Here is a 72,089-nt window from a genome sequence, read left to right on the forward strand (position 1 = left end):
ACCATACTTTTTATATGGGATCGGATAGGATAGGACAGTTCAGTTGGAAGGGACCTACAACGATTATCTAGTCCAACTGCCTGACCACTTCAAGGCTGACCAAAAGTTAAAGCACGTTATTAAGGCCATTGTCCAAATGCCTCTTAAACACTGACAGGCATGGGGCATCGACCACCTCTCTAGGAAGCCTGTTCCAGTGTTAAACCACCCTCTCAGTAAAGGAATGCTTCCTAATGTCCAGTCTGAACCGCCCCTGGTGCAGCTTTGAACTTTGAACCCATGTGTCCTGTCACTGGATCCCAGGGAGAAGAGCTCAGCATCTCCCTCTCCACTTCCCCTCCTCAGAAAGCTGTAGAGAGCAATGAGGTTGCCCCTCAGCCTCCTTTTCTCCAAACTAGACAAGCCCAAAGTCTTCAGCAGCTCCTCATAGGATATGCCTTCCAGCCCCTTCACCAGCTTTGTTGCTTTTCTCTGGATGCATTCAAGGACCTTCACATCCTTCTTAAATTGTGGGGCCCAGAACTGCACACAGTACTCAAAGTGAGGCTGGTTATACTGTGTTTAATGCATCCCAAAATTATTATTGCTTCCTGAGCAACTTTGAGCTCTCCCCCCTGCCAGTAATTTGGCACATGGGCAGGCTTACTCAATACATAGAAGAACCAGGAGGATGGTGAAAGACCTTAGCTCCCTCCACTCTCATGAAAAGAGCTCAAAGAACGATAGACATTTGTTTGTTTCTTATTACCAGGCAACCTTCATATGCCACTGGAGTCCCCAAATCTGTGGGTTTTTAATAGCAGTTGGCTATGTGCTGTGATTTCATGAATTTCCATTCCCAATTCTAAAGCCAAAAGCCCAAGAGAATAACTGAGTTACTCACCAAGGTAAACCAGTAGGAAAAGAACGCACAATGAAAACTACTTCTGCTCTAACAGTGTTGCAGCTTTTGTGCAGCAACAATTCCCACAGCAAAAGTTTACATTCTAGGGGGTCGAGTCTAAGAATAGATAAATACTAGAACTGATCACAAAAAGAAACAAAAATATTTTAAAATAAATATTTTAATTTGAAATTGTATACTTGCATTGTGCTGGTTTTCCTGTGTGTGTGTCATGAATACATTTTTCCTTTCTTTTTGAGGAAAATCTGCATTTTGCAGAGTGAAAAAAGTTTTTACTATTTTGTATCATTTTCAATAAATATCGGGAAAACAAGTGTGAAGAAAGCAGATTTTCCCCCCTTTGCATTTTAATAAAATTACTTTTTTTTAATTTTGAGCATGCAGTTTTATTGACTTTAAGCATGATACAATATCTAGAGATCTATACTTAAATTCTTGCTTAGTTAACGACCGTTTAAAAAATAGTTTACAAAAATTTGAAGAGTTCTAAAGTAAGATAGTCAACCTTTCTCAATAATGCTATTGTAAAATGTTACCCTTTGGCTAATCTCTTTTAAATTAGGTGAGAGTAGAAAAGGAGAATGAAAACAAATCTTACAGTCTCCCCCAAATGCCTAGTAAAACTGTGTGGTGAAATTCAAGCCAGTTAACAGGTTCTTTGCTGCGTGTGCTCACATTTCTATATTCTGACTTGTGGCACACCAAAGACTTATGTTCACTTACAGACAAATGGAGGCTTTTACACAGTGCTTCCTGTGCTATTCATGGATTTAGCCAGTGGCATCTCTCTATTGATGAAACAAGCAGTGTGTCTGCGTATGCTTTTTAGGAGTAAAATGATGAGACTTAAAACCTAATGGGTGTGCCTCTAAGATTTTTCCTTTTAACACTGAAAATTTGGTGTTGCCTTAGCCATACTTAATTTTGAGTTCCTATTTTGATAAATCCTAAAGCAGGATAATACAGGTAAGATCTTTTCAGTGCTGTTTCATCATGCTTGGATTTGGTATTCAGCACAGCTTATCTGCAATACCCAAGACTCATTTCACGGCTATTTTTACTTTCACTTAATTTTTTTTGCCAGTGAAGTTTTTAATGTTGGGTTCAAGAGAAGGACCACTGCTTTTAACTCTCACAGAGGTCAGTGGGGACTCAGGGTCAATCAGTTCATTTGCCCATCAGGCTTGTTATCATACAGAGGTGAGTTTGTTTTCTGATAAAATACAAAATTGAACTTCTCCTTTTCCACCAGTGTGAAGTGACCTTATTAGGCTTGAGGTTATATATAGGTCTCTATATTTTCAATTGAGTGGTATAAAATGGCTCAAGAACCATCAAAAACAACGTAATTCTTAATCTGTAGCTATTTGCTCTGATATCCAAAGAATTCCATTAAGTTATATACAAGTAAAGTCCTGTTCACTTTTAAGGGACACTCTCAAGTTGCAAAATTAAAGTCTTCACAATTTAAAACTTGTATGTAAGATGGTCATGGCCATCCATGGGACATTCATAAGCATCTTGTGTATTACTTTTAGGCTTTAAAATCTTGTGATATTCAGAACTGATCTAGGATTTTGCTTAAAAGAGAACAAAAATTCATCATTTACATGTGGCATAGATCAGCACATACTAAGTGACATGAGCTGACCCTGAGTCTATGCCAAAGAAACATGTGTTTCCTTTCCTGACAATATTCTACTGCACTGGCTACAACAGCCTCCGCCAACAGCCAGTCAGACAAGGGCTCTCTCCGCAGCTCGTCAGTCAGTGCCTTATTTCACCAGACACCCAGCAAGAGCTTTTTTTACACCAGTGGACCAGCCTTAATTCCCCCTGCAAGCCACACAGAGCCTTACTTCCCCTGGCCACACAACTAGAGCTTTACTGACCCTGTATGGACAGCAAGAGCCTAATTCCATCTGCTGGGCAGCCAGAGCCTACTAAGCGCTCTCTTGAACCCCAGCCGGCCACCCACAGCTGTACTTCCCTAGCCAGCCAGAAAGGGACTACTCAGAGCCCTCTTGGACTCCGGCCAGCCAGAGCTTAATTAGAGCTGTCCTGAACCCAGGGTGGCCAGCCAGAGCCTACTTAGGGCCCTCTTTGACCCCAGCTGGCCAGTCAGAACCCTACTTTGCCAGCCAACCAGAGCCTACTTAGAGTCCTCTTGGTCCCCAGCCAGGCAGCCAGAGCCTACTCAGAGCCCTCTTGGACCCCGGCCAGCCAGCCAGAGCTTAAGTAGGGCTGTCTTGGTCCCCAGCTGGCCAGCCAGAGCCCTACTGTTCTAGATAGCAAGCTGAAGCCCTACTTCCCTAGCTGGCCAGACAGAGCTTACTCAGAGCCCTCTTGGACCCTGGACAAACAGCCAGAGTCCACTTAGAGCCCTCTTGGACCCCAGTCAGCCAAGCAGAACCTACTTAAGGGTCTGCTTTGGCCCCAGCCAGCCAGCCAGCACCTACTCAGAGCTCTCTTTGACTTAGTCCACTCAGCCACAGCCTAGTCAGAGCTCTCTTGGACCGCAGCCAGGAAGCCAGAGCCCTCTTTGACTCCAGCTGGCCAACTAGCCAGAGCCTTGCTTTGTGTTAGCGCAAAGAATTGTGTTGAAAACATGTCACAAGCCATTCTAAAGTCTATGTATAGAACATCATCTACTCTTACCTTCTCGAAGAATTAAGTTATTTATCACCAAAGCCAATCAGATTGGTTAGCATCATTTGACTTTAATGAATTCATATTGAGTATTGTTGCTCACCTTGTTCTCACTTATGGTTCCAGAAATGGCTCTCAAGAAGATTTGTTTCCTCATTTTCCCAGCAACTGAAGTGGGGCTGACAGATCAGTAGGTCCTCAAATTGCCCTTCTTCCATTTTTATCTGTACATGTAACATGTATCGTTCTCCTGGAATACATACTTCATCCATCTCTGGTATGAAGAAGTCTGCTCACCTGAGCCCCAGGGTCTGTATTCTGCTTTTGCCTTCCCCATGCCCCTCAGGAGCTTGAGCCCCTACTATGGCATGGTCTATACAGCCATGGTTTCCATTAAGATCCCTGACCAGTTGTTCCAGAAATTTTCTTACCCCATTTGGTGCCTCTAGTACTTGTGCTGCACAGTTATTTGGGTACCTTAGAGGTGCAAATAAAGAGCACTTAGCATTACTATAACCTTTCTCTGAAGCTGCTGAGGCAGTATCTCCCAAAGCCTCTGCAATATTTCTTCAGTTTTCTCATGACGTTATTTTCATACTGTTCTTCTCAGGGCCTTGTGCCTGTAAACCCCAACAGTGCAGCTATGGGAAGTTTTCATGGGAAGCAACAACTGTTGTAGTGGTGGGGGGTGGACAATAGGGACAAAACCTCCCCTTCAGTACTTTGTTTTGTAAATCTGAGTTTATGTTGGCAAAACCTAACCACATTGTTGTAGTTATTTAATCATTATGTGTTTTCTCATTATTATTATGATTAATTCATTGTTTTATCATTATTTAATCAATCCAATTTTAATTCAATACATTATAATTTATTTCATTATAAAACTTGTTCTTTATTACAATTATTATTTAATCATTATTTTTCATTAATGTATGTTATCGGGGTTTAACAACCAACATACAGTATTTGCACCTGATCACCATACTCCAGTCAGCACTAAGAGCATCATGAAGAGCCAAAAGAGAGATTAAATGAGTACTTAGAAAAAGGATACAGTGTGCAAAGGATACAGTACAGCTGTGTAGTCCCACCAGACTCCCTTCGGGGGGGATCTCAGGCTCCCTAAGGTCGCCATGGCATCATGCCGTCTCTGGAGTCTTGCACGGAGGGAGGCAGAGCTTTGAGGTCTCTTCACGTCCCCTGTTCCCCCAGCAGACCCCCCAGGCACCGCCGGGGCTTGCTGCGGGGGCTCCCCTCCGCACTGCACCCCACTCCCCAGGCCAGGCTGACCATAGGCTACCGCAGGAGGCCCTTAAGTAGGTGGGGACAGCCCCACCCACATTCCAGAACCCATCAGTCAGAAGGCAGCTAACAAGCACCAGCCGGCCCATCTCAAGGTGGCTGACAGAGGTCCCAGGAGCTTCTGGAACCACCTGCACAGAGGAGCCATTACGTGGGAGTTAACAGGTAAATAAATGCTGCCAGAATGGCTGAAGGAAGCAATGGGGTGGAAGAAACAGAAAACAAAGCCCACGCAGAGAAACAAAACAGCCCCGGCTGCTGGCACACACCAGGCCTATGGCAGCTCCTCGCAGCCGGCGCTGGGCTGGAGAGCCCCAGCAGCGCTTTGCCCCAGCCAGCGCCACAGCACGGGGCGCCAGCGGGCAACTCTGGCAGCGTCGGAGAGCAACCTCCTACTGAACCAGGCATGGCTGTGCTGTCCCTCGCTGTGCAGGTGTTTGGGACAGGCTCCTTCTCCACGCTGGGGGAAGCAATGTGAAACCTTGAGGATGCCTGCGCATTTCTTGCTGAATTAACTGCAAATTACTTGACTTGTAAAGAAATCCTTTGCAAACCCAAAATATAGACAATCGTACTGTTAAATGTAAAGCTTGTGTTTTAAAAACAGTAATGACACACATGGAAAGTTGAGGAATTTCAGCCATTAAAATCTACAGTCACTTACTTCTTCATTCAGAGATGCAGTGTGCTTACACCTGCTGCACTTATACCCCCTTAACTGAATGACAGGTACCTGTAAGCTTTCCTTTCCAATTAAAAGTCACCTAGCAAGCATAGCAGACATGCAAAGCTTGCACAAAACACTCTGCAAATTGAAGTAGTCAGGGAATTTGCAATATTTATGTAGTTTTCCCCTTGCAAGCAGGAAGAAAGTCTAAGCTCACAATCCATTTTGGAAACTCCTTTTCCGTGACATCCTGTTTGCAACTTTTAGTAGCAATTCTCAAATTCATTTAAACTTTCTCACTCAGTTTTCAGACACTTTGTACTCATCAGATCTCAGTTTTTCAAACAACCACAAGGTTGGGTGTCTCCAGAAATGTCATTCATTGTAATCAGATCATGATGTTTCTCAGTTGCGGTGAGTTGACCTTAGCTGGCTGCCAGAGGCCAACCCAGACGCTCTCTCACCCCCTCCTCAGCAAGACAGGGGGAGAAAATATGATGGAAAAGCTCATAGGTTGAGATAAGGACGGGGAGATCACTTACCAATTACCATCACAGGCAAAACAGACTCCATTTGAGGAAATTGATTTATTGCCAATTAGTAACAGAGTACAACAGTGACAAATAAAACCAAACCTAAAAACACCTTCTCCCCATCCCTCCTTCTTCCCAGGCTCAACTTCACTTATAACTCTTCTACCTCCACCCCCCGAGCCATGCAGGGGGACGGGGAATGGGGATTGAGGTCAGTTCATAACACCTTGTCTCTGCCGCTGCTTCCTCCTCACACTCTTCCCCTGCTCCAGCGTGGGGTCCCTCCCATGGGAGACATTCCTCCACGAACTTCTTGTCATCCTTCCCGCAGGCTGAAGTTCTTTAAGAACTGCTCCTGCGTGGGTCCTTTCCATGGGGCACAGTCCTTAAGGAACGGACTACTCCAGCGTGGGTACCCCATGGGCCACAGGTCCTGCCAGAAAACTTGCTTCTCCGTGGGCTCCTCTCCATGGGATGCACTTTCTGCCAGGAGCCTGCTTCTGCATGGGGTCCTCCACAGACTGCAGCTTCCTTCAGTGCACGGCCACCTGCTCTGGCATAGGGTCCTCCACGGGCTGCAGTATGGATATCTGCACCACCGTGGTCCTCCATGGGCTTCAGGGGAATCCCTGCTCTGGCATCTGGATCACCTCCTCCTCCCCCTCTCCCTTCGGTGCTGGCAGGGCTGTTTCTCACACTTTTCCCCTCACCGCCAGGCAGCATTCTGCCCTTTCTTACACAGGCTTTCCCCAAGGCGCTGCCATCATGGCTGCGGGGCTCAGCTGTGCCCTGTGGCAGGTCCGCTGGAGCCAGCTGGAAACAGCTGTGTCCGGCACGGGGCAGCCTCCCTCTCCTCACAGAGGCCGCCCTGCAGCCCCCCCTGCCAGCACCTGGGCACCTGCACCTGGTACTCTGCAGTTGAATAACGCCCTGCCTGCCAGCTCATCTGATTGAAAATAATGAGAATATTTGTGAAATAGGTTTGGGTCTACGTTTCCAAATATATTTATACTGGACATAATACAAAGATGGATTCCTCCCTTTATAGTAACAATGAAGAGCACTTTGCTACAGGAGAAATACCACTTAAACCAATGTGACCATGTCTTAAGATGAATAAAAGCAATGAAATGTGGCCTTATATTAACTGAACAATTCTCCTGGATAGATGTATAAAAATATTCTAAGTACAAATCTAGAAAACTCTTCACATTTTTCATCCCACTCACCACAATGCAGAAACCCGCTGCCTACCTTTGGTGACTCTAAAGTATTTATTGCATTTTATAGTAGTTCTCTAAAACGCATACGATCGTCTCTTTGGGACACATGCCAGATTAGCAATATTGCAAAATTTTAGTACATAAGCCTTATGAAGTGTTGTTGGCACCAGTGACTAAGGCACTTAAATTAATGAGATGGGCTTGCCACTGCTGAAACTGCTGAATATAGTGTTTTCAACAGAGCCAAGAAAAAATTTAATTCATTAGACCTCTGAAACTATTGCTATTGTACAACAACATTTTGAATATAAATACAAAAGGCCCACAGAAAGTAGTATTTCAGTCTGAATTTGCACGTATTGCTGAAGACCATTTTCGTTCTCCTGCTAATGTGTTGCATTGTCTTCCTGGTTGCCACAACACAGCATATGATTACATACCTCATGCCTATAAACCGATGGCAAAACACACAGTTGTTATAGTACGTAACTATTGTCCTCTTTAATGACAAACGACAGCACGCTTTTGCAGTATGATGACTTGTCTCTGCTAATATGGAGACTAACACACGTCTAAAAAAGAAAAGCAAAAATACAGTGCCATCATTAATAATTGAGTCTGAAATGGGAAGAAAATTACATTAGAGCCTTTACGAAAAATTATCAATTCCCTGGCACATGCTTTGACTTCATTTATTTCATAAGAGAAAAGAGATGTAAAAGAAAATTATGACTAAGACAATGAGGAATTAAAATCTGAAAATGTCTGCTGTTGAATATTGGCCTATTACACTTCTGGTTTAAGATACAGCATTTCTTCACAGAGCTGTACAATATTTCTCAGATAATGTGAAATAAAAATATGTAGCTAGACTGAATTTCAGTAAAAACTGGAATTTCTTGTACAGAATCCTGTATCCAGAGCAGTCGTAACTGCCTCGGTTATGATCATACCATGAGCAGCTTTACAGTAGTGTAACTTTACCAGAATAGAGGATGAATTATGTGAGCTGTACCTGCAGGTTTTTCAGTTTATCTCACATTCCAGTTGGTTATTACTGCATCTGCATTTTATCTTTAGAAAACCAAAAGCCAAAAGTTCAACATCTTTTGTAAGGGGATGCAAGAAGCGTGTACCTAGACTGCAGTAAAGTCCAACCTGGAGGCCAGCCTCCTCCCTCTTTACCATTGGCAAAACTCCCATTCCTGCCCCTCCAATCTCGCTGATCTTGGTTCTTTGCCTTCCTTGCACAAATGTTCCTTACCCTGCCAGACACTGATAGCTCTCTGGAAAGAGTTATCTCAGGAGTGAGGTGCCTCGCAGAAGGTGTCAGAAAACTTCAGATTACTGTACAGCACCAAAATGTTTTAGTTATTAAAAGTGATTTCATTATTAACTGTGGGGTGGAATTTGTTGTTTCTTTTCTAAAGTCTTCATAAATGACTCTTGTTTTCAAAATTGCATCTGTGCAAGTATTACAAGGCTCCTATCTATAAGCTAGATTCTCACTTCTGGCTCAGACTATATGCAGGTTATGGAATATGTATATTGTATAAAGTATACTGTACTCTCTTTATTTCCTGTCCAGCTAACCTTTTTAAAACAAGAATACAGAAAAATCAAAATAAGTATTTCATTTCCATGTTTCTGAGATCTTGTTAATGACACCCAACTTCATTACACTCCATTACTCTAGGCTTGGAGACCTTGTTCAGACCACAAAGTTTAACAATACAGGGTATAGGACTGCCTAAGGCTGCTAGAAGTGGGACCCTGTAATGTCTTTACATGCTGGGGTGAACGGCCTTTTTAAAGAGTCCTATCAGTAACAGCCTCATGAATTTACCAGTGTGTTATTTGCAAAAGGGCCTAAAGCTGATCCCCCAAAAGAAATGCAGTGATCTCAGAGAGTTCCTGCCATGTAAGTGGCTTCACTTACTGCTTAGCTGCTTAGAAGCAGGGTCCTACCTGGAAAGACCATTCTTTTCCCATTGTTGCTGAAATCAGAGGCCTCCCACAGATGCCACAAAGAGCTGTGAATTCTCTTATGACACCACTAGTGAATAACTCTACAGATACCATTGCACGGCAACTTATATGCTTTTTCTCCCTTTTTTAACATCTGCATTATATTGTCTGTTACGTTGCCTCAAAAACTTAAAAACTACCTGATAGTTTTACTTTTCAAAGCACTCAGGCCAAATGTGTGTGTATATGTACATGCATATCTATAAATTTTAACCTTGGAACAATATACAGAAAGACTTTCAAATTTGGTTAGATGATGAAACCCCTGATACTCCAATAAATCAAAATGCTAACCTTCTCAATACCATACCACACCAGGTTGTAGCTATTATGTATCCTCTTTGAAATGAACCTTTGCAATTCATACTCTCTCTCAATTCCTGGTTTAAAATATCATTGAGTTTGACTGTAATTTTTGAGATTCACTAAAATCTTCTGCAGCAATTATCAGGGGTCAGAGTTGAACAAACCTACAGAATTTTAATGAGTTTGCAGTGGTAATTATTTTTAATTGCTTTCCATCTCATTAGAGTACCAGGTGGCAGCTATGTAACCTTACCATGGATGCCGATTGTCTATACGGCCACATATTTCTCTGCAGACACTAATGAACCGGCATTCAATGTCCAAAGCCTCTGTAGTGGTCTACCAACAGCAACTTGCTAGTTTCTTTGAACAAGGGGAGTCTGACTCTGACCTCACTCACACTAAAATTAACTGCAAAGATATCACTGCCTCACACCACTTCCAGCGTACCTTTTTAAACAACAACAAAAAAGAACATACACATGTGTGAATACATTATGTTCTATTTTCTACTATAAACTGTTTAAAGGCTTTTACTTACCACGTTAGAAACTGTAAGAATTGTGTCAGTTCCTGTTTCACACAGCAATATAGCAAAAAAGGAATGCTCCTCTACACTTCCTTCCCTTCTGCAACAATTTTGTCTTAAAATAATATTATTCATAAAAAGATTTAATTTCTCATGTGATTAGAAGAGAGAATTTCAAATGGACGGAAAAAAGCAATAACAGAAGTTTGCCCTATGTGTCTGTTGACTGCTAGAGGAATTCATATGCTGTTCTTTACTGAAAAAAAGAAAAAAAAAAACAACCAACCAACCAACCTAGCTTTGGTTCAAGAAATGTAACATTGTGAATTTAATTCCACAGTTATGCAAAAAGGTACAGCTCTGTAGGATCAGTACTTTTTAACATAAGCAGATTAGAGACTTACTAATAAAAACCAAACACTACAGAAAAAAAAAACCCTAATATATAAAAAACCCCTTCTTTTTACTACTGGAATAATATGGTTGTTACACCGTGTTATTAGGACTGCTTAGGAGTTCTGGCTTCCAGCTGCTTGAAATCAAAATGTTCTCTATTTAAATTCTAGCTATACGCTAAGCACTGCTTTGCAATATATAACAACCTGTGATGAACTACCTGTAAAGTTTAGACTTTTCCTCCGCTATTTTGTAACAGGATGAAGCTCTAGGACATAAAACCTGTAATGCAGTATCATTAGGTTCTCTTCTTTCTGTCCAGACAGATGTTGACATTTTTATACTTTCTTTTTTTAAAAAATAAATTCTACAGAACAATTGATCAATTTATTTCATGTGTCCTTTTTTTCTTACCTGCATCTTGTACCTTCTTCACAAGGTATTTCAGACACCTCAACTGCAGAGTTAGAAAAGGTATGCATTCTACCTGTTTTATATTAATAATAAATACATATAAGGCTCACAAGTGAGCCTTAAAGCCACTATTTCTCTTAATTAAAATACTTTCTTCCCTTGGCAGAAGGCAGTGGATAGCCCAAGGCAACAATGTCTCAGAAAACAAATAGTTCCCACCTTAGATATTGTTTAGAAAAACTGATTTTATCATGACCTGAAGGATTTTCTCAGGCTCTAAACTAATTATCTAAAACTGGATTCTTTAGCCAAAAATGCTTCCTGCCTCTGAGTTCCTACGCTATGACATGACAAAATAACCAATGGTCTTGAAAAACCTGTAAACTAAGCTTCTGGAAATTAAGGTGTTGCAAGCTGGGTCTGTTATCAGTATTTGAAAACCTTGACTTAGAAAACTTTTTTTTTTCATATTGAAATTGTACACTTCATTCTGACACTTAAGAAACATTTTCATTTTTGTATATGCTGTTTTTTTCACATCAGTACTACTAGAAAACTATTCATAATAAAATTTCTTGTTACTGGACAATGGTATATGAGATAGAACAGTTACATATGTTCCTTTTTATCCAAAAGGCTAAATTAAGTACTGCAGATTAGATTATCTTTCACAGCAACAATTTTTTCACTAATTTTAGTGGAGTTGGACTAATTAAGAGAAAAGAAGAGGAATAGGTCTGTGAACTGTTGGAGTCAAAGACGGATTAAAGCAAGAAACAGTCAAAATGGATGTTACTTAAAAAATGCAAGCAAATTAAACATAACGGCATCTGTCCCTGATGGAACATGAGAGTGGATGACATTCAGTAGGTGTCTTCATGGTCTAGGAGGACAGACTACATACTCTAGTCTATTTTTATGACTTACATGATCACATAAACATAACTTATCAAAATCATTCATTCACAAACACAGATCAGGGTACCTCCAAACTCAAAGAAATGATGCAACTCTTAAAGTCAATCAAAAAAAGTAAATTTAGCTAAAAATTATCTCATGTTAAATAATATAAATTTTGATATGCATAAGGAGACTTAAAGCCCGCCCTGGAATAGTCTATGAAAGAAGCACGGAAAATGCAGTAAAGCTTACACGTAAAAGGCTGTATGTGAGTTTGCATTAATCATGGAAGGTTTCATAGTTCAAGCAGTATTCTCTCCTTTGCAAATGCGTACTTTTTCTGTTATTACCTTACAATTGTGTCAGGACTTTCAGTATCAGCACAGCTTGAACTCATCAGTAGCTAAGCTTGTTATGGATAATCTTATTTATCCTACCACCTCTCTGCAAGATAATCACATTATGGTTTTCTCAAGGGCTTATCACCTTGAATCCACCCAGGACCTGAAACATGCACAGAGAGTGAGAAAGAGATGTACAGATATATGAAAAACTTAGCTAAAGTTCTTTTTTCTTTATGCTTAGAATGATTGCATCAAGACTCAAAATTATTACTGCATATATTAAATCTTTCAGAAGAATAGAATTAAATGGCATAAAAATTAAATACAAATGTTATGAATGACACTTTTGATAAGGAATGAGCATTTACATTTTCTATTAGAAAGTATAAAATAAAGAGTGTAGTGTATTTAAAAATATTCTTATCTGTAATGAGTTATTGATAACCCCAAAGAGTACAGATATGATTTCTGTAGGAAAACCAAGAGAATACTTGCCTTTCAATAAGGCACAATATAAAAGGGATATTTTCCTCCAGCCTTTTAATAAGCATATGAGAAAATGCAATTCGTTTGCTGAATTACTGAAAATTAGACACTGAAAGGAACTTGCCAAAGCCCGGCAGACATTTTGGACAATGCCCAGATATTGGAAGAAGCAGAATTATCTATTATTTCATCACTTAGACTTCTAATTTAGATTGGATTAAATGCTATTAAATACTGCACATAAAACAATTTTCCACTGGCAAAGAAATGTATTAATGTTTTCCTATTTATAGAATCTAATATTATGCACAAAAGTATATGGATAATTGTTATGAATTTATCAGATTTTTCCAAATGCATACCATATAAAGGTATCAGTGCTTGTCCCTCAATATGTTCAGGCAATACTTCACAAACCTAGTCCAAATTAACTTTCATCCAGGGGATCCACAGTATCCATTAGGGCTTCCCTGTGAAGACAGACTTTGACCCTTTTGGTTACTTGATCCAATATAATGACTAAATTAGTGAAATTAAGCAATGGCTCTATCTCTTCATTGTGTTTACAGACTAATTTTCTTCTCACTTGTGTCTATTAAGACTATCTTAAATACATTAGTCTAGCTGCACACAGTTCAACATGTTCACGTTTTTGTATGTTGCCAGTCAGCGGAAGTTCTGTGAAACAGGGGACTGAGTTCTGTCTTCAGAAACACACATTAGTAGAAATTTGATGTCACGGTGCTTTTTATTTGGCTGTAGTCTTGTGTTACTCACATGGGTATTAGTTTGTATTAATAAGTGTCAAATACTTCTTCATTTCCATGTACATAACTGCTCCTTAGATAAGCACAAATGTTAACACACCCCGTGCAGTATGGAAGGTGATTAAGTATGAAGTGCTATTTTGAATTTCAAGTGGATCCTTCTGCATGAAGTGCAACATGCTGTGCAAACTAAAAAGATTTGAGTGTTTGATTTGGTCTTCATTTCTTTTCTCCACAGAGAAGAGTTTTCACTGTTGGGAAAAGAAGGTACTCACATGTCTTAAATCAGAAACCAAATCAAGTTACAGAATTTTTCAAAAGATATTTTGTGCTTTAGATGTAATCCTTTTAAATGTTTATTTTCATAGTATTCTCTTGTGACATAACTCTGCTGTGATATATGGCAGAAAAAATGTACAATAATGAAATGAGATTGTTAGGATTTACTTTTTTCCCCTAAACATTTGCAGACATAGAAAAAAGTATCTAAAAATTCACAAAAAAATCATTCAAAAGGAAGATGTGGAATACTTATTCAATCAAGCTAACATGAATGGGACCAGCAAAACTGTATGCTAGAGTTTAGGAGTCAAAGTTATGAGATACCAGTGTAGCCTTAATTCACCCTCCTTGTGCACATGCATTATTAGGCTTTAATTTCATATTTACATTTACTTCTTGTGTTTTCCACAGAACCCACCCTTTATTTACAATTTGTTGGAAGAGGGTGCAACCACTGACCAGGTCCTATTCATGAGGCAATTTAACATGTCTCCCTGGAAATTCCTAGAACAGAATTACACAACATTTAATTCTTTAAATAACCTTTCTGGATCAGAAAGCAAAGTAGGACAGATGATGGCTAACTGGACAGCCAAGGACCAAGCAAATTAGTTTGTGTGTTCTCATCGTGTAACCTCATTTTAAACACCTGGGGAAGTGGTGGATGATGATAAAAGGAAAATTGTAGAGACTGAGGAGAATACAGACAGTGGATGCCAGGGAAAATGAGGTTGCTTGGTAGAGACCAGGACAATGTGGAAATTTAGGAATCCTGAGGAGTGCACAGTAGGGGAAACTACCTGGTGTAATGAAATGAGTACTACCAGATTGAAAGCTGGGAGTTATGAGGAAATTGGTAAAGAATATTTCGAGTCCTGCTTTTGTATTTTAGCTATAACTCAATCACTCATAGATGTTTTAGCTGTATTATTCACTAACTGTGCCATGGACTCGGAGGTAACTGCTCAGAACTCGGTCCAGCTCAGCATGCTCAGTCCCAGATGACCGACAACAGAAATGAGGTGCTGCCTCAAGCATGGCATGGAGCAGTATTTCTTAACACTGAAGGTTCTTAATTAATTCTTTATAGTCTCTGTGCATCTCACATTACTTAAATCATCAAGGGGTTTTTACTTATTTGGTGGACCCCTGCCCCTTGTTAGCCCAAGTAGATGAGAGCTGACCCATCATCAAACCTTTACATTTACAATCAGATGCTGAACAGCTTATTGGAGAAAAATGTCACTGACCCCTCTGCCCCTCCCCCATGTACAGAAATCAGCAATCCCACATCCAGGTTACTGAAATTTTAAAATGAGGCTGATGACTTTCATCTAGTACACTCTGTGAAAAGAGGTAAAGTTAGCATCTTTGAGAAGATGGATCTTGGCTTTTCATCATGAGAGACTTCCTTTCTAGACTTTACTACCGAGAAAAGAAAATGGTGGTAAAAAGAGCTAACTTGCTTCTCCAACTTCTCTCCCTGTCACAGCATCTCACCAATTTTCCTTTATGAACTAGAAAGTCTCAAGTGACTTCAAGGATTTTTAAAGAATTTTCCATATTCCTTACAGTGTAGTTACCTTCTCTTTTTTGCTGTTGAAAACTCTTTTTTCCAGATCTCAACTTTATGCTTAGAAGAATCCCAGACACAATGCCAGTAAATAAAGGCTATGTTATTATTTTCACCTGAGAACAGTGACAAATCCTGTAGTACTCTCCACCATGCATCAAACCTCACTGTGACCTCCTGGTGGTCTGATATGCCTTGGTGCTATAAAAGCAAATAACCATTAGTATGGCTCAGATCTAAATTAACACAATGGTTTCCTTTACTTGGCTCCATCTCTTCTTACTATGATTTAAAAAGACCAGTTAAAACCAAGTGGTGTTTCAGGCCCTTGGTTCTTCATCAGTATTTAAGAACGTTGCTTCTTCTAATCAGTATATTCAGTACTTAAGTAGCTTCTTTTAACTACTGATCTGCTGTCTTTTTCTGTGAGAAGGCAAAATCTGCAGCAAATGTAAAACTTAGTAATATATTACAGGCAGTTTTGCCTTGTACCAAAGTCTGGATTGTTTATTTTGAATCCAACATTCTCTCAGCTCCCTTTTATTTACAGGTCATTTCTCATTTTTTCCATAATGTAATCTAAATTAACACAAATCTCAAATACTACCACTCACTATACTTTGCTTACATGCTGATACATGGTTCTGAAGAGAATACAGAAGGATCAATATAATTAAAAATAAAATAGTCTATTGTCACTTACAACACTTGAGCTAAAAAGAAATTTATAAAATAAGAAGGGTAACTTTTACACATATTTTAATGTATGGCATTCTAGTATTTCAGATTTTTTGAATAATATTAATTGCCAGACTGTGGGCATGTGATTTATTGGAACTAAAAGTCTATGCTTAAGAATTCAGATGATTCTTTAGTGAAATTCAAAAGTCTTAATTTTTCTTGTTTGCAGAAACAGATGTAGATTTTTTTAAATTTGGGTATGCGTGTGGCTCAAACGTCTTCTCTGCAAATATACATACACATCAGTGTTTACAGGAAATGTTCTCAGGGAAGACCAGTTAGAGAAATATCACTATATTAAACTCTAATTTCTGGCACCCACTACCAAAAGTATCCATAAAGTAGCTCTCTGGCAATCACAGGAAACAACCGCAGTTGCTGTGCAAGAATATACCGAAGTAAAATCAGAAGCTTCAAATATTTCTGTCCTCTCCTACAGAAAGGAGAGCCTCCTGGCTCCTTTATGTAAATATTGTCACATAAAAACAAGCAATATGGGTCATAGTTTAGCCTAGAAGCTGTGAATTTCTAATGGATTCTGTCTAATAGAAAGAAAATCCTCCTTTGCTTCTCTGCTCCCATCAGACACCTTTGCATATCAGCTCTCACGCATGTCTCATCCAACCTTGTAAGGTTACATATCCAGGTTTCAACATTATCAATCATCCTGCATACTCTTGCAAATTCTGTGTCACCTGAATACCCACTACATAAATAAACCAAATGAAATTCCCAGACAGCTGTTAAGGTGGACCTTCCTCTGGGGCTGCCCACAGGTACTGGTGGAGGAGTCTGTGTGACTCTCTCCGTTAAGACTGTGGGCTCTTAAGGAGGGAATCGTGTCTTTCCTTTGCATCTTTATACAGAATTTAATACACTATCAATACTTGATACATAATTAATAGCAACATTAACTAATTAAATAGCTTGAATCTTTAATTTTGGTATGCTAGATAGAGAGAATGCTTTAATTGGTCACCTTGGATGGATGATGAGCAAGTGATGTTTCTACTCTGCATGTTTCCACTTTCTGTCAAGATTGACAACAGTTTTTCTCTTCTTCAGAATTGGAAGTGATAAGAGAAGAAGTGCATTTGAAGCTGATCTAGGCAGTTCATTATTAAACAAACAGTAGAAAGTATTCCTGTATTACCATACAAATGAAAGATACCTCTTTTTTATATTTTGAGTTTTAACTGTGCCACCCTTTTTCTCACCAACGAAAATTTTGCTTGGTAAACAATCACACGGTTTCTATGTGCTTGTCTGCAAGTTACTCAGGGCATTATTTACAAATACTGTATGGTCTGAGTAAGAAAGGCAAAATCAAACCCTACGAAAAAATCCAAGACAACCAAGATTTAAAATAAGAGATCTCAATAGCTTTCAATATTTCTTAAATTTCCACCCAGGCTGAAAATTTTTACCTGGCACCTAGGTTTTCATACACATGACTACAGGTGTCAAAGCACACCAGAATGAAATATAAGAATGAATCATCCCTCAAGAGCAGTACAGCCTAGCAGTTCAGTGACGGATGTGGAAGCAACCTGACTGATTCTTTGGCTGTGATCCTTGCTGCCTTGGGATAACATTTCACAATATCTTCTCCCTGGTTCCACTACTCAATGCCTACTTTTGTTACAAAACACTGGTTTAAGGACTATATGTTACTGGTGGTGTCTACGGCATATGACAGAATGACTCTATAAGCTCCACAGGAGCCTGAAGGAAATAGTGCATACATAAACTATTTATACCTAATAATAAAATATTATCTATATGGCTTTAAAAATATTACAGTAAATGAAAGATCAGAATCTGCCAGAATTTGGTAATACTCTCAAAACTAGCTCCCTTATGGTCAAATTAGGAAAGTGTTTAGTATGCATTAAAGAGTTACCATCAAAGGTTACACCTTTTTTCTACTTTGATCCACTAGTCCTTTATTGTATCTGAGCTTTTCATTCTCTAAGTTTTAGCTCTCTGTGAATCTGCTGCTAAGGTCTACTGGATGACTGGGCTAACAAGACTCCAGGTATTAGTGTGTGAATTGCTAACCCACTCAGTGGTGTTTTTAAAGGTATATTACAAGAAGTTTTAAATACTTTGTTTTGCAGTTTCTCTGTTAAATATTTTTCTTACTACAGACAACCATATAAACGGAGGTGAAACGGCATTAAAAATGTATGTTTCATTATTATTTTTAATGATAACTTCATGTTTCACAAGAAACAAGGTGTTCAGAGACGTATTTTATTCTGTGAAGTTTTTACCTTCCTGGCAATCAAGTGCTCTGAACTACCTGGGGAATTACAGCAGGTTTTTTTAGGCTTAATTTCAAAAAAAGGCTGATACAATATAACTAGGACATAATCCATGTTGGTTATTAAAGACTGTTTATTGAAGGCTGAGGGTTCATTTCTTTATATTGTCAGAGAAAGAAAACTTGAAGACCAAAGAGTATCTGCAAACAAATTATTAATAAATCGCAATGCAGGCTAAGCCAGAAAGGTTTGCAACGTTTCAGTAACTTTTTTTCAACAAATTTCAGCAAGTCACAACCACCCACTCAAATAATTCAAAATCAGTCACTAGGCTATAAAAATATACCAATCAAAATTTTGTTGTCCTCTATTACTTCACAGTCTAGTGCTTCACAGATTGAAGTGGCATCAATGAAAACTAAAACCAAAGTGATCATTTGCACAGCCCCCTAGGACAGATCCTTAACTAGTATAAGCCTTCATAATACAGCTCACCAAAATGGGCACAAGCCAGTTTATAGCTGCTGGAGATCAGGTCACTGACTTTAAAAGAATACTGATTTTTTTCCTCTTTCTGAGATTTTTGGTATTGTTTACAAGCAAGCCTCACACTTGTGAAGAGCAGTCTGGTTTGCTCTGTAACTTACTGTTTATCATTACTTCTGCCAGGATGTAAATTTTATGTAAGACATAAAGCCCTAATAGCAAAAATCTATGTATCATTTAGCATGCCTCATTCATAGAGGTAGTGCATTTACTATATTAAGATAACCTTTTAAGGAATTACCCAATTAAAAAAATTGAATGAAGGAAAACCAAATCTCTGGCACTTTAATCTAATAGTAACAGAAAACGCTATGTTAACTGCTGATCCACAGAGAAATCCAAAACCAAGAATAGGAAAATATTACCACTCAATAAAAGTCTTGGCAACGTCCCACTGAGACCTGAAACACAATATGTACACATCAAACAATCACTAACTTATTGGATCATTAGGTAAAAGCCAGAGTCATTTGAAGAGAGTGCTGCTCTCCTTAAAGCTGAAATATTTCCTGGTGCAATAAATAAAGCAGGCACAAATAATTCCACCTAATAGGAATTATTAGGAATAACAAATATTATGAAGAAACCTGCTAAACTTTCTTGCTTTCAACAGATTCACTGTGAAGTTAACTTTTCTTTTTCATTATGTTCAAGACATTTTACCAGTCCAAACAATGTTACTTTTCTACTTTTGCAAACACAGAAACCAGAAGGTTTTCATGCCAAGGACATGAAATTCAAATCTTTCTCAGTGGAACTCGAAGAATATAGATGGAAAGTAAAACGGCATCTGAAAATGTTTTTGCAAATAACTCCCATTTCATAAATTTACAAATAATTGCAATATTTTTCTCTTTTTTTTCCTCTCTGTTTTTTGAGTAGTATTTTTTAATCCTCTTCCCTCCCCTTAAATTTCTACTACTACTACTACTATCTATGTATCTTCCAGGAAGCCTTCTGATTTTACTCCATTTCTACCTTCTGGAGTCCCTTGTCCTTACTTCCAGTCCCCTTTATAACAACTTAGTACATTGCACAACAACTCTGTTTCTGCCTCCTTATATGGCTCCTCTCTACCCACTACTTGCAATCAAATCTCCTTTCCTGACTAATCCCTCAGCTCAGTTTCATGCCCCTCTTCTCATGCCTCTTCTTGCAAGTTTCCTTCCCCCTCTCTTCCACCTCCATCCTTTTCCCCTGGCTGCTCATGACTGGGAGGTGAAGATAACCTCTGCACTGACCTAAGGAAGACAATCCCTGAAGATCCTCTCCAAAAGGACACGCATATTCCAACAAACCAAATAATAGTATCTCAATGGACAGAAAAGTGCCCTTCTCCCTCAGGCTTACAATTTTTTTTCCTTAAAATTCTTATAAGGTTCCTGCTGGATAGCTGCATTTAAAAAAATCATGCTGGAAAAATTATAAGAACTAGACCAATCAGGGACTGGTAACTGAGAGTGCGTGAGGAGGTGTAAAATTTCCTTCTATAATGCACTGTCTAGGTCAGCTGCTATAAACAGTTGTAGATCTACTGACAGCTGGGCACCTATGACAATTTATGTCAGCTAAAGAACTACTCCTGTATTTGGAATGAAAGAAAAATTGTGAGGCCACACAAGCCCTATTTGAAGATGAAGTCAAATGAAGAACTTACTTTCAACAGCATTCATTCATGCAGAGCCATGCTGCAAGCAATTAACATTTTATATATTTTTTCTTCTGAGAGAACAACTGAATGTGGTGCTGTTACATAGCTCTCATTTAACCATTTAACCATTGTCTTTAACACGTATTTGAGTAGTTTCTTATTTAGAGAAGAAAAGATACAGAATGAAAATACTACCTTGCATATGTTTACTTTCTTTTGATAATGAAATCTATTTGCTGTTTAACCCTCTAGCACTGGTAAACTCTTTGAAAGCCATAAGGCACAAGTGACACATAAGCTATAACATCATAGCATTTGTAATTAATTAGATTTGCAAGACGTGGACACAGAAAGAACAAGGAAATGTGCAATATTTTAGTTAACTATTAACTGAACTATCATTATGCACAACTGTGGGTATAATTCTTCGCTGCTTTATGTTTTTGCCTTTTGCACGATGCCCGATTCAACAAAAATTCTGTCACATTAAAATGATGACATACTCACAGTTTTCTTTCACTTAATGTTGAGGCAAATGTGTTTGTCTTCTCATCCTTGATGAAGAGGTTTATGGTACATAAGGGAAAATGATAGATTACTTGCATAAGAATCTTTTTGTGGGTTAATTTTCTTGATCTAAGTTACAGTTCATGTGCACAAGACGAGGTGTGTTTCAGAGAATGGGAGAAGGGATTTGAGCAAGGTCTCTTTCTGTATCTCTGAATCTTGTGGTATGCACAGCTCAAACTCAGAGACAGCTGGACAGCAATGTAATTTGGATGGGAAGTTTTCTTTTTTGATTTATTTTGTTGTTTGGGTCAAGAAATCAAAGAGACCACCCACTTGAAATAATCTGGGGAAATACTGGTTTAATGTCTTTATCCAGAATATGCTAAAAAAAAAGTTTTAATAAAGTATTTGATGAGATCTTAAATACACTTGGAGACGCAGAAAGTTCAGGATATTAAGAAAAACCACTGTTTAAAAAAAAAAAATCTACTTTCTCACAAAATACCCTAAATTTCCTGCCACTCAGTGTTCCCTGCATAAAGTTTAAGGGTTTTAACCTGAAATGCCATTGTCAGAGAACTTTGTAGTATTATTATCATCATCAACATCACAATTTTACTCACTGTTTCAAACAGCTTTTTTGTTGTTACTTAGACAAAATCAACATTGCCTCCTACATTTCAAAGGCTAAGCAAGATTGAAAATGTCAGAGCTTGAAGGTACCTTTTCTTAACAGACAAAGTGTAGTTTTCTGTCCCATTTCTGCCTGTTTTCACCTGCTTGTTGGGCAATACTGTCTCTGTAACACACTCAGTTACACTTTATGGGCATTCTCTAGGTGTTTCAGCCTAAAGCCTAATGGCTTTTGTTTAAAATGTGATAGAAGGTCTCAGTTTCCCAGCACGTCCTGTAGGTGTTCAGGGGTGGCGAGGATGCTCAGCACACAGCAGAGCTTCATACAAAAAGATTTCTCTGTCATGCTGTGGTTCTGGGTCTCCAGCAAGGAGATCAATAGACATGAGCATTGCAGGCTCTTTGCCTTGGGGGAAAGAAAAAAAATCACATAAGCAGAATCAATGGCAATGTAATATGGATGACATTTTATGTGACCAGGGAAAGGAACAAGAACAGTTATATTTACAAAAGCACATAGCCAACTGGATTTTGTTTATTCCTCACACAATCATTCCCCTTTTTACTGTGCAAAGCTATGGTTTTGGTAAAATTTTCTTTTCTTTTCTTTTCCAGACAATCCAAAGAAAATTTATCTTCCTTATCAAACACTGGCATGTCAAAATCCCTATAAATTTATGGGATATAAAACACAGATGGAAATTTGTAGCTTATAAACATCTCACATTCCCAGTACTCTTTCTAGTTCCCGATCTGCAATATAAAGTCAGCCTGATCTCTCTAAATCAAAATTACATTTTTCTGACACTTCATCTCTTTATCATGTTGTCTCCTCACAATATCTGTGCTACAAAACTCTGTTTCTTTATCCATTTATAGCATCATAGGACACACATCAATTTTACAGGTAATAAGACATACATATAGAAAAAAATATTATAAATTACATTCATGGAGAGAAAAACTATGTTAAACACCACAGTCATTTAAAGAAAACCAATTTGTTTTGCAATTTTTTCAGTTGATGTGTAATATTTTGAAATCAGGCTATGTTGGACATATTTATTGTATGTTGTATATGATGTACAATGCATGCTAACACAGAGCTGTGATGGCGTGTCTTTTTCCCTTGAAAGGAAAACAGTCTGGTTATCCTCAAGTGCTGAAATACCTTTAACTACTGTCTTTTCTCCCATTACAAACTTCCTTACATGTTTTGCACTTCATTTATTCCCTCTTTGCCAACAACAGACAAAAAGTAAGCATCCTATAATTCTGACAACTGCTTTCCTCCTCCAGTTACCTTCTATGAATTTGTATCCCAACACCTGTCCTAACTGGGTATAACACCACGAGTGAATAGGTCTCTCCATACACACACTGATCTCTTCCTGCTTTCTGCTATACAAAGATGAGACAAAAGGTATCAGTGTTAGTTATCTCTACTTATCTCTAATTAGTGAATTTTAATAATCCAAAAGACACAATAGTACCAAACAATTCTTTTGAGACCTGCTCATTCGGAAGAGTTTTCACCCCTCAAGTATATTCGCTTTTGCCTTTATCCTAAAGAAACATATAAACCAGATCAAAATGTGCACTGTATCTCCATTACTTGTATGCTAATGACTTTAATTAAGTCTGCAGAGATGACTGCAAGTTGAAGTTAGCACAAAGAACAAACCATCCTTATTTTCAGAATATTTCAATTAGCTAAACTGTCTCATGTACCCTACTAGTAGTTCCATCCAGATAATGATTCCACAGAAATAAGCATATTTTTAGAAAAGTCCCTGGAATAATAAGAATGGGGGAAAAAAATTCCTTGACTTTCAGCAGCCAATCCCAGATGAGAAAACACAGTTCTGATCCCTTATATTTCAACAAAACCTGTTAGACTCGCATCTTGAAACAGTTAATTATTCTTTTCAGAAGAAGCCATATCTTTGATTCCATATTCAGTTTGACACCTGGCCTTTCATCCATTATTCCCCTAGGCTTGCCTGCCGAACTGCCACAGAAAGATTAAGAGAAAACCTTCCCATTCTAGTAATGGCTGGCATAGTATTGGACATAATTCTCAGCAACTATTAAAGGAATATCAGGCTGGGTTTTGGGGTCTAGTAAATTCATCTGTTTCATTTCATTGTTTATATGACCTAAGGTACCTGCTGTTTCTACTCCCCTTTCTTTAACAACATTACTTTGCATGAAAGTATATACACTTTTTTAATTCCTCCGATACTGCACCTCTGGAAATCATAGACTGATGTCAATCAGTAAGATTCGCATTTAAATTCAGTTACTAAGTCCTTTCAGAAGCTGAGAATCCAGCTTTCTGAAGTGAGGCTGCTGCTGGTCCGAAGGCTTAACAAGAGGTTGCACTAACATGCAAAAAGTATGCCTGAACATTAATTTTTAAAAGATGAAAAACCATAAAGGCTATTGAAAATGGAGATTTTATTCACACTCAAAGTCAGTTTGTTCTCCGAGTTAATAATGAAATCCCAAATCTGGAGAGCCTTCTGATGTTATAATTACCCTTTAAATCTTTTTGTATAGCTGTTATAGCCTGTGGAAGGGGAATCTTTAATACAGATGCACAGCAAAATAACACATTTAAATAACACACAGTGTCATAGGGCCTTCTAAGTGATTCTGTACTCTTTTCATACTAGTCTAACTCCATTGACATGCAGGTCATTAAAGCAAAATTCACACTGGTGCTCTTGGCCTGCACAGGGCCTACGCATCACTTAAATCCTACTTAAATTCTCTGCACTGGGCTTTAAAAGGATTTATGAGCCTTCTAGGCTGGGAGGTGAATGTCACCGTTAATTTGCTTCACCTCTGCAAATCCTTAAAGCAACGTTACAGTAACTTCAGTTGTTGTCTTTTTTGAGGTAGGTTCAGCAAAGCTTGGCAGGACTCTTGTGCTAGCTGTAGAACTGTGCTTGATTTTACTTTTGGAGCCTGGCATGAAACTACAGTTCAAGCTTTACAAAAATTGCTAAAAATTAAGACCTAAAAGAGCTACTTGTAATTTTTAAACTTAATTAAATAAAATATTAATAAAAAGTCATTTGTGGGTATTTATTTTACTACCACATCCTTCAGCTTGTGAAGAAAAATTCTTCCAAATATTCTTGATTATGACTAATTATATTATATGGTATCGTGATTCTGTATTGTTTAGTCAGAATTTGTGGGACATAGTAGCTTGTGTAGTCTTGCAATGGATGATTGTTTGACCCTTTCTTTACATTTGCAAAGTGTGGGATCATTCAAACTCATTGTGCTTTTCATATTTTACACTGTTCTAAGTTGTTTTGTTTAAATAGATCATTATCCTTGGATTCTGTATTAGTTATCTCATACAAGACATGAACAGTCTGATCGGCAATCATATACTGTTTTGCAAGAGTAAGGTAGACAAGAATTTTTGAAATCTGCCTTGCCTAATTTAATTTGTCTCATCTCAAATGTGACCTGAGCAAATCTTCCCTATGCAACTAAATAGCAATATTTAACACCTGTTTGGATCATGTAAATTTGAAATTGAGATAGAGGCTGATCTGGCAAACTGTGTACTTTTTATCCTTGAGATTGTCAATCAACTTTTCCCATTAGCAAATGATTAAAAAACAAAAACAAAAACAAAACCAGTCCTTTCATATGAAAACTTAAAAAAAATACCCAAACCACTGGAATTTAGGGTCAGATTATGACCCTTTATACTGAGGAGCTGTTACTCACTTGAGGTAATTCCTTGGAGTCATTAGATCAACCTGTTAATGCAGTGTGTTATCAGTAAAATGAATCAGGACTGGGCACTTTCTAAATGTGTGTAGCTTTATATATGGTATTTCCTGTGGAATTCTCTACAGAAAATAAATATCCACTGATAACTGATTTTCCACTACTCTTCAGTATTCACTGTCTTTTAAAAGAATGTGTGGTGCCTTTAATCGCCAGTTTCTATAAATACTTAATGTCAAATCACTCTACTATTTATTTTCACCTCTTTTTAATGAAATGGCAGCTACAACAAGAAAGAGAAAATTTCAGAGATTTTTTTCTGAAAATAGGATATTTATTAAGAGAAATTAGAAAAGCTAATTTAATTCCTTCTTTTTTAATCACTGCTACTGGGGCTCTGGACCATATCAAAAGGGATTCTGACAGCTTAGCGTTACTGGGAGAAGGAAGGAGAAAAAACTATCAACAGTGAATGACGGTATTTAAGGCTGACAATGATGAAATAGTAGAGGCCATGCAACAATTTCTGCCCCTTCATTTGTCTTTGTTGGTAAAATGAGCACTGTCAGAGGCTCGAGCTCACAGCAAATTTAACGTGACTCTGTTTATCCCTGCACTGAACAAGGTTTGCACATGATCAGATGATAAATGCATAAAGTCCTGGGACATCCCTTCCTTCTGTTGCAGAAACATGCAATTTTCCTACTTTTTTTTTTCCTTAAATGAATGAAGATGGAAAAGAGTGAAATAGATTTTTTTCAAGAAAATATGTCATAAAATAGCATAACTTATGCAAAAATAATACAAATGTTCAATATAACCAGTCTTTGAACACCATTTTTCTAAAATAGTCTTCTGGTCTTGTTAAAAAAATATATTCATCCTTCGTTCCTACTTTTTGATAGACTTCCTACTCCAAAAGATCAGCTTCTCCCCTTGTATTTCAAAGGTCCCTCTCCAAACTACAGGATGAAAGAATTTTGCTGAGAAAACTGAAAATGATAATTTGAGATGGAGCTAAAACTAGGAGGCCCTGTTGAAACCACACATATGATTGAACTCAGGACAGTTTCCTCATCATGCAACTAGAATTTGCTTTGTGCAAAACTGATTTGCCAAATACCATTCTACACACAAATACGTCACAGCTAAAAGGTACACACAGAAATGGTTGAAACACCAACCTATATTCTATAAAACACATATATAAGAGTACAAAGGGGATGTTAACCAATTTCATTAAGAAAATATAGATGTAAATCTAAAAATACAGTACTTACCAGATTTCTACGATATTCTGCAAACCTTCCCTTTCCTTGCTTTATGCTAATCAAACCATAAGATGAAGTCCACATGACCTAATATTCAATAATCCAAAATTCACATTTCATACATGCAATGTTATTTTTATAGCATTTTTCAGTATCAGAACATGATAAGAATACCGTATTCTGCAGAACCTTGCATCTGCCTCCCAGGCGATCTCTGGATATTATCTCAGTCAGTAACTAGGTTTCCACGTAGTACCCACTGAAAAGCCTGTTTAAGTCCTCTGAACTCAATGGTTAATGCCTCTTTTCTGCCTTTCGAGATGAATGCGATGACATGGGATTTAAACTGGGAAAGCTCTTTCATAAAAATAACTTAATATAGACCATTGCTTTTTATGATCGGAATTCCATTATATAATTAATTTACTTTCAGAGTTTCATTCTAGATGGGATTTCTGTAAGTTCTAACTTAGTAGGTACAAAGGTATAGGTAAGAAAAGAAGAATGAGAAAATGCATGCTATTTTCTGTCTTTTTTCACACTACATGGATTTTGGGGACCGGGGGATGGGGGAGCTAGGGAATAAAATTCCTGTTTTCAGAAACTTTACTGTTTCTCACACACAATAAACTTAGTATTAACATTTCAAAAACAAACATGACAAAATCTGTGTTGTGCATATCTACCGCTGAAACAGATGAAGTTAAAGGAGGAATTTCATGCACCCCACCGTTCCTAACCAGGTAGACACTACGATGACGAACAGCCCCCAAGGACCTCGCAGCCGCAGTCAGTCAGCCCCCGCCTTTCTATCCGCACCCAAATGGCGCCGCAGCTGCCGCCGCCGCCGGCTCGAGAGAACAGCGCCGCCTGCTGGGCCGCCCCTCCTGGCGGCCGCCGCCCGCCGCCGGCAGCCTGACCCCGCTTAGCCTGGGGGAGCGGAGGGACGGCAGCCGCGGCTGCAGGGTGCGAATTCGGCTTGTCCTTCCAGCCCGAAGCTCCTGAAGTAATTTTTTTATCGGGATAATTCTTTCCTTTAAAATACTCATCTTCGGATTCGGTAATATTTTTATCTTTAGGGATGCTGTCATTTTTCTACTTTTAATCAGTGATACATGTCTCCGCCAGCAAAGACAATGAAGGGAGTAAATTCCCTTCTTAAAGTTTTATCCATATAACACTGAAGGCTCATTATCTGTCTCCGCTGAGAAGAATTTAAAGGAAGCTCTGATAGCTAGCCAAAAGGACTGAAAGTTCACATAAAATCATGTTGTGCTCATAAAAGCCCTTAGGGCTGTAAACTGCCATGAGTTTTAGAGACTATCGCACAGCACTACCCGTCGCACGTGTCAGAGAGTTCCCGCTGGGAAGCCAGGCGCGGCGCGCCGGGCGGAGGTGGTAGCAGCCACTTGAGGTGTGAGTGTCAGTGAGACGGCTCCCCCATTTCTTTGCACTGAGGGCTGGTGGTAGCTCACAGGTAAAAGGTGGCTGATTCCTCATACTCTCGTTATCTTCCTGGGGGACGGGAACACACACAGAGACACACAATCCCCCCCAGGCACCCCCGCCAGAACTCTCCCCGGGGCCCTGCGCTGCAGGAAGCTGCACCTCAACTGTTCTTCAGCTGCATTTCACACAGTAGCCACAGGCTGGACATCCCCAGCGTAAAGGAACCTGTAAGCACTCCTTTTCTGTTCGCATCTACACATATATAAAAACCAGTAGTACAATCTATGCTTACGAGTAAACAATACTTGAAAAATATTAATGGAAATACCACGTTCCATTTGCCAGATAACGCCTTACCTATATGTTAATACTGCTTTAAAAGACTGCAGACAAATATTCAGCATAATTAGAGCTCTCCTGTCAGGTTTAAACTCTACAAAATACAGCATTTCATTTCCAGCATAATCAAAGGGATTTTTTTTTTTTTTTCAGGATGAATTGTCTGAATTTTTGGTACTGCAGACAACTTTTGACTATGAGAGTAGCATGGTGTTTGAATTTAAAAAGCAAACTCGAGATACAATCTGCGTTAAGCAACATCCTCTAAAGCAAATACAAACCAAGCAGAACAAACAGCTTCAGGCAAACTAGCAGAGTAAACAACAGAAAGCAAAGAGAACAAGACAAGACCAAAGAGAGGCTGTGTTGCACTTTCTTTGGAGCTAGAGGTCTTGAGAGAGTTTCAGCGACTCCCAGCTCCATCTGTCTACAGGAAATCATTTTTTTGCCACCGGCATGAGAATTAAAATTCTGCTGTGGGACTGAGAGAGATGACGCTCATGGTGCTTTCTAACTCCCTAATTAATTTCTCTCCTGACAACAGAGGACCACAGCATCAAAATATTTTAGTACAATAACTAGTCTCGGACAATTTCTCAATCACTCCTTAGGATTTCATTCTGCAATTTAATCCACTGATACCAGCTTCTGCACTGCTGACTTCACTGGAGCTCCATGGGTGCAAGCATCATCTCTCATTGATCACTCTGCACAGCCAGGGTTTTCTTCTGTCTAGACTTCGCTGGTGGAGGCTTAATATTCTGCAAAGTAATTTAACTCCTTCCACCTGTACGTTAGTTTTTTGTCTTCTGTTCGTAAGTCCTTATCTAGTAGATTATCTGCTAGTTGGATTTTGTCCTGAGGCTCTGAAACCATCAATCAGTACTTCACTATTGTTATTCTTTTTTTGTCCAAGTAAAATCTCCCCTAAGATAAAAATATTTTTCAAAAGGTGGACTGCCTTGCAAACACATACTGTTAAAACACAATTGTGAGTCAAACTGGGTAAGTCAAACTGGATAATTCACATTTTTCCATTTGTCTCTGAACACACAGTAAGATACACTACCTCAATTCCCATGAAATTTCTACCTCAATTTCCATGAAATTTTTATGTAGAACCATTAGCTTTTGAAAAAAAAAATCCTGAGACACTACTGAAGAAATCACAATTTACTATACATATATTTTAACAGAAGTAACGATATAGTAACATGTAATTTTGTGTGTATTTGTGTCTATCTGGTAATACTACAGATGAAGATGCAATGTTCTTTTAGTTTCAAAAGACATTCAGCATCTTTTAGAAACATAAGCAATCCTGTAACAAAAGGTTCCATTATTTTCTACTTTATGTATTTCCTTTCAGATCTAATGATTTTCAGAAGTTGTTAGGGTTACCAGGGTCAATAGACAGTGTAAGAGTCCATTAGGTGTACAGGAAAGCAGAACAATGAAAAGCAGTCACGATGAGGAACATAAAAAACAATTATCTGACAAATGTTGGAAGTATTATTAAGTACAGATGTTGTTTTATACAGCAAGGCATCTGATACAAGGAGAAGCATCCTCAAGCTCTGCAATGGCCAGTAAGGACATTGTCCCTTTTAGGGCTGCGAAAGAAAGCTCAGTATATGAAGTCCAAAGACATCTATTTACAATCAAAATTCAGGTGGTTTGTGAGAGCAGTAGGCTATACCCACTACTTCATCTTAGTATTTTCCCCCCGCCTCTGCAGTCTGGCTATAGAGCTTGCCCATGTGATGGTGGTGTATGGTATTCTTCCTTACATCTGCAGATTGTTCCAGCTCTTTCCTATAGCGAGGCACTGTTCTTCATAACTAGACTTACCAATTACATCCCCAGTTGTGGCGGGTTGACCTTGGCCAGCTGCCCACCCAGTCGCTGTCTTGCCCCCTCCTCAACAGGACAGGGCAGGAAAAGCTCGTGGGTCAGGATAAAGACAGGGAGATCACTTACAATTACTGTCACAGGCAAAGCAGGCTTGGCTTGGGGAAAATTAATTTCATTTATTGCCAGTTAAAATAGAGTTGGATGGTGAGAAACAAAGACAAAACCTAAAACTCCTTCCCCCCACCCCTTTCTCCCAGGCTCACCTTCGCTCCTTCATTGCTGACTCCCCTGCCTCTCCCCATGCAGGGTGGCACAGGAGGATGGGGAACGGGAGCTGTGGTCAGTCCACAACAGCTCCTCTCTGCCGCTCCTTCCTCCTTCCTCCTCACGCTTTTCCCCTGCTCCAGCATGGGGTCCTCTCTAGGTTCAGTGTGGGTACCTGCTACACTGTGGTCTCTCCAGGGGCTGGAGTGGAATCCCTTCTCAAGCACCTGGAGCACCTCCTTCCCCTCACCTCAGTGCTTGAAGGGCTCTTTCTCACACTTTTCCCCTCGCCCCTCACTGCTGGGCAGTGTTTGCCCTTCCTTACCCAGGCTTTCCGTGAGGCGCCGCCATCGTGGCTGCGGGGCTCAGCCGTGCCCTGTGCTGGGTCCACTGGAGCCGGCTGGAACCGGCTGTGTCCGCCATGGGGCAGCCCCGGCCTCTCCTGAGGCCGCCCTGCAGCCCCCTGCCAGCACCTGGGCACCCACACCCAGTACGTAAGTTCTTAAAGTTTTTCCATTATTTCTCAAGTGAAAGTGGTCCCAAGCATTTCAGAGATGGTAAATCAAAACCAAAAAAAGCCTACTTGTCTGGTAGGCTTTTCAGCCCAATCACCTGCATTGGCAGGATCACTTTAAGGGACCAGCTTTAGGCATTTCCAAACTCAGGCACTGTCTGTTTTCCACACACCACACTGGTAGTGCCTCTGGTTGCTGCTAGAGCTGCCTGCGAGCTGAACCGAGGAGCTGGATCACTGGCACTTGTGCAGGTGAACTGCTTTCCTCCTTCCTCTGAGAGAGGAGCAGCAGCCACATCCCTCTTACTGTCTGCAATTTGATTTACAGCACAGCAAAACTGCAGAGCGAGGGACTGCTGGGTGTGCCAGGCAGGGAAGGGGGACGGAGAGGAGAAATGTGCTGCTGCCTTCGGGAGGTGGCAGGTGTTTCTTGAGCTGGTTTTGCTGTGAAAGCCACTGACCTCTGAAACTCACAAAGAATTTCAAGAAGACTTTCCTAAAACTCTTCCTGGCCTAATGGGATAGCCCGCAGTGTGATGGTAAGCCATTTGACAGCTCACTGCTGCTACTGGCCCCTCCGCCTCTCTCCTTTTGCTCTCCTGCTCTGGCCACTGCTCCTCCCACCCCTGGTCAGAGTTTTCTGTGAGGTAATTTGGCTCACTGAAGCTTGCAAGGAATACCTGCAAAGTAGACTGCTTTAATTCACTAATTCTGAAGAAACAGATCAGTTCATGTAACGGCCAAGGGAACGTCAGATACGGAGAAAAAATGGGAACAGGACTGCTGTCAGGAATTGAGAGAGAGGCGAGAAGAGAAGGGAGAGCACCTCCTCTTCCAGGCATGAGGAGCCATTAGGCTGCCTATGCTGTCCTGAGACCATGCTCCTTCGTCATCCTCATCTCCCACCCTTCCTTGAGATGGCAGCTGGATTTTAAAAAGGCTTACTCATTGCCAACTTTGCAAACATACCACTTCCATCATTTTGTATATTAGAGAAAAATAACTTCCCTGTGTACAGCTGTATAAAGAGACATTAAGACCTATCTTCATTCACCAAGTTAGGTATCACAAGCTGAAAGACACAAGTTTTGCTTGGGTCTATTTTGGGAACCCAGTTTCTCTTTTTCCTCCTTCAGTAAATACTGTATTGTATTGATTTTGTGAAAGAGGAGGTAGCATTCATTCACAAAAGATGACTTGTCAGATAAATCTGAAATCACAGCAACACACTTCCCAGACCAATCTCTTTGGAATCTACTCACACATTTGTGGACATCAGTCATCCTGGAAACGTTGCCTGTGCATTCAGAGAAGTCAAACCCAAGATGCATTGCATCTCCTGCTTGTGCACCTGACATCATTAGCACTTCTGCACACGTAGTATGCTACTGTGTGTCAGGAGACAAGGGGCATATAAAGACAACAAAGAAACAAGATTTTCAGATTACCAGATGTCCAATCTGTGTAAAAAATTAATTAGAAAAAGAAAAATAAAGGGCAAATTCCAAATCTCTCTCTTCTTTCTTTGACCATTTGTTGTAATTCAAGTGAGATCTTTCTTTTTGTGAACTGATTGCTGCTTTCCCGTACAATCCTCTCATGCCAAAATGACAATCAAGGATGGATGAATCCAAAATAGTCATATTTTTCACATGCTTTCACTTCAATAAGGCCAGATTTCTCAACATTAAGAATTAAAAATGAGGAGAAAGAAACAGACTTTGTCATTTTTGAAAAATTATCAAAATGTAAGTCTGAGAACAGTCCATCCATTCTAAAAATTCATTACTAATTACTGGATTAATTCTCAGTTAGAACTGAGAAAACCAATGCACACCGAAGTCTCACCTGAAATTCAAGCTTTATTTTAAATTTTTTTAAATCTTCATCCATTATTCTTCGTTTCAGGCATGCTAGCTTTGCAGTGTTCTGTAGCTTGAAGTTCCTGATAGCTCTGGAGCTTGAGCACTGAAATACCACTCAGCAAAGTTTTTTTTCCTCTCTTTCAGGCCAGCTGGATGTAGGATGAACCTGAACAAATTCCTATGAAATACTGTATGTCCCAGAAGATTTACATAGGTTGGATAAGCTTCAGGTAAACTTTTGAACCAAATTTTAAATCTTTAGAGGATTACCTGTAAGCTAATATTAATGATTCCAGCGACATTATTATTAATGCACTTCATACATAGTTAAAGTCTTTTGTGCTTTTATAATGGAAAACCCCACAATTTACTTCAATTTTGGGGAATGTTGTGATTAACACAGAAGCATATATAGAATAAAAGGCAGCATGCGTTGTTACTTAAAGCTAGCATTTGTTAATAACTGTCAAACAGTGGTACTTCAGACCACAGAATTAAACTTTTCCCAAGTTTGGAAAATTTAAAAACTCAAATATTGACATTAAATACTCAGATTCTCTCAAAATTTAAATCGATTTCTCTTTGATTCCACTTTACTACATTTCTGCAAATCATTGGTATTTCAGGTAACTTCTCTCATGTGAAAGGTAATGAGACTTTATGTTTGAACATATTTGTGCTGAAACTGATTTGAACAAGAGATGTCTTCAATACTTATGGTAAGGGTGACTATTGCATTTGAAATGCTATGTATACCAACAAAGAGTGTCCCAGCCTGTGTAATGAAGGTGTATGTAAGACATGCAGTAATTCCATATTAACCCCTGTATACTTACTGTGTCATTTTTGTAACTTGAACAAGCACAGTTATTTTATCTGAAAATCTCTCCAGTTACCCTGTTTTGTGATCTACAACAGAATGAGCACCTTCTGACTTGGGGGGGATATGCCCTTTGTATGTCACACAGGATCTGTATCATGTTAGTATGTCCAGAGCAGTGAGACAAACAGGAAAAAGAATCTGACTACCTTATTTTTAGGGGAATCTGTGCCAAGGGTATAGAGTGATTTCAATCATAGGTTTCAATATCTGAAGCACAACAGGAGAAACTATGTAATAAACCAAAGCATCTGGATATTGATTATGTCAAACACTTGAAAACCACTATATTTGAACAATTCGTAGCCATACAGCTAGTTAATTAGGTCAACAGTTTCCTGTATTTCCAAGCTAAGCAACTTCAAAACTAGATAGTAAGGTAGTTTTGGCTGTGGGTTATCTTAATTGCTGTTGCTATTTTAGAAAAGAGTGGGATCTGAAAGCTGAATGCTTATTAGGCAGATGAGCACAGGGTGCAACATAGCCAGTTCAGCTCAGCTCCCAAAGTAGCAGGACTGCATTTGTTCAGTGTTTTTCCTCTGACAGCTTGCAGCAGCAAAAGACAAGCAGCAAGTTAATGTCGTCCTCCCACAACAGCAAATATTTTCAAGAACATTCACACTAATATCGATGACAAACCGTCTTGGAAAGCTCTTTTCCTTCCAACAGTAGGTGCACTGAAGTAGGGTGATTTTCTTTCTCCTCAGAGCCGACAGCCAAAATACACCAAAAAAAAAAGTTTGTCCAGATCTATTAAACATGTTTTTAGTCTGTTACACCTGCCCAAAGATTTAAAGGAAGGTGCTATTGTACAGTAAAAGAACTAGAGGGTAGCATTGTATAGTCTAGTGGAAGCAATCCTAACTGGAATGCTTCACATCTACTTGTATAGCTGCTGAACTTCAAAGAAATCCATTACAAGTCAATGATTTCCAAGATTTCCATGGCAACCTAATGAAAGCAAACATGAGATACAACAGAAAATTATGCTTGGATGCATAAAAAGAATAGCACTAATTATAGAAGCAACACATCCTTGGAGTGAAATGTTAAACTGTATAAAGAATCAGCATCCGTCTAGCATGTCTTATAAAATGCTACATTGTAAGGGGAAAATTCAACAGTCAAACCTGCAGATGTGTATCTCTGACAAGTGATTTAAGTAAAGCTCATTGTGGTCTCTGAAACATTAAATGGATTCTCTTTGGGAAACTCTTACGCGCCCAAATGTACTTACCTCCAGTTGCAATATTCAGCTGGTGTCTCCTGGGGAGAGTGTGATTTGAGTAAAAAGGGTTGTTCTTAGCACAATACTTTTCATTTTTACCATCTGATCTCTTCCTCCCTTCATCTCTCTGAGGCGAGCTGTTCTTGCAGGAATAGGAGAAGGAATTGCAATAAACCAGGCTACATTCTGGGGCAACAATCCTATTTTGCTTAGCTTTTTAAGCAGTTATACCCTGATATGTTACAGGAGAACTAGAGAGGTACCAGAAGATGGAGGTACGTCATTTTAGTGCAGAGTGAACCAAGAAATGACATGAGTTTACCAGAGAATTTGTATCCCAGGTCTGTCTCATTATACATAGTAGTTTACTTCATTAAAGGATTGATATTAAAAACAATTCTGGAGGGTAAAATATATTTTGGAACATTTGGAAGCAGGTAAAGACCTGCATCAGAAGTTTCGAAAGATCCCATTATTCATCTTAAACGAAAGAAAAAAGTGCAAAACTAAACAAACGTTGGTCACGAGTGAATTAATTACTGGTTTTTTATGCCTTGTGGAGAGATGAACTAGAAAATTTTGAGACCCAGGTATTCTAAGGTTATAGTAACCAAGAGTCACTAACTTCATCTTTATCCCAGAACATGTCTCATTACAAAACAGTGGTTTAAATGCCAGTCTAATATGGATAGTTTTCGGGAATAACTCACTCTCAAATGGATGTAACAATTTCTTAATCTGTTGCTCTCCAGTATACTGCATTTTGATAGCATCTGAGAAAAAAGCTGGATCACCAAACTATGTCAGATTAACAGCATGCATTAGAGTTAGAATGAAGTTCAGAATATTAAACCCCTATTCATAGCATTCTCCTTTTCATGAATGAATAAATAATAAATAGATTAAAAAGTCAATGCACTTTTGCTCACAAGTCAGATTTTAAGGCAACTCATACAGACTCAGATGAATTGTCTCAGTTTCTGTGCCAAACCAGAAACATTATTTATCCTTGTAGCTAACATGCAACACACATTTATGATATATTTTTGGAAAAACATGTGTCTGCATTTTCTGCACTTTCTATATGCCCAGCTCCAGTTTAAACAGGTAAAATGATAAACTGCTCATTGCTATTCCAAAGCTCTTCTGTGAGGTATATACAGGAAATAAGATCTGTGATTCAAGAAGCAAGACACATGTTAATTCTTGTACAATGGAGAAATCAATATTAAAACCAGGACTGCATTGCTTCTGAGGCTGTACTCCAGTGATAACAAAATATTGACTTACTATTCTCAGCCTGGAGCAAAAAAACTAAGAGAACATTTGAACTTTAGTTAATACACATATAATGTAGTTGCAGTTTACATTCACTGACTCCCTAAGAATGCGTAAAGTTATGCCATACCTGGACCTTTATTCAAACTTTGAGGGAATATTAAATTGAGTTGCAAGCTTGCTAAGGCCAGGACCCTGTCTTACTGTCGGCCTATAAAATGTCTGGCATGCCTGTGGCACCATATAAATAAATATATCAGCGCCACAGTAAATGAAGAGGATCAAAAGACCTAATGAAACACCACCACCCCCCCAAATTCATCAAATCCAATTTTTAAATCAGATCAGATTTTTTTAATAGCTTAGCTGCTAACTCTTTCTGAGCCTCTACTGCTACTTTTATCCAACTGAGTTGTCAAGTTTTACTGATGTATATAAAGAAAGGGCATACTGCTGGTGCTTGTAGACAGCTTACTTCCATTATCCATCAAAGGGTATGAACCAAAAACATCTCATTGATCTTTTTCAGTGACAGGACAAATGCTTCAGGCCATGTTCATGACCAGGAAGTTTGCATGCACAAAACCGTAGACAAAAATGCTAAAGTTGTAGTACTTCAAGCTTCTGATCACACAACTGGATTACAGTTGTATCTGAAGATACTGGTGTTGGTATCACCCAGTTTCATAAGTATAAGACACTGCAAAGGCATTAATGAAAATACTTTTTTCTTTAAAATTATTTTTATTGCTATCTGTCCTAAGTCACACCTAGTCAAAGAAAATTTAAAATACAGGCCTAAGTGATCAGTCACTAAGTACTATCACTAGAGCAGATCTGTGTGCTACAGTAGCAACTACAATCTGTCCATAAAATAACGAACCAACTTACTGCAAAGAATAAGCCAACCAAGATGAATAACAAACCTGTACAAATCATGATTTGATTGCAGTTACTCTAATAGTAAAGGGAAAAAAGGATAAAAATTCTTTGAGTGTATTATTCACCACATATTACTCACGCAGTTTCACTTATTCATCCAACCTCTGTAGGTGCCCAAGGCAACCTTTCAAACCTTTGATTTATATTTGGTCTTATTTAGAAACTGTCATACAGTTGCAGTGTATTAGTTCAAAACAGCAACAGTTTCAGAAATGCACGGAACAGAACTGACCAATTCAGTTACTCTCTACTGGAAGAAGAAAATACCCTAAAATGTGTGAAATGTTTGAAACATGAACGATTGAACACGCCAGAAATAAATTAAATTCAAATTGAATTATTTTAAATATTCCTACCATTGTAACTCTCTGGTTCTTTTCTGATTCCGTGTGTTTAAGCTTGAATGAGAATTCTTACAACGCAATAAAGTTTTAGTTTACCAAACAAAGAGTTGTGTTTCCCCTTCATTGCTAAGGCCCTGCCCAAATTATACTTCCAAATTTTTCCTCAAATGCAATAGCAACCCCCTTTCTACAATATGTAGCGTTTTATCAGCTTCTTCTCCCTTCTACAATCTCCACAACCTGGTACCTATCTTTTGCAGTATGCTCATTAGATGGAATCACAGACCTGAGCCAAGTCATTTAAGAATTGCAGAGGGTCAGGGAGTATCAATTGGCCTCTGAGAAGCCAGGCTACGAGGTGGAAATATGCTCAAGCAACCAGGTCAGCAGATTTGGGATTTTGTTTGTTTTTTTCCAGGCTTTTTTTTGCTTGGGGATTTTATCTTTGGAAAGTTTTGTCTGCATTCCAGCCTTAGTTTTTTTCCTATGGGATTCTACACAGGCTGTAACCCTGATTTAATTAATTCCAAAAATCTCAGTCAAATACTCAACAGGCATGTAAAGATCATATGGATGTGCAAGTGCAGATCTATTCCCTAGGCTCCAGCTCTTGTGCAGTGGCTCTAATACATCTGGGAAGCTCTGAACAAATTGCACATGTATCACACAGATGGCTTGCACATGAGCTATAACCCTGATGTGTTTGGAATGGATCAGGTAATGCATTAGCACATTGAAATTCGGTAGAGAAATATGGAAAATATCAATTCCATTCCTTCTTTTCCCTCAGTAGATTAAACTCATATATTCAGTTTCCAGGAAAATACCTTTACCCTGCATTCCTATATTGGAAAGGAGGGCAGAGAGCAACCCTTTCATCTAGTATGCTGGCTTTTTTATTTGTCCTTTTCTAATGTATTATGTGCAGGATGCAGAGCTGTAGATAGATGAAGCTTTCCTAAAATGAGTATCCTTCCCCAAAAGACAGTGGAATTATACTGTTAATCTAAGGGGATGAAATCTATACCTGAGGAAAAGGGTTTTACCTTTAAACAGAAGGCTGAAACTGGCAGCCCACACAGTCCCCAGCTGGAACTGTTTCATGCTGTGTAATTTACTCCGACATCACTTACTCCAGTGAGTAGGATATTCACTTGAGAAGCAAGTTACAAGTACAAGTTATAGGGGATTCTAGTTTACATTCCCTCTGAATATTTGTGCTACAGAACAAATCAGTGTTGGCTAGAGAACTTTATGGTGGCTGCCTGAGAGTAGCTGGCATGTCAGTGGCCAGGAGAGCACCTCCAGGTGGGAGTGGGAGAAGAGGCAGGTTTAAAACTCCTCCGGCAGAGGGTGGAAGCAAGTTTCACTTCCAGGGCTGGATGCCAGAGGACCACAGGTCTTTTTGTCTCTTTGTGGAGCTTTAGATTTCAGGGGGAGGGAAGGGAAAGGAGGATAATAGTTTTAGGGTTTTTTTTCCCCCAAAAGCCTAAAATTACTCTTTTCTATGCAGAAGAAGAATTTTTCAGGCTTTCGTTTCAGGGAAGTGGGAAGAGGAAAGAGGTAAATTCTATTTGTATTAAACTAAGCTGGAATTATTTTTCCAGTGTCTGAGTTCAGCTGCCACCCAATGACTTATTTGCCTAGTCCTGGAGCTTCCTGACTTAGGGCTGAAGAAACTTTATGAAAATAGATATATAAAATTTAGTTCTGCAGCATGGAATATTGTGGCTTCGACTTCTTTCATGGCCTGGCCCTAACTGTTTCACAACAGCTACTGGTATTTGATGAAACAGAACAGGCAACTAACTAAATAACGAAAAAGTGTGTAAAATCTGACAAACTGTAAGTTGTAGTTATTAGTATGACAAACAGAGTTATAAAGTAGTGGGAAACCAAATGCAATAAACCAAAAAAAGGTGTTCTTATTGGTGCTGAATCTGACATGCATAAGGTCCCTAAGGAAGTTATGTATGTTTTCTAAAAATCTCAAACTAGGGACTGTAAGTATTGGAAATCACCTTCTGTAAACAACCCTCATCCAGCTGTGGGAAAAGGGAATTAAAATTACTTCAATTATTCATGAAAGGGGCCGGCATAGCTGGTAGGGTGAAGGCAGAGACCTGGTAACTCAGCCCAGTCCCACTGCCTCAAACCAGGAATCTGATTCTCTGGTGAACTTTCTGTCCTTATTTATGCCAGCTTGAACTTGCATAAGTAATTTACACTCAGTTTGTATCATCATCAATAACTACACAAGTTTCCCCCATGACAAATCTCACACGCATCAGCTCACTAGGTGATGCAGAAAAAAAAAAAAAAAAAAAGAAAAAATACAAGTAAGTGAAATATGTTTACATGGTGGTCAGAAAGAGCACACTTCAAAGGTGCATTTCATGCCCCTTCAGACAAGGAGGAAGTAAATTGTGGTTGGCAAGCCACATGTTGGCCAAACCAAGCCCCTTTTGAAGCTTGACCATCTGCAGCAAGCGTGGAGATCTGGAGCAAAGCACATTTTAGAACATGGAAAAAAGCCCACAGAGCATCAATTACACATTCTGGCCCATAACATATTTACTTTAAATTAATTTTCAGAAAGTAGCATGTGTGATTTTGACAGTAGAATTTTGCCCATATGGTTTAGCATTTGGGTGCCTCTAAAGAAGCTTGGAAAGTTTAAACTATTATTTGCTAATACTTCAGCAACTTTATCTCTCCCTCTCGCTGGACCTTTATTTTTGAAAGGTGAGATTTAGGAAGTTCTCCATTTAGTCAATTGGAGAAGATGCATGACACTTGGTTTTCAGATATGGAAACGTATCAGAAAAAAATATGACTGCTGTATCAATGTGATTTCACATAATTTCAGTCGTTTCTTAACAAAGAAAATATTGTGGGGGGGAGATGAGAAGGAGTGAAAAAGGAAACTTATCCTTCTGACCCCAGTGTCTATGAATTTTTGCCCTTTTCAATTTTTGGGTGGTACAGATAAGTAATATCCCCAGCTGGAACTGCCACAGTAAATTTTCTAAAACTGTTAAGTTAAAACCAAGCCTGCTACACTCATTTATTCTGTAATGTTGTGCCTATAGGGACTCTGGCACACAATTTTATCTGCAACATTATTTTTCCGGCATTTGTGACAAACTATAAACTACAGGACTGAATTTTTAAATGGAGGCTTTTCTCATTATGAATCAAGTGAAAGTAGGATTCTGCTATTGTAAACTAGCAGCAAACTTGCTCTTAAACCATATTTCTAGTGGCTCTCATTTTGCTGCAAACGTAAATTCAAAGAGATATATGTTTCCATCATCCCAGTGCTACCACTGAATTAAAATATCAGCAATATCCATGAATTAAATGGGCCTCATCAACACTTTTTACAGCAGTTGAGATAGCATTTTATATTTTTTGTTTACAAACAGTAATAAATATACTTATGTGTGTTGATCTTTATTATCGTCAAGATTTATCAAGCAGCACTTATGCTCCTGGTCTTGCACAAAAAAAACCCCAAACAAACAAACAAAAAACCATGAATCCTCTACATGCAGTTTGTACAATACCACCAATATATTTAAGATCACAGAATCACACAGAATCATTAAGGTTGGAAAAGACCTGTAAGATCATCAAGTCCAACCATCAACCCCAACACCACCATGCCCACTAAAACATGTCCCACAATGCCACGTCCACACGTTCCTTGAACACCTCCAGGGAGGGTGACTCCACCACCTCCCTGGGCAGCCTGTTCCAATGCTTCACCACTCTCTCAGTGAAGAAATTTTTCCTAATATCCAGCCTAAAACTCCCCTGGTGCAACTTGAGGCCGTTTCCTCTTGTTCTGTCACAGGGAGAAGAGACCAACACCCACCTCTCTGCAACCTCCTTTCAGGTAATTGTCGAGAGCGATAAGGTCTCCCCTCAGCCTCCTCTTCTCCAGACTGAACAACCCCAGTTCCCTCAGCCACTCCTCATAAGACTTGTGCTCCAGACCCCTCACCAGCTTCATCACCCTTCTCTGGATATGTTCCATCACCTCAATGTCCTTCTTGTAGTGAGGGGCCTAAAACTGAACACACAGTATTCGAGGTGCGGCCTCACCAGAGCCAAGTACAGGGGCACGATCACCTCCCTGCTCCTGCTGGCCACACTATTTCTGATACAGGCCAGGATGCTGTTGGCCTTCTTGGCCACCTGGGCACACTGCTGGCTCATCTTCAGCCAGCTGTCAAATCAATACCCCCAGGTCCCTTTCCACCAGGCAGCTTTCCAGCCACTCTTCCCCAAGCCTGTAGCGTTGCATGGGGTTGTTGTGACCAAAGTGCAGGAACCGGCACTTGGCCTTGTCAAACCTCATACAATTGGCCTGGGCCCATTGATCCAGCCTGTCCAGATCCCTCTGCAGAGCCTTCCGACCCCCGAGCAGATCAACACTCCCACCCAGCTTGGTGTCATCTGCAAACTTGCTGAGGGAGCACTCAATCCCCTCATCCAGATCATCGATAAATATATTAAACAAGACTGGTCCCAAAACTGAGCCCTGGAGGACACTGTAACCAGCTGCTAACTGGGTTTAACTCTATTCACCACAACTCTCCGGGCTTGGCCGTCCAGCCAGTTTTTTACCCAGTGAAGAGTGCACCTGTCTAAGCCACAAGCCACCAGTTTCTCCAGGAGTATACTGTGGGAGACAGTGTTGAAGGCTTTACTAAAGTCCAGGTAGGCAATATCCACAGCCTTTCCCTCATCCACTAGGCAGATGTTGGAGTCCTGCATTTATGCAAGGCATATATCCAACTATGCGTTCTTACATGGGCATGAGTATGCCTGAGGACAAATTCAGCATTGAGGTACCACATTATTTGCTAGCGCCAAAGCTCCTGAAAGTTGCTATCCACCTACCTACATGTATACATCTTTTAAGATTAGACACCAGACTATTGTGAAATGGCCTACCCTTAGGCAGGAGCAAGAAAGTAAGGTTGCCCTTTACTCTTTTGTGCCTAGAAAGAAATAACGGAGAGAGAATTTGAAGGACTCAGTTCAAAGCTAGGATGTGCTTAGACCATAGGTCTCTTCTCTGAAAGAAATCGGGACCAAGCTTCAATGAACGTGTCCCAGGAGGGGGATGCTCATAGAATGGTACAACACACAGTGCTGACCTCAGAGGTGCATCAGGTCAATGAGACAGCACACAAGCTGGACCTTAAGCAGAGGTTGTATTAGAACTCTCTGTGTACATATGTGTTCTTCAGAAGAGATGATGAAAGCAAGGCAGGTTCAGGACCATTGTAGTAGTTTTGAGAAACAAAATAGATTATCTACCTAAAGATTAAAAGAAGAGCCAAGAAGCAGCCCAAACCAGAATGTAAACACATAACCCATCATTATATTTTATTTTTTGCCCCCCCATCCTGTGGAATTTACTGATACCCACCTAGAAGTCTGGGAGCTTTACGTTGAAATCTATCTACATTTAAAAAAACTAAAGCCTTCACTCATCACCTGTCATCTTGATGAAGTTACACCTCAAAAAAAGCCGTGGTTTTCAATAAGGCAAAGCTTTGGCTGAAGTTTATTTTCCCAGATGTAGTATAATCCTACTAATTTTAATGGAGCATGACATTCAAGCAACTGGAGGCAGAGGCTGACCATTAATTTGGGATTAGAACCACTTTATTCTTACTTTTAAGTATTTTATACAGTGTTTCCTGTCAAAAACATTATACCAGCCCAAATTAAATTGCTTCAAGATTAATTTAGTTAAAGTGGTGCAAAACTCCTGTGTAGACACTCTTAAATTGTTTTAAACCTGAAATAGCAGCCTAGGTTAAATTGATTCCTCACAAGATTAAGCAAAATCAATATATCATCCATTTTTAACCTGTTTAAGACTATCCACTAAGTAAATTAGTTTAAAAACCTAATAATTTAACAACATGTGCCGAGACTAGCATTTATCATGATGATCACTATTGTCTTCTTGTTTCCTGGTAGTTGCCTGTCTGTCACCCCATGTCTGTCTGTCACATTTCTTGCCCAAACTCCCATCTCCTTTGAAACTTGTAACTCAGATCTTTACACAGTCTGGCATAATGGGGGTACTGTCATTGAGAGGGACTCCCAGGTACAATCACAGTAATCCTAACATTAAAACAGTGCAAGTGTGGCCTTACTTTAAAGCTACAGTCCTAAATAATGTATTTCCTGCATTTCAGATTTTCTGTGCAGTAATGTTAAACTTTTTTTCCTACATTAAAAAGGCCTGTTTAGACCAAAGAATGTTTTGAATTGGTGGGAAGAGTAAAATAACTTGCAGTCTTCTTATCAGGGTTTTTAAATAGCTGTCTCTAAACTACAAATCCATATATGGTGAAATTAAAAAGAAAAAAAAGTGTAACAAGAATCAATATGAAGACTTAAGCTTCTAATGGATTAAAACAAATTACCAAAATAGGAAAAGCAAAAGCATCACCATTACCAAATGCCTTATGTTCAGAGATAATGAAATTACGAGTAACCAGCTGATTTGCAACTTCAAACAGAGCAACATTTTCCCAATTAGGTGCAAGAAAGCATACTGTTTCTTTTAGTTGATTCTCCAGGTCTCATTCCTTGGCAAGTGCAGAACCACACCAGACAGCATGAACTGTGAAAAGGGTTCATGTGATTTTGACAGCTCCACTAAAGAAATATAAAATTGCTTTCTGGTTACCATGTTGTAGCTAATATATGGCACAAGCTTGGGGGGAGGGGAATAATTAAATTCTTACCATAAAATCTAAATTTGATTTTACTATGGAATAAGTTGTGATTTAATTGCTCTAATCTTTAAAATACCACTGTAAGCGATGTGTTATATCTTCTTTATTTCATATTTTTGCAATCAAGAAGCTTTTTGAAGATACGCACCAATAATTTTCAATATTTAATTAAGAAGCTCTTTTCTTGATAGCCACATAATATGTGAAGGATACTGAATCCTTTTGCAAGACTTATTCCAGTAAAACATATCAGTCACCAAGAAATTCATACCATCAGAGATTTCTTTCTTGTTAAGATTTAAAAACGACCAGCAACTTAAGGAAAAATGGCAGGACAGAGAAATTAAAGAAACATTATGCAGACATTGCATTAAGATGTCTCCTGTCATAGCACAGAATGATTGATAAAAATGATTCAGGATCCAGACAGCAATAGTATAGAGCAAAAAACATGGGGGGCGGGGGACAGACAGAGGGCAGAAATCCTTTTAGATTGACCTTTAACTGATAAATTGATGATGTCCTCATTAGCAGCAACCCTGCTGCTTGCCCTCAATAAAAGATAATGTCCTGCTGTTAACACTATTCCCGTTTCTGTGATTTAACACTACTATTACAGTGCAGATTCTATTTAAATGGATTAAGGTTTAAATTAAGATAAAATATTGTTGGGTCTGCAGTGTTTGTCTCTGAACCAAGCAGTGTGCTTTCATTGCCTGCGACTGGAAATCGGCAAGCTACAGGGGCATTTATCAGATGACATTAGCACCAAGGTTTTCACAAGGTAATACCTATACAATAGCCAATTTGTTTAGTATACTCTCAGTCATATTTTACAGGCAGTTAGTCTGTTCATGATAAACTTTTTAATGCTTAGTTACCCACAGTATCATCCTCCCTGAGGAAAAAAACCTTTACTAGAATTCCAGTATTACTTCGTATGCAAAATTTGTGGGGTTCACAATGTAGCAAGATAATGAATCAGATTCACTATTACATGCAATGGATACACCATGTAATTTCACATATTGCATGGTTATCAGTGCCATCTACAATGCTAAAAAAACAGAAAGAGATGTCATTACTGATCTGTGATTTGGTTTAGCAATTCTTTTGTTGGTTTCTGAAGAATTGTTTTAAACAAAGAAGCCTAAGCCTTTCAGTTTGATCCCCAGATGTGCTTACTTTTCAATACTGTACCCTGGGAGTCAATTTATATTTTCAAGATAAATGACCAAAGTTCTACAGAAGATGTTTAGCAATCTCTCTCATTAAATGTAATTATAGAGTTATTTTAGTTATTTAAATACACACTGACCCAGCTTCGAGGATCCTTTATTAACAGTATCTCTTAACTTACAGAAATTCTCTACATTGGTTTAAGTCTCCTACTACTGAACTAATGTAGGTACTATCACTACAAGACAGAAAGTAGTTGTCACAGCAAAGAGCAGCATGATTTTAAAAATCCAATCTTCTATTTATTTCAATGCTCTTTGCTGTTTTCACTGGTATGTATGATCCACCACGCAATCTACCACTCAGCTTTGATCAAATGTACACCAACTTGATGGATGTAATCTCTTTTCACAAGATCTATGATAAATATGGTTTAGGAGTTGAAACCATCCCAAGGGAAACTGTCCATCGCAGTGGGCTTCTTGCATATAAAAATTTATTTCTAATTCAAGAAAAAAAATATCAAAATATATTTGTTTCCAGCTAGGTGAAAGCAAATGGACATTGTCTTGATCTCATGAGACCCAGTAGTATGGTCCCTGTGGGCACTAATCGGTGTGATCCTTTGGAGCTGCTGGGACCACCTGTGGGCATCGCACTGTGGGCAGGCAGGAGGCAGGTTCCCCCCTCACCCTGCCCCACTCATCACTCCAGCATCTTCCCACCTTAGAGCAGGGCTGCATGCAGGCAGCAGCAGACCCCTGCCCATGACCATACAGGGCTGAGAGACACCAGACCAGCCACCCCCAGAGTTGGGTTGTGCATGGGCTCCTCAGATCCTGAGTCTCTCCAAATGGGGGACTCCCATTCCCTGCGGCTTTCTGCATGTGCCAGAGCAAAGAGCAAGTGATCTTCACTCTCTCTAGGCTTATTTTCTACAGCTTTATGAGCCCTCAGTCCCTCTGGTAATCAGCTCTCACATGTGCCCTTTCTCTTTCACTATGCTAAACAGGGCTTTAATCAAAAGGTTTGCTGTTTCATCCTGGATTCTTTTCAGGAAAAAAAAAAAAAAATTCACACACACAATTGCAAGAAGTAGCTGTCACTCTAGAGAAACGTAGGCAAGCAACATAAGGAGTGACTTGAATAACAATATCCAAAAGACTTGAATAATGTGAAATTATTCAAAATGAACTTACCAATGGAATTAATTTCATTGAGAAATTCAGGGGGTTTGCCTCTTAATGTAAATTAGTTTAAATAGTATCTGCACTTTCTTCTAGTGGTTTGTATCTGACAGCAGAAAAAATTCCATCTCTTATATCCTGGCAAAAGCAGAGCCTGGATTTGCTGGATGCACTTTGACAAGATTTTACAGGATTCATACTCCCATATCCAAGTTACTGAAACTTTGTTAAACTCCATTTTGCCACTTTCTCAGGACTGTCATATCCACATTAAACGGTCCAGCACTGCTACCTGATGTGGAATAAATTTGTCAGGAGAAATGCCAAGAGTCTGTCCTTTGGTGCTGAAAACCTGAAACTCAGAATCTGCAAAATTTTAATTATTCAAAGTTATCATTGAATAGTCCTGGTTTAGTTTTGCAGTTGTTTTTATGAACTTTAAGTATACTTAGATGGGGGCAGAATTATGCGAAATATTTTTATCTTTATGTAATTCCATAGACATGAGAATAAAAAAAAAATATTCATGCTGATCACAGCTCTTACATCTGCATAGTCCATGTCATGTGTATTCACATTTAAAAAGACAAAAGTATTTCTACTCAACATGCTGAACTTTGACTAGTATATACCTTAAACTGCCTAATGTTTTTTAACAGATAAAAAATATTTTAATAATTTTTTTTCCCCAATAGAGATGATTGTTTAATAAGCTGCCCTTTGAAAAGATAATTCTTTTCATATAAATGATTTTTTCCACACTGTATTTAACAGTAGGAGGTTATTTCATAATTTTATGAACGTAGCAGGAGCGAGGAAAAAAATATCTTTAAATTAATAATATAATTACTACCTCTGTCCTATTTCTGTAGTTACCCCTGTTATTTTTGTTCACAAAAAATAAGTTAAAAAATTCAAATGTTTTGAAGTTACATCTTTATAGAAGCAACACAGCTGTATGGACAGAAGAACTGAAATGCGATATAAATGTCAAATACTTTGAAAAGTTAGAAATTTAAAACGTTGTTTAAAACAACTTTTCAGTGTTAACCTAAAGCCCAAGGGAATAGCTTAGGTGGGTATTTTGTGGTGTTTTTTTTAAAGTTGACTAATATTGTCATTAGTGATAATTTTGGAGTATTGTTACTGAAAATCATAACACAGAAAACTCTCCAAACCAAATGATAGTTTAGAAAGGTGACATTCGTTTATTGCAGTGCTGGGTGCATGGGGGATTTTTCCTCCTAGCATGCACACCCGGTTGAAATAATGACAAGTATTTAAACAGTTAACAAAGTTAGTTATGCCTACTGGTCCCACCCCTTAGCTAACTATTGACTAGTACCTTTCTTACTTCATCTTAAAGATACAGTTCTCTTTTAATTCACTATGCATGCCCAGAGAGTAGGGGGCTTATTTGGGTTAGGGGCTTTTTCTAACTAGGAGGTGTGATTTTCACATTATAATGAGGTAGGTCAGCCTTAGGACACCCCTTTGGGGCATTTCACTGACTTTGTTGTTTGGTATGTAAACAATACCAAGTCTCAAGGTTGTTTATCAGTTGTTTTCAGGAGACCTTTAACCTTTCATCCTCCCAGAAGCTCCTCCAGGGTGCTATATCTCAGTACACTGTTTATCTCTAAGGTAAACAAGTCAACATAACTGAAAACAAATGGACATCATGGCCAGCACATTTCCAGGAAAACTAATGCATATTTCAGTTCATCTGACACAATATCTTCTTAACTTATCTGTACAAAGTTTGCACAAAGGGGTCTGTTCTTTGTACGCTAACTAAATTATTTAAGTCTTGGGTATCAGTATTGCACTGAAAAACAACTAGTCACAGTTAATATGTATCATTAGTCTTTTCAGAAACATTACTGAGTTCAGCATGCGTTAGGGGGAACTAAAGAATATCTAAACTGTTTTTATGATCATCAGAGCATGCCTTACGTTAGATGTACATCCTACAGAAATCACTGGCAAAACTCCCACCAACTCCAGTTGTGTTCATGCTGTACAGTGCTTTATTTCACTAATTGTTCTGGTGTTGGCAGTCTCCTGCTGAAAGTGTTACTCTTGTCCTTTCAAGCAGAGTTGGATGTAATCTAGATTTTTCTTAATATTCTGTTACAATTTTTGTAACTCCATCAGCATGGGGTAGATTTCCAGTCCCTGGTTCACAGTGTCATCTACCCACACTGAACCTCTAGAAGGCGTTTAACAGGACTTGAGTGCTATTCAGAGTTATGGGTTGGGAGCACAGCATGAGGGCTACTAAACGTCTTCAAATACTGTGATGCACTTTTTGTCAGGCATTTCACCAGTTTATGTTGTGACCCTTTTCATTCTTCTGCAATTGTTTTTGTGTGAAGAGACTATTACAAGCAGACTGTCAAGCTTTATGAGACAAAAAGGATAAAATGAAGATATAAAACCCCAGAACAACAACATGTCCCTCACCCCCGCCATTACCCCACCAGATCATACCAGAAACCATGTAGCCATACATATATTTCTACTGGATTTGAAAATCCACACTTTTAGTAAGGTGGGATGATGCTATATTAGCTTAAGGACATCACTCATTCATCAGCCCCAAGGCAGAGTGCCATTGTGACAACGTCTTCAAGAAGACCTGTAGGCAGAAGAAATGCAAGACCGCCAAACTTTCCTTGCTCAGCTAAGGAGCTAATGTGCTGACAACTGGAAAGAGAGGAGCCGATCCAGTCATCATCTCTAGGAAAGGCAAAATTTATAGGAATTGCTACGGGACAAGGAAGCAGCTGAAGTAACTTACCTAGACTTAAAGAGGGCTTTGTGGGGATGGAGATGTTGGGATGTGGCAACATGCATAAAAATGACAAACTTGTATCTCTGTGTCCATGTAACTTAAATATGCAAGAGCTAGGGAAGACATGAAGATATATGAATTTAAATATTATTTTTCACTTCTTATACATACATTCTGTGAAGATGTAGTTATTGTCCAGGAGCTGTTTGGCTTAAATATCAAGCATACAGATGAAAATAGCTCCCCTTTAAAATATTTTCAAGAAGAGATCGAGTAAGAAGTTGAAATAACTTCCTAAATGTCACAAAGCCAAGTCTCCCGATAAAGGATGAAATTGCTCCAGTTTATAAGCCAACCTGTTTTTCAACAATAGTGTCAGATAATTTGGAGACTGAGAGCACAATGGCTGTTTTTACTGCTACATGTTATAGAAAAGTAGCAAGAAAAGGCAAACATGTTCCTACTACCATCCAACAGCATGCACCCAAATCATTACTGCATGCCCTTTGCACTACATGCAGACAGAATAAAACAGAACACTCTAAAGCCATCTCGACAGAGCAAAACTTCACTAAAAAAAATAAAAACACCAAAAAGCAACCCCCCCAAAGAAAAAGCTATTTCATATTTCTTTTTCCTCCCTGTTCAGATTTTGACTTTTTTTTGTCACTTTGTCAATGAGGCCATATAGCTACCATCTTAACTTCAACAAACCATGTTGATTACAATGGGTAAAGAGTTAATCCTAGATTTTTTCAGGCATCTCATTCTAGATTGATCTCATTGATCTCATTCTAGACCACAGGCCCTTTTTTTTCCTCCTCTCCAAGTACATGCTGCTGATATGCACAGTAAGTTACGTGGCTTGGTTTTGTTGGGGTTTTATTTGTTTGGGTTCTTTTTCTTTTTTTTTTTTTTTAAAGACGCTTAGGGTATGGAAATTAGTGTTGGACTCTTTTGACCTTCCTCTGCAAATAAATGCCTTGTATACTTTCTGGATTGCTCCAGTGGCATTAGTCCACTAATACAGCTGCAACACTTGAATTTCTATTGTGATGAATCCTTAAAAAACCAATTTTATGTGTATGCATGTACTCTGTATACAGAATGTGGAAAACCAGTAGTATAATAATGCTGAAAAACAGGAAAAAAAAATCACCTCATTTTTTCGGGGAGGTTTTGGTTTGCTTTTTAAAACAAAAAAAAAGTTGTCCTCAACTTGAGCAGGATCATGAAAGAGGCATAGGGTCTTCTTTGCAGTGTTACACAGGTGCAAGTAGGAGCTGAAGAAGAAAGAGCAAGCAGTTTTGGAGATGTAAAGGTGAACTTCTTTCAAGTTAGTCTTGAAGGTTTAATTCTGATGCTGCATAAAGTGTTTCAAAGATCACAACACTGAAAGCAAAAGCAACAATCCATATGTAGCTTTTTCCTAACACTTGCAGCAAAAGTCTCACCTATGATTCATACAAGCTTTTGAACACTTACAGAAAACCCCATGACTCCTATGTGAGCATCACCTGAGGGAAAATTAGTCATTTCACACAACACTAATGACAGCTTGCCAGTGTTAAATTAATGGCATCCTTGGGGAAAAAGGTAATAACATTTTTTCTGATTAACCCAACTGGCTGCAGGACTCTGCTGTAGTTCTGTTCAAATTCATCAGCAAAACCATTTTTTGTGCAGTGCCTTGAGTTGGAAATTTTGATGCTCAGAGCAGAGAGGGCAAATGGCAGTTGCTGGTGTTCTGCTGGTTTCTGTAATTACCTGTGATCACAAACTACATTTATTCTCATAAGATTTGGCTAAGGTATAATATCCAATGATATTCCATAAATCCTCCAAATAACTTTTTCCATCAACAAATCATTCACTTAGCCTTTTTAAGGCAATCATTCATGTCCAGTATGAAAGACACTGTAGAAACCAAATGAGAGGATTGAGTACTCCCTCAGCAAGTTTGCAGATGACACCAAGCTGGGTGGGAGTGTTGATCTGCTCGAGGGTCGGAAGGCTCTGCAGAGGGATCTGGACAGGTTGGATCAATGGGCCCAGGCCAATTGTATGAGGTTCAACAAGGCCAAGGGCCAGGTCCTGCACTTTGGTCACAACAACCCCATGCAACACTACAGGCTTGGGGACGAGTGGCTGGAAAGCTGCCTGGTGGAAAGGGACCTGGGGGTATTGATTTGACAGCTGGCTGAAGATGAGCCAGCAGTGTGCCCAGGTGGCCAAGAAGGCCAAAGGCATCCTGGCCTGTATCAGAAATAGTGTGGCCAGCACGAGCAGGGAGGTGATTGTGCCCCCGTACTCGGCTCTGGTGAGGCCACACCTCGAATACTGTGTTCAGTTTTAGGCCCCTCACTACAAGAAGGACATTGAGGTGCTGGAGCGCATCCAGAGAAGGGCGATGAAGCTGGTGAGGGGTCTGGAGCACAAGTCTTATGAGGAGTGGTTGAGGGAACTGGGGTTGTTCAGTCTGGAGAAGAGGAGGCTGAGGGGAGACCTCATCGCTCTCTACAACTACCTGAAAGGAGGTTGCAGAGAGGTGGGTGTTGGTCTCTTCTCCCTGTGACAGAACAAGAGGAAATGGCCTCAAGTTGCACCAGGGGAGTTTTAGGCTGGATATTAGGAAAAATTTCTTCACCGAGAGAGTGGTGAGACACTGGAACAAGCTGCCCAGGGAGGTGGTGGAGTCACCCTCCCTGGAGGTGTTCAAGGAACGTGTGGACGTGGCATTGCGGGACATGTTTTAGTGGGCATGGTGGTGTTGGGGTTGATGGTTGGACTTGATGATCTTACAGGTCTTTTCCAACCTTAATGATTCTGTGAATTAGGAAACTGAAACATAAAGCAGTATGCACAGTTTAGAACAATGCAGTTCTCCAGATAAAGACTTTATATGTTTATTCATTTAGTATGTACTGCCTTACTGGCTACAGAGCATAACTTTGCTTTGCCTCAAAAGATTTTGAGAGTGGTATAAGAAGAAACTGAATAAAAAGAAAAATCAGAGTGTGAACATTTTCTTTTAGAAGTCTTTCTTCATTATACGGTACTATGTTATCTGTTTTGCACACTGTTTGAAAGGACTAGGAAAATATTCCTAAGGAATTCAGTGCAATATGATGCCAAAATTCAGTGGAAATGAAAGCAGCATATGCTACCAAAAAAAGCCTAGGTTTTCAGAGTACAGTAAAGACACATTCATTCTTTCTTCCTCTAAAACATCTCTGTAGTATCGTTCTTTAACACTATGAACTAAATTTTGCATTGACTTACTACTACTAATAAACTTTCAGCATCAAGTGTTGTAATCTGTTATGTATAACATTCTGAAATTGTTGCATCACATGAAATATGAATATTATCAACAAACAGCAATGCTACCTGCCAGACAAGAGAAGTGAAGATGAATTTTATAGCAAGAGTTTAATCCTGCTTATTTTTCTCCTGAGGACAGATCCTCCAGGCCACATCCCGATTCTTTTTGTTTGTGTTTGAGACTTACTTTAAGACTTTGCCTATGCAAAGGTGAAATTAGAAGCCTCAGCAGTCAGCCCACTTATTTTAGTAACTGCTGTAACTGAACTAAAATGAGCAATGCTTAGTCCCCACTTGAAAGCTGAGGGGAAATCTACTTTGGTGAAATAGAGCACCACTACCCAGGCTGGAATTTAATGATAAGAGTGTCATGATGGTAAGAGTGTCAGCTTCGTAGAGCAACATCAACCGTGGGAACAGAAATTAAACTAGAATGCTAGTGCAAACTAACTCTGGAGAGGTATATTTAGAAATTTAATTCTCCTATTAAGCTAATTCTCTACTAAAGCACCTTGCATTTTTCTTGATAAGTCAATACAAGTCACTTCACATCCTATTACCCATGAGAACTTCAGAAAATGCCATTTAAAATTCATGGGAGACTATTATCTAATGATTCATTTCATTAATAACTTATCTCCCTGGTTTCTAGGTCACAAGTGCTCCAGACTCTGAAAGCTTATCCCAGTTGTTCATAAGAACATTTTAATTGCCTCGATTTTGGCAAACGTAGAAGGCTACATCAGTCTGTGAAATTCATGACAATAGTGTCAAAGAAACCATTAAGCATGTTCAAAGAGAATCCACATGTACTGACAGTATAGGATTGCTCCTGCTACCATCTGCAGGAAAGCAACCACTATTTTAAACTATCATCTCACTTTTAAAATATATAGTAAGAAAGTTAGCAACAAAAATTTGACAGCTACTACTATGAGAAAATGGGAACTGGTAACTATTTAAAGCATGACATAAAAAAAGAGGCTAGAGTCAAAAGACAAAATGAACCAAAACCTTAACCACAAATTCTCAAAAGATTTTTTGTTTCTTGTTAGGTGTGTACTTCCAAAAGCAGATCTCTTAAATAATACCCATTTCCCCATATACTTAAGACTGTTCTGACTAACAGCTTTCCATGTAAGAAGTTGATAGATCATGGTCACTGCACATTCTTAACATCTTTGGCAAGAAAACTCCAAGTGCTTAACAGTGGGTCCTCCTGCAGACAGCCTCAGGAAGACCACGCAAAGCACACGGTGCTCTTCAGAGCCTCTCTACAGGGAGTTCTGCATGCAGCAGCAGGAGTGACTCCTAACTGCAGAACTGGTTAGTGTTTGCAAATACTTCCCACCTGGCTCAGGCCAAGGTAAGAACATCCCTTTACTGGTGGATGTTTAAATTAACAGGTCAGACTTAGCTACATGTTTAAAATCAGGATTAACACTAAAACTGGGCTTAGTGGAACATCTCTCATTTACATAGTAATTTCTATATTGAAGGTAGTTCTGCTTTCTCTGCCAGGAAGCACAGCATTCATTCTAAGCTTTTAAAAAAACAGAGGTACAAAAAGCAAAGTTCAGTCATACTACTTCTGAGACAATCTCATATTTGAACTTCCACTGAAAGCTGGATACAGAATTGCTTTTGCTCCCTAGTGGGACCCCAACCTCTTGTGAGCTCATCTAGAGACTGCTGCACCACATTTAATATGTTGTAAGCCCCAGTTTGCCAAGCTGCTGAAAGAATGGACAGATGTACTGGTGGCACCTCTTGGAAGTTTGGACACTAGTGAGGGACTCCTCAGCGGTGGGATACCAAACATCCCTTCCATCCCTGTACTCATTTTAAAGAGGTGACAAGATCTATTTGAGGCTACAGGTAGCTTTATATCTTAGAAATGGATTGAATAAGCAATGCTGTAAACTTTTCGAGTGGATGTAATTTAGATTTTCATTGGTGCTGAACTGAGCTCTAGTACTTTTTATTTGGTCAGGAGTTAGATATGCTCTGCAGACTCCTCCTTCTCTCATTTCACATGAGTTTCTGCAGAAGATTATCTAACTGAATATGTAGATTGTTGTTCAAGGAAAAGCAGTTGTAATATGCTAGAGTTACATTTATGTTGTGAAAATAACCTGACTAAAAAGCCTTACATGGTAAATGCATCAAAATAACCTAGAAATAGCATGAGGAGTGTTCAGCCTCATCTTACATGTTTAATTGAAGCTTCTCATAATGCTTCGGTCCCCTATAGTACATCAAAAGTAAGCCAGAGAAATTACTGTTTCTAAACCAATCATTTTTGAAACAGACAGTCTCATAACCAGAGGAAAGTCATTAAGTTGAAAATCCATGCTGAGCTGTAGAGTGCATTATATATTCCTTGATGTATTACCAGCAAAGTACTTATTAAAGCAAAGTATGGTAGAATATTCAATAAACTGTACATCCATAAAATTTACGTATTTCCACTAGCATTGCATGTTTAGAGACTTTTTCAAATACATTTCTTTAAGTAGTTTAATCTTAATTAAAAAAAACCACACCATAAAACACCACAGAAGGTAATTGTATTTTTTAAAGACAATACAAGATTTGTTGGGGTTCCCCCCCCCCCCCCAAAAACAAAGTACTGGTTTCTAGTACTACTTCATGGGAACTGTTGCGCTGTTTAACAGCAGGATCTTATTTATTGATTTTTCATTTAATTAAGAAATGTAGTTAAAGGACAAATTATTTCAGTGAAATAAATTAAGGTAAAAAGAGAATAAAGGAAAGGGAAAAAAATCAAATTTCATTCTGGTTTCTATAGTTTGCACATCAAATATAGTCTTCTAACGAATGAATCAAAAGAGTCCCAACACAACATTACCTTACCTGGGACTATTGAAAATATTGACAGAAATCTTTCCATTGTCATCTACTGGAAAAAAAGAAAATTTCTTTAATTCCCCACCACCACCACCGTTGAGATGCGTCCACCTACTAATTGGAAAGCAACACTAATAAAAGTTACAAGTCTCAGGCATGCATTTCTCTTAAAATAAATAGAAATAATGAAATTATGCAACTGTAATACTTTCCCTAAACAAAAGATGTATTGTTCACTAATGCCTTTCATATAGGATGAAAGCAGTGGCTGTTGTAATTCCCTTCCAGTCCCAATGACTATCTGAGACTTCAGAGGTTTTAAATGAAACATTAGCTTAGAAACCAAAGCATAAACCTGTGTTGTTGTTGGTTTGTGGGGGTTTTTTTCAAATTTTAAAAACTTGTTTCCAACTCCTTAATCAAGAGCTAAACTTTCATTTTGTTAGACTCAATCTTTTTTATTTAATATTATGCTAATGAAAGGTTTATCAGATCTGGCTAATAAATCCAAAGCTCACTTATGTGGAGATTACAGATTCAACTGCAGCATTGATTTAACCTTCCATCAAGATAACATGCACCAGGCATCACTACAAAATCTGATATCCGCAAGGGCTGAGTTCTGTAAGGAAGATCTTTAAGAAGGCAGCAGCAAGGATAAAAAAAAAAAGTACAGTTTTTAATTTCTTTGTAACCTGTCAGATCACCAGAGACTATGATACCAACATGCTGTTCAAGTCTTCAGAATACATGCAATACCTGGTAGCGATGCTCACTGCTTGACATAGTACTAGGAGTCCTAGGTGTATTTAGCCTTGCACTTTTTAGTACTCCTACATGTAAATAAGACTATGAAGATAGCTAATTAAAAAAAAAAAATTAAAAGGCTTTCTATAAGCTTATGTCATAACCTTGTGATTACAGTCTTAAGTTCATCAATAAGCAAGAAACATGCTTAAATGTACCAGCTGATGTAGCATTCATTGCTTGTAATATTCTAAAGAAAAGAAAAAAAAACCAAAACCCCTGTATAAGTAGTAATGTAAATATACATATATTTCCAAATATATATTTTAAGATAGAATTAATTAAGGAAGTGAAGTGTTAGAAACCCAAAACCAAGAGTTTAAATGTTGGTTTGTCTTTATTTAAAGGGATTACATTTGAGTTAGTTACCATTTCCGCTTAATAGAACAACCCATAAGACTGTCATCAAAGCTGATGAGATAACTATGTAAGAGAATTTGAATGGTAGCTTAGAAACATCCAGTTATACAAAGAATTCAATTTTAATAAGCAAAATTATTGTAGCCAATCCATACAGAACCTGAAACTGACCTTTTTATCTCCAGCAACAGAACAGCAATAGCAAAGAAACTGAAGAGCTATTCCTTTTTATCCCCTTGTACTTGTCTCCTTGTCAGGAGCAGAGCATCAGTGCAGAAGCTCCTCCCTTTCACAGGTGTTCACTTTCACCTGAAATTAGCAGGGCACTTAATTTTCGCTAATCTACACCCTTTTCCCTGACTCATTTTGTACTTTTGCCTGAAGTGGGATGTCTAAACATGACTATAATCTAGAGTCGTTTATCTCCCAGTATTTAAGATGTATCAAGAGATATTAAAAAACAGAATATATATAACAAATAAAACAGGTTGGGGGAGGAGGCAAAGGAAAAGGGAAAAAGATCAACTTGGCATTTCAGGGATTAGTTTTGATTTAGAGTATGGTGAAAAAAATAAGAAAATTTTGTACCTAAACATGTACCTTTGTTTTGGGAAGGTGACATGGACTTGTAGAGGTGACATTTTTGCAAGCAATCCATGGCTCAATCCTCAGTCACCACTGGTAGTCACCTTCTCCACGAACCCTATCTCTAAGCACAGAGGACTGGGACACCTTGCTAGTGAAGGCTGATGCAAAGAAGGCCTTGAGTACCTCAGCTTTTTCTGTGATCTCAGCCTTATCTTCCTCCACTGCTACTAAATCACTTCCCACCCCCTCTCATTCATCAACAGCCACAAGTTTTTCTTGTTCACCCTGTTACTATTAAGGTGGCAGAAGGAGCTCTTTTTTTTGCCTTCAAGTCCCTTGATAAGTCTTAAGGTGAGGTGAGCTTTAGTTTTCCTAACACCATCCCTATACCCCCAGGTAATAATTTTAAATTCCTTCTCTGTAACCTATCCCTGTACCCACTCCTGCATCTATGATTTTTTTTTTTTTTTTTTAACGTTGAGCTCTGACACAAGCTTGAAAATATGAATGTAGGAATATAGGGTTTTGCCTTCTAAAAAGTCTTACCCATGCTATTCACACAAATCAATATTTCAGAAAGCTTTTTGAAATGTTATTCAGAAGTAACCAAATAATGCAAGCTCATGGCAAAATAATTCTGTCTTTACAGGAGTCTGGCTCTTATTCTTTGACACTTCATTGTGGGAAATGCCAATACTATAGAAGAGAAGAACTGTCTCTTGTACCTGCATCCTGGCTTTTGTTAGGAGGTCAAATCTATTTTAAGATGACTTGAATATTCAACAAAATCAAATACACCTTAAACATAACTAAATAAATAAAATGAGCAGAGACACTCATAATTATGTTGAGCTTACCTATACATGCAGGAATTCTTCTGCTGACAAAAGTTAATGCTAATTAAATAACAGTGAAGTAGAATTTATGAAGCCTAGAATATAACTTCCTTTGATTTGTACCACCATCTTCAGGTGATTACTACATCATAGCATTTTCAGAATAAATATCCACCTGTCTGTGGCTCCTGTGCAAGTTTTCATAGAAATTCTGACTAAGTACGGTATATCTATCTGGAGAGACGGCTCTGAACTATAAAACCTCCATGTAACATTTCAGTGGCAAGATTCACATTACCATGACTTTCATGCCTGTGGTGATTGTATACCACTCCTGTGGCACTAGTTTAGCGGTTAAGAACTTTTGAGCAAACAAACATCTAAGTAAAAGACCATGTAGCTCAAATCTCTTGAGAACATTGTCAAATAGAGCCAGATTAATTACATAAAACATTGCAAGCCAAGCACTCCTTTTCAGTGAGCAGATCATGCACAAAACAGCTCAAACTTCCTTCTAAAGTAGCCAATACTTTTCAGACTGAAGGGGTTGTTCAGAAATTTATTCTAATTATTCACTCTGTATATTTTACAGTAAGATACTTGAAATATATGAATTTGCACATCTGACAATATTTGTTTAATATTTTTTAAACAAGATGTCAGCGAATGATGAAGTGAATTCAATAACCTTCTAGTACACATTATGATAAATATTTATTTTTGCTAAGATTATGAGGGGAACCTACAATTTGTAAATGTTTTCAGAAATACCTGATCAATACCTGACTAGGTATTTTTATTCATAAACAATAATCATGAATAAAAAATTATCTGAACCTCAAATCACAGAAATTAGTGAAAATATTTACAAAAGACACTAAATTTTTATTTTTCTGGGGCAGAAGGTGAAGTCTTAATTTGTTTCTGAATACAAGATTATAAGCATGAGTGGTAAATAGACATGCAGACTGTCTCACACAAAATTCACCAAGCAATTTCAAAAAACATCTGAGCTCTTCAGAATAAGTTTTACCTGGTGAAATTGTTCCCTGTTTAATAAAGTAAAATTTCCCCCATCAGTACAGTATGACTTAGTCACGTGTTACAGTAGAATTTGTGCTGAGATTCTCTCTGGAGATTATCTGAGGGAGGAAAAGTCAGGGTCCACTTTTCAAGCTTCAGCAGCCAAGAGAATTGTAAAAGTTGCAAGTTTTGCCTGTATCTCACCTACCCTGGTTCACTTACTGTATCACATTTCTTCAGTGCTCAGCTCTGGAGCTGATAAGGATTAAGCAATAAAGGAAAAAAATCTTTGGCCTCAGATAAAAAGCATTTAGTGATACACTGAGCACACTTCATCTCTTAAGTCTGTATATGTCAAACAACATCTATGTTTCCATCCATGCTCACTTATGTCTCATTAAAGAAAATCTCAGCTTGTTCAATGTCATGAATAAGAACTTAGAGCTCTTTGCTTCTTTGAAATCCCAGGTTATCACAGGTATGTGACAAATCACAAGATTAAAGTGCGTTAGATTGCAAAATCTAATTAGAAGATTTTGCCTCCTTTTATTCTGAATGCTAATAAGGGCAGAGGGAGAGACGAACTAGAGAAAAATAGGTAAGAAGAACAGAGAAAACATAAAGGCTTGTGTACAACTTTTGCTTACCATTTGCAGAAAGCCTGCAAATAATGGTGCTATCCAGGAGGAGACTTTAAAAATGCTAATGACGAGACCAACAAAAAAGGAAAAACCCTTAACACATGGGAAATAAATATCCTAAATTTGTGTGTGTGTGTTTATATGTTGTAAAGACCTCCTGGCTTGGAGAAAATCTTACAGAGTCTACAGAAAGACCAGCTTCTTCTGAGAAATAGGTACTTTTGTTCCCTATCAAACGTAAGACTTAAAAGGTATTCATGTTGTTTGCCTGTAGAAAGTGTAGATGTCGCGAATGAGTGGTTTAGGCTGCTTAAAGAATCACTGTCAAGGGTATTGGCAAAAGTGATTTTAATAGAAGTTTATACAAATGCAACTTAACAGAATTCGATGGCAAGGTTTACTCTGTTACTAAAACATACAAGGAAGATTGAATTAGAATTGAATCAGAATGATTTATGCAGAGAGACTGAAGAAACAAAAGTGTAAAGAGGACCCCCCCTGTTGAGTCACAAAGTTCAGAATGGACCCCCTTGCTTTCTAAGCTCCTTCTCAGAGAGGAGTCTAGGTGTGGCTGAATCCACGCTTAGTCTCAGACTTGGTCAACGGTTCATGTCTAAAGGAAGGTGTACAAGGAACAAAGAAATCCTCCCGTTGAGTTATGAGGTCCAGAGAAGACCTGCTAGGTCCACTCCTAGTCCCAGACTTGGTCAATGATTTATATCTAAAGGATTATATGTACTTAGCAGCAATGTGAGTTTCATTCACAATTTAAGGTGGATCACAAGATTTTAGCAGCACTTAATCATTGATTAGTTTAACATTTGCAAAGTGAGTTAACAGAATTTACTACAATCACAACAGTGATTTAATTACAAATTTGAAATGGTAATATTTATACTATACTTGCTATCAGGTACTCAAATTGATTCACACATGCACGCACACACACGCAAAGATAGATATACATATATATGAACAAAGGTATACCTGTTAAAAATTCCCATTGAGTTCCATGAAATATTCACTTCAAATGTCTCGGCATTTCTCAATGGGTGAGGGTTGAGCCTCGAGGAGGAGAAGGTTTCAGCCCAGGTCCCAGTGGCAGCTTTCAGCAGCAGTCCTCCAAATTTCACAAACTGGAGAGTTCGTGAAACTCTGAGAGGTGTCCCACTCAGAGGGAGATGCTGGTCACAGCCTGCTGCAGTCCAGGAGAGCTCAAAAGGCCTCACTTGGGACCACTGTTTATAGGTTCACAAGATGATTGGCTCTAGTCATCAGAAAATTACTGGAATTCCAGTAACACTGGTACCGTTCCACTCGGGCTACAATCCAGGTGAGAGATGTTCCAAGGCTGTTAAGGGATAACTGATTATGCCCGCTCTTGTTACCTGCCTCAGCCAAGTAACAGGAGTGCCTGGTACAGGAGAGCCTGGAGTGCCTGGTACAGGCTACTCCTCACCTTAGCCATGCAAGAGTTCCTGGTATGGTCAAGGGATGCTTAACCTCCCAACTCGTTGCACAAAGGCCACAGAATCACAGAATCAAAGAATCACTAAGGTTGGAAAAGACCCGTAAGATCATCAAGTCCAAGCATCAACTAACACCACCATGCCCACTAAACCATGTCCCATAATGCCTCATCTGCACATTCCTTGAACACCTCCAGGGATGGTGACTCCACCACTTCCCTGGGCAGCTTATTCCAGTGTCTCACCACTCTCTCAGTAAAGAAATTTTTCCTAATATCCAGCCTGAACCTCCCCTGGCGCAACTTGAGGCCATTTCCTCTAGTCCTGTCACTCGTCACTTGGGAGGAGAGACCAACACCCACCTCTCTGCAACCCCCTTTCAGGTAGTTGTAGAGAGCGATGAGGTCTCCCCTCAGCCTCCTCTTCTCCAGACTGAACAACCCCAGTTCCCTCAGCCACTCCTCATAAGACTTGTGCTCCAGACCCCTCACCAGCTTCGTCGCCCTTCTCTGGACACACTCCAGCACCTCAATGTCCTTCTTGTAGTGAGGGGCCCAAAACTGAACACACAGTATTTGAGGTGCGGCCTCACCAGCACCGAGTACAGAGGCACGATCACCTCCCTACTCCTGCTGGCCACACTGTTTCTGATACAGGCCAGGATGCTGTTGGCCTTCTTGGCCACCTGGGCACACTGCTGGCTCATATTCAGCCAGGTGTCAATCAACACCCCCAGGTCTTTTTCCACCAGGCAGCTTTCCAGCCACTCGTCCCCAAGCCTGTAGCATTGCATGGGGTTGTTGTGACCCAAGTGCAGGACCCGGCACTTGGCCTTGTTGAACCTCATACAATTGGCCTGGGCCCATCGATCCAGCCTGTCCAGATCCCTCTGCAGAGCCTTCCGACCCTCGAGCAGATCAACACTCCCACCCAGCTTGGTGTCATCTGCAAACTTGCTGAGGGAGCACTCAATCCCCTCATCCAGATCATCGATAAAGATATTAAACAAGACTGGTCCCAAAACTGAGCCCTGGGGGACTCCGCTTGTGACCGGCCGCCAACTGGATTTTGCTCCATTCAGCACAACTCTCTGGACTCGGCCATCCAGCCAGTTTTTTACCCAGCAAAGAGTGCACCTGTCTAAGCCATGAGCCACCAGTTTCTCCAGGAGAATACTGTGGGAGACAGTGTCAAAGGCTTTACTAAAGTCCAAGGCCTCACTGGAGTTCCTGAAATTGTGGCCCAGGAGCGGGTGGGAGGAATGCACCACCACAGTAGACAGGAGCTTTATGAGGTTAAGGGAGACAGAGCAATTGAGAACACCTAAGGGAATTATTTTTCGCCTCTCTCCACTGGCTGTATAGAAAGTAAAAACTAATTCTGTACAGATAGGTGGTACTGCTCATGTCCCACAGTTGCACAAAACACAGTTATGGTTCATTCGGACTGGAGAATCTTCAAATCACTAGATGGTTTAAAAGGTGCTTTAACAGCTGCCTATTAAAAGAATTTTATCTTCAGTTTCTCAAGCTACAAAATAAGCAATCAGCAAAAGTTGTGACAGAAGGAACAAGAAAACATGCCTTTTTTTTTTATTGTGGATTGTGAAAAGACTAGAAACGTCATTGTAGGCATGCCACTATCAAAATAATAATTAGGAATCCCATAGTTATAGAAAAGATAATAAAAGAAATAAAATTATTATAAGATGTATCCAAATTCTAGAAAAGTCATAATTAGTACTTTCTCTGTCAAGCCTAGGAAAAAAAAAGTAATTATTTTCAGATTGTGTGGCTGATATGGAAAATTTCAAAAGTAATTTTTTATTTATTAGTAATCTATAAGATCAAAGAACTGCAACTCCATCTGGGTTTGGAAAAAAAATCTGCCTTCATTATCAGATTTTTCTTTTTTTAAATTATGGGTTAATTTTATAGAATATTGTACATTAGAATGTATTGTAAGTTAAGCAGAAACACTGTGCATATTTATATTCATCATATTTGTATTGATGTGTTTATTTGTAAGAGGGAGAGAGAATAATGGAATTATTTTAAATGCATTTTTGTCCAATACATCTAATGCAAAATATTTTATTGTTGTGCTTCCAGAGAATAACTTATTATACACATTCATTTCAGTAGAGTTTGTCTTCATGAAAAACACTTAAATTTATTATAAATTAAAAGAATAACAGAACTTGGTTAAAGTTAAAAAGCTTAAAGTTGTTCTTGAAGGAGCAATGATTATTAGTGTCAATCAAACATGTGATTCCCATCACAAGATTAAATTTATACAAAAGATCTGAAAACATACTTCAGGTGCCAGTAAATGACAAATCAATCAAAAGACAATATAAATGAGTGATCAAGTTGTAAGAAAAAAACCCCAACAGAACGGGGGTGGCACTTTGTCTAACTCATAGATACTTTTTTTTTTTTTTTTTAATTAATTTCTTAAATGGAAGAGCTGATCATTCATTTCATCTACTTTTGCTCTAATTGGAGAAGTTTGACTATTAGAAGTCTTTGTCAAATAACAACCCTGAGATGAGACAGAGAGCTTTAATACTCTCTTAATGTATTTACTTAAGAGAAACACCATAATGGGATCTGGGATAATCAGTGTAAAAAATAGATAGATATTCTTAGGCAAACACAAACCTAACTGTCCAAGAATGTATTTTAAGAGGCTAAAAGACAATGTCCACACTAAAATCTCCTAAAGAATGCGAAGGTGTATTATGAAGTGTGAGGAAGAATTTATTTTCTTTTTGTAGTTGTATAACACAGAAAGCCAGTCATCTAATTCTTGTTACTATAAAGTCAGTAAGTCCTGGTTTTGGACCAAGACTAGTGCTGGAGAATACACAAATAGCTGCAGAGGAATGAGAAAGCAGGGGAAGATATTTCTGGTGAATAAGGTTTACTTTAAAAGCAAATAATATCTTCATTTTTTTAATTTTTTTGAGTAAAGGTTTGTGGTGGTAATGGTGGTAGTAGTTACTAGTAGTAGTGTCAGAAGGTTCCATCAAGCCCTTGCCATGTTGTATTATGATTTCATGCAAAAAGAACAGGAATATTCATGCAAACTTGCGAGGGGCTGTGCTAAGCACAATCTTGATTAAGCACTTGATTATAAATTCCTGTTGCTACTAAAGTCAGGAGATTTTTACATTAGTAAAGAACTATTGAAGATAGTACATGCAATTGCTGAAGTGAAGGAGGAGACAGGAACCAGGAACAGGTTAGTCCTCCATCTTAAGACCTTGGTGACTGAAAGGCAGAATTCCTGGGCAAAACTAGTCACAATGAGAAAAGTAAACTGCACAAATTTTGTGTGCTTTTATTACATTTAAAATGCAATAAGCAGAACAAAAGTAGGGTTTTTTTAATTTATGTTTTAATAAGAGCTTATTGTCAAAAGCATTCATGTAAACAAAGTAATTTTTAAAAATTCTGTTTCTGAGTTACTTGGTCAAGTAAAATATGAGTAATTTATTAAATAATCAGCAACAGTCCACATTCTTAAACAGTCTCTTTGCAAATTTCTTGTAGATGGAACATTTAAAATTTCATCTCAGAAATTTGAGGTCAAGACGCAATTTTACTATTAATGCACTACAATCTGAAGTTGCCAACATTAACTAAGCTGTCACTGTGTTGGAGCCTGTCACTGTATTCTTGAAACTATCATCTTCCTCATGCTTACTTTCATAGGTTTTTGAGAGCACCCTTTTTATATGTGAAGTCAAGAGAAGCTATATCACAGAATCACAGAATCACTAAGGTTGGAAAAGAACTTTAAGATCATCAAGTCCAACCATCAACCAAAAAACACCACCATGCCCATTAAACCATGTCCCACAATGCCACGTCCGCACGTTCCTTGAATACCTCCAGGGAGGGTGACTCCACCACTTCCCTGGGTAGCTTATTCCAGTGTCTCACCACTCTCTCAGTAAAGAAATTTCTCCTAATATCCAGTCTGAACCTCCCCTGGCGCAACTTGAGGCCATTTCCTCTTGTCCTGTCACTTGTCACTTGGGAGGAGAGACCAACACCCACCTCTCTGCAACCCCCTTTCAGGTAATTGTAGAGAGCGATGAGGTCTCCCCTCAGCCTCCTCTTCTCCATACTGAACAACCCCAGTTCCCTCAGCATAATGACAACATCAAACACTGAAATATATGAACAAAAAGGATATGATACAATTGTATATTGGAAAGACAGAAGAAGATTATAATTGAATAGTAAAATATGAAAAAAAACCCAAACCCCAAACCCTGCCATAAGCATTTGAAAAGTTGCTAAACCGATAGGGAATAACCTTCTCAACAGTCTCCAAGGACACAGAGATTGCAAAAGAGCTGTCTTCTTTTTTCAAAGAATGAAAAATCCCCAGACTTGCCCTAATGCCACAAATTATCTAATTAGTAGATCTCTTTTAAAACCCGGGGGAAAACCCAGAGTGCTTTGTGTTGTTTATACAATAGCTATGGTAAAACCAGTGAAAAATCCAATATATAACCTTGTGACAAAGAAAATTAATGATTAGCAGCATTTACTATTGATGATATCCACTGCTTGCCTGGCCAGCGGAAGTTGCAATTATATGACTGATTAGTTTTATAATACTTTCTTCTCTGTCTCTTTCTTCTCATCGACCTTTTTTTCCAGAGTCGAAGAGCAGAAAATATTGTATATAGTGTGTTAACACAAATGATATTAGCTAAAAAAATACAGACTATGAGAGGTTTTTCATTGCTCCTCAGACAACAAAGATTAACTACAAGGTTCGTAGGTCACACACAATGTCTTCCGAATGTGTTATGGCTTTAATCCTCTCCTCCAGTGTCCCAAGGAGGAGGGTAAGAGGTGTATAATGATATAGCAAGGGACTAGCTTGTTGCTCAGTTTATGCTTGAAAGTGTGTGATTGAATTCATAGTGTCACAGACTAGGTCAGCAATAATTAGCAGTATTTTCATAAAGCTCAGTACTGAACGTGAAGAAATGGTCCTTAGAGCATCTCCCTTATGGAGACACAAAGGGCATATGCTCTGGTTATGCTTTCAGTGACATGTCACATGTATTGCAGACAGCAGAGACATTTTTTGTTTTAGGGAAAACAAGATAACAATTTACCAGGCAAGAAGATATTAACTACCATATAACAAGATTTTTTTTTCCTCTTTTATATTTAATTAAGCTAATTTAAAACTAAGCTGTAAGGGCTGTTGAATATGTTGTTATATTAAAAAAAATAAAAATATCAAGACTGGATTGTGCTAGATATATAGTCTGCAGAAATAAGTTAAATTAAATCTGCATGAATGACTAACAGGAAATCTAAATGAAACTTTTAGGTCTGTAAAAAGTTCCATAGACATAAAAGGCAATTGAAGGCCTTGCAAACTACTTCAGTGCAGCAGGAAATGAAATTTTACTGTGTTATTGGGTTTTTGTATAAAAAGTGTCAGAATGTTCAAGCCTATTAGAAATGTTACATGGGAAGTAGATCTAGCAATGCAAAGTGGGATTCATGCAGCTTAACTGCACAGGATGGACCTGCTTACCTGTTGTATTCTGAGGTCTGCTCTCATCATTTAAGATAAACAAGGGTTCATGTGTATATTTAATTCTCAGCTGATGCCAAGAGGAATAGCTCTGCTAGCTTCTGTGACACTATGATGATGTTTATAACCAAAGAATTACGACTCTTATTTTCACAACCTAGCATTTTTAAATACTAAATATGCTAGAAATCTCTTTAAAAAAGAAACTGCTTAGATAAACCCACAGGCAACCAAAATAGGAGAACAACAAAAGCGATGTTCCAGTAAGAATTTTCACAGATTTTCATATCAATAAAATAGTCATTCTGTAGTTGTTTCCTTTTTATAATTGTTTTGCATGAATACTCAAGCAAATTAGTTTATTCACAGGAATTCCAAGGAAACTTTATTACATTCATCAAATACTAGGCAATTTTCAAAGGCTGTTTTAAACATCTAAATGTATTTTTATCAGAAAACTGAGATACCTGCTTATATGATAAGATAAAAAGAAAGACAGTTCCTTGCACTGAATTCATCCAGCAGCACAACTCAGACACTGATTTTCAAAGAAAGAGCTTGAAGGGCAGACATTGTCATAACAATTACTCACATAGAAAGTTAAGCATAAAAGCACTGAAAAGCAAGAATTCTGCTTAACTTTCTCAATTTTATTACTGTCTCAACTTTGTCTCCACCACACCAAAGTAACTCCTGGTACTCTCCTTGCTACTACATACCTCGGTCTTCCTCTGGGAGCTCTCTGGGGCAGGAGCCATTCGCCCCTTGTGCAGATATAGCACAGGGCTCTTTCTACTTCTGGACTTTGCATTAGCACAGCAGAACCCTGAAGCCTTCTGGAAGCTAATGTTGTCAAGAAAAATGGCAAAAACAAACACATAAAAAGCATAAAACCAAACAAACCAACAGAAATCCAAGGTCTGCTTGGGACATATTTAGTGTGATATTTTAGATTTATCTTTTCTTTCAAATTTGCACTAGGGAAATAAAATACTTCTTCCTGATTCCATGTGTTTTGTCCAGCTAACTTGAATCACTTTTTTTGTGAATCATTTCAGTAAAACTTGAATTTGCAGCAAACTACTTTTTGGACACTCTGGATTTTCACGTAACTGCGAACATAGATTTGGAGATTTTCTCTTATCTGGGATGGTGTCTTGTTGGCAAACTGGAACAGGGAATATAGTCTGTTTCCCTTCCAGACCTCCTCACCTCCTTTTCCCCGTCAAATCTCAACTGACACTGCGTCCCAGTGAAAAAACACATTCTATGTGGGTGGTGGCTCAATATAAAAACTTTCCGGACATTTGAACAAAAGACAAAGGAAAGATCATACTTTAGGCACTTTCAAAACCTTCAAGTAAGCAAAAATTACAACTTTCCCTTCCTCAAATATCAAAGTGAACAAAAGATTGGATTATATGCACTCTTATTTTCCCAGGGCTTTTTAAAAACATTTATTCCTGTTCCATAATAGGAATAAAATTTTCCAAACAAAATTAAGGATTGAAACTCCATGCTGTGAATGACAGAAGTGAATGACAGGCACCATGACAGTTAATCTGTGCAATAATTTAGAATAACAAATATACCAAGAAAATCATGATCTGCTCAACTGACACTGATAATCAGAAAGAGAATGAAAGATTGGAAAATGCATTATCTTCCATAAATTATTTTCTTAGCTCCAGCGAGAAAAGAGATGTAACCATCGCAGTGACCTTCTTGCATTGTGGTTCATGGATGACAGTTGCCATCATGCAGTACGCTGGAGTAGTGAAGAGTTTGCCTAGAGATCGTGTTACACTATTAAGAGAGCAAACTAATAAATATTTATTACAATAAGCACTATTTAGTAATATTATTATAATAAATACAACACAATGAAGTCATCAGCTTGGCCATTTTAAAAAGTTCAGTTCACAATGGAGAATCATCCATGCCACAAAGTTTCTCTCTCACTTGCTTTTTTAGCAGATTTTTAATAGTATTCTCTCAAGGATATACAACATTTTCAGTTCATATAGTTGCATGTACCTGAACTGAAGAATATTAGTTGGATATAATAGAGCAGTTTGGAGTCCTGCTGCCTTTTTGCTTCCCAGTACTTGCTGATAAAAAATCTTTATTCACTGGAGTTATTTACTCAGCATTTCTCAATTGCTTTGAAACAATGACGTTTCTTTACATTTAGCTTCCAATTCTAGCAACATAAAAAACACTGAGATGATCATAAATTTTGAATTAAGTATTGATTACTATTGACATAAGGAAAGAGAGGCTAAATTTCATTTAAAGTAGCAAAAATGATCAAGAAAAAAAAAAAAAGAAAAAAAAATGCTTTCCCAAAAGCCAAAAAGCATTTAAGCTGCTGTTGATCTTATTTTCAAATATTAATGAACAACGACGGTCTAAGAAAGCAAAAAAGCTAACATTAGCAAAAATCTGATTATTCTATGGTCTTTCTTTCATGCTCAATTGCTAATGGATGTTTTGGGTGCTGAAGGTCACTCTAACCTTATGTAAAAAATGTTTTATTAACTTTAGCCTAGGATTATGGTATATTTTCTGCCGTCCTTTTTGTAACTGGATTATGTCTTTTTCATAGTTTTGAAAACAAGGCAAAGAATGGATATTAGAGAATAGCTGTGACAAAGTGATCAGTTGTTGATAGGGGGAACCACAACAGATTAAAAAAAAAGGACTATTAAAACATACAAAAGACCATTTAGATCCTTCCATACAGGAACATTTTATATACCAACTATAGATATAGTATTCTGGTGAAAGGACAGAATTGTTCTGTACTTGAATCTTTGTGGGATTTACTGCAGGACTTGAATTTTAAAATAACAATAGTAGCAATGCCTTCTGTAAAGACAGTTTCCCCAATAACATGTTGCTGCTCATCTTCCTCTTTGCATTAATGGTCAGCTACACCTACTTTCTTTAATAGCAGCTTTAAATGGAAACTAGTGCCCTACTTGCTCCCCAGTTATTGTCTACCTGAGCATGAAGGGTAAAAAGGTTGCAACTTCGAATACCATATTTTTCTCCAATGACATTTCTGTAGCTCTTTACAAATCATTATTCAGGGATATCTGGACTAATTTCTAATCTCTTCCTTCCTCCCTAAGGCTAGCCTTGAATCATTTAAGTCCCAATGATAATTTCACACTTAAGTATGATGCTATGTCATACCTCTAACATGAAGTAGGGATCTTTACAAGAGTGGTGCTTCTGACAGTGCTAAATTGCACAGATCACCCTCACTGCACTAACTGCTACCCTTTCCTACTGCGTTGTCTATTATCCTTTTCTACTGTATCCCATTAGTTACTTCAAAGTAACTTAGAAGCTGTCTTCAAAATGAGATGCTGAATGGTATCTTGATGTACCTTACGGTGGAATGGCACATTACTATGCCTTTTTTCCACTAAGCTTCTACTCAAAAATTGAAACACCTCCTTTAGCTTCTTCCCAAAGCAGCTCTTACAAGGCATAAAGACTACATATACTTTGACAGCACTAGCAATGGGTGAACATATATTAAGGGAGAGAAACTCAGGTGAAGACCATAAAATTAAGGCTGCAGTTTTTTGTATTTCTGGACTTAAGTGAAGTAAAAAAAAAAGATCTTTTTTGCATGCAAAATTTTCTGAATTCTACCCCAGAATATGGTATGAAAAAGTATTTACCTATTTTAGTGTACCCTGTTTCAAAAATTCTATATTCCAGTGTTTGGTCTTCCAGTATACTCTACAGAAAGGTAAAATGGATAAGGCTTACTTTTCATTGTCCTTTCTGTAAAAACACAATTACCCATGCAAAATTCAGCAAAATAAATAATATGAATTAAAGACACTGTAATGGAAGTTCTGCTTCATTATACTTGTAACAAATAGTTATACTATAAAAATGAAGTAAATTACATTAAAAAAATCAGCAAAATGAAGACACCAGTGATTTTAATCAATTTTACAACTTTTCATGTCACTTTTAGACAATTCAAACTGTCAAGAATATCCAATAAAGAAAATCTAAAATGGCAAATTACCTTTTAAGTTGAAATCTTATTACTAAGAAACCATGATCACAAAATATTACTATCTGTTGTATTAAAAATTAATGAAGAAATGATTCATTTGTTGCAAAAGTAACGCATGGCCAAAATCCACAATCCAATATAGCTTTAATTTATTACAGTTGAAACTAAGTATTTAGATTGTATGATGGAATAAATAACGCTGGTGAATTCTTAACTGTATGCAATTATATGTTCAATTCTACATTGAAAGAGCTATGGGGAATCAAAATCTTCAATATTAATCCAGTTAAAAGCTTTGTATAAAATGATTAGCTGACCACAGGCTTTAGCTTAAATTTCTCTGTCATTTGAAAAAATAAATATATACATAGTTTGTGTCTGTATACTCATACACAAGTTCACAGATACCCGTATCTGGTTTCTTTTGCCTGTTTTGAGCTCTCTTCGGTGAAGGGAAGTTAGCATCAAAGTAAACTGATTTTGATTATTCTTTAATGTATTTAATACAGTAACACTGCACAGTTCAAAACATCATTTGCTCTCCCAATGTTCTCTGTGCTACACATATCCATGAGAAGTAGAAACTCCAATAATGCTCAATATCACAGTTCCATTTATTGACCACCCTTTTTTGAGATCTCACTTACCAGTAGAGATTTATTTGACATGGGTCTAAAAAGTTATGCTCATTAATTCCCAACATAACTGGAGGATTAACTTCTATTTGCTGATTTGTATGGATATATAACAGAAGACTGTAGGGGTAATGTAGATGTTGACCTGATTTTATCTTCAGCTATTACAGCTCAGACATGAATTGTAACAAAACACTCCAAATAAACATAAAAAAAGGACTGAGGCATTACTAACACTGAGCTGCATAAAATGGAATTATATTTCATAAGCAAATACCTCAATAAGTATTTAGTAAGAGTTCTCAATCAATAAATAATTGCTAAAATGTTGAG

This window comes from Gavia stellata, chromosome 1, assembly GCF_030936135.1.
Source record: "Gavia stellata isolate bGavSte3 chromosome 1, bGavSte3.hap2, whole genome shotgun sequence".
In the NCBI taxonomy this organism is placed as follows: domain Eukaryota; kingdom Metazoa; phylum Chordata; class Aves; order Gaviiformes; family Gaviidae; genus Gavia; species Gavia stellata.